Source organism: Mus musculus, chromosome 17, assembly GCF_000001635.26.
Source record: "Mus musculus strain C57BL/6J chromosome 17, GRCm38.p6 C57BL/6J".
NCBI lineage: Eukaryota > Metazoa > Chordata > Mammalia > Rodentia > Muridae > Mus > Mus musculus.
The window spans coordinates 66,487,901-66,559,038 of record NC_000083.6 but is presented as its reverse complement, the minus strand read 5'-3'; the positions used below and the strand labels follow the sequence as shown (position 1 = coordinate 66,559,038).

The window sequence follows — 71,138 nt, the reverse complement described above, 5'->3', positions numbered from 1 at the left end:
CATGGATCTGTAGATTGGTGGGGTGAGGAACCCCGGAGACAGCTGCAAAGATCTCATTTTCAGAAACTGGCTAGGTCTCACCTCACTGGCCTCACCCCTTGATTTATGAAGAACTATTAGATGCTATAGACGTACTCCCCCCAACCCCACCCCCGAGGTGATTTATGCTTTGAGTTACATATCCGCTCCATCCCGTCGGCCATCATTGCATTCTTATCGTCATATATATTTAAACACATTCCTGGTAGACCTAAGACGCTTTAATTTAACTCCCTTAATAAATATCCATACCGTGGTGACAGCCAGGTGGGTTTGTGAGAGGATGAAAAAAGAAGTCTCTCCTTTGAGAAAATTTATTATTGATGTATTTTCTTATGTCATCATAAAAGCTAGTCCCTCACTACCCATTAGTTTTACAGGGTTGTTTATGGTCCACGTGAAAGCCAGACTCTAGCGCACTCTTCCATATTCTCACGGACCCCGTCACTTTATCATCCTTTGCAGAAAATGCCGCATTCTATTAAGCATGAATTTACAGTAGCCTTAAATTTTCACTCACTGGAAGATCCCTTTAAGTAGGCAGTTTCTATAAAAGACTAATTATCTCCATGGACAAGCACGAGGGTTCCTGGTCTCCATTGTTGGTTTTCCAATAGAAACCTTGCTTTGATTTGTTGCACCACAGCTTTATCAGCTATATTTAGAAGGACGGTGACATGTTCCTCAAACCCTCATGCCACACTGTCTCCATAGCGCATGTCTGTTTTTTTATTCTCAATCCTCTCGGTCTTTTGAGTAACGAGACGACAACAGCTGTGTGTATGATAGAAGGAGTTGGTCTAGCATCGAAGCCCCGAGGGGACCAGGGTAAGGAGGGTCACTCACCTGTGTGCAGTTCTGAGGCTGACTGTAGAGGCAGCTCTCTGACCTGATCCTCTGAGATTCAGTCCTCTTCCCAATCTTCTCCTGGTGAGCAGCTTCTCCCCTTGTCTCACTCTGCCTTCTGAGGCTTATAGCATTTGGCGTCTACTGAAATGAGTGAATAGTGCTTATTGCTAAAAATAATGAGGCAAGACTGGGGCTGGGCCTTAGTGGTAGAGCACGTGCTTAGCATTGGGTGAAGCCCTAGGTCTAATCCCTAGCACTGAAAGGGGGCTGAGGGGTTGGAGAGATGACTTCTGTGGGGCCATGCACACATATGACATATATACACATATATGCACACATACACACAAACATGAATAAAAGTAAATAAGTCATTCTAAATCAGTCACAGTGGCTATATTAGAAATCAGCTGAGAAGTTGAAAACACGTTTATTTATACTCACTTTAGAATAGCAATAAATGTATTTCATCTTCAAAACAAATTGGCAGACCAGTAAATTGGCAGTGATTTTAAAATAATAATAAAAAAAAGGACATACATAATTAAACTTTCTGGTCACATTTTAATTTTTAAAGGACACGGGTGGGGGGGGGTGCTGAGAAATGAGAGACAGATGCTTGCTCCTTGGGTCGTGCAAATGTCGGCTCTCTTCATTGCCTGTCCAATGCCACCTTCCATTTGGAATTTCTGAAATTTAAAAGAATACATGGAGATCCCCATAACGCTACCACTTGCTGCTCTCGCTGAGGACCAGGGTTCGTTCCATTCTCAGCACCCACAAGGCGGCGCACAATGGTCGGTAACTCTAGTCCTCTTCTGGTCTCCACACATGGGGCCAACTTATACCTGCAGCCAAAATATTTGTACATCTAAGTAAAAATAAAGTAAATATTTTTTTTTAATTTAAGCAAAAGAAATCTCTGTAAGTTTGTGATCCCAACCCTTGGGAGACTGAGGCAGGAGGATGCTGAGTTCAAGGCCACAGCCACATTTTGATAGGCTTCTACTCATTCGTTTGTAATACAGTCATGCAGAAACATATATGCCTAAACCTTCCTAGATGGCCCCAAGCAAATCGCATCCCCCATCCCTCTCTAGGGACCACTACTTTGTTCCCTCTTCATCCAGTCCCAGAGACTGAGGCTGGCCTGTGAAGATGATATCAACCCACTTTCCTTACTTCACTGAATAGCTAACCAAGAAATGGAAGTTCTAAGAGAATTTAGGAATATGAAGGCAGAAGAGGAATTCCAACCACACGGCTGCCCTCTGCTTCCACCAGGCTGGCCTGGGTTCTGCTGATTGCACAAGGGAGGGTAACTGTTTTCTGGGGCTGTCTCCCATCTTCTGCCCAGAGATTCCTTTTGCATCTTTCACAGCTAATGAGTGCTCCCTGGCTCTGAAGAAGAGTGTAGATTCTTTTGTCAATCCTGTGCTAAATTCTTCTCAAATGTCCTATTCTGGGGGCACTTGATTCTTCCAAGAGCTAGAGCTCCACGTCTTAACCCCAGGCAAAGACATTGAGAGCTTCCCTGGCTGCCTGGGGTGTGGACAGTGGGCGTGGGAGCTACAGCACACTCAGTTGTGTCCATTCTTTCAAGAAGGACCCCTTGTGTCCTCTATAAAGAAAGCAACTTCACTATTCCATTTACAGCCAGGATCAGACACATTGACAGATCACACAGCAATGGAGGCCTTGAGCCATCTTGCCACTGGATTCACCTTAACATCCCATGCAAATCTATCAGGTGACACGTTACAGCCCATAAAAAGAGGATTGTAAAGTGTAGACGCATGAACCACCACATGAAGCTAGCAGCAGCAGTTCCTTCCAGACTCACCACCTTTCTCAAAAGCCTCACGCTGTCTCCCTTTTGACTTTCCCAGGTGAGACCCGGGTTAGCATCCCCTCCGATCTGGATATCAGTGTTACTGAGATTGCCCGCCTCGATCGTAAGCCCAGGACAACGATGAGACAAATATACAGCATGGAAGAAAGCAAGTTCCCAGTGAGAGTTAAAATAATGAATGTGGTCCAGTCGGAGAGCAAGGAGTACCCAAAGCCTCTGAAACGTGGGCAGCTCTTAACCATCCTCAAGACTGAAGAGGTGAAAAAATTCGTTGCCTCTGAGATTTCCCAAGGAAAGAAAGGGAAGTGTTTTCTCGTCCCATACACCTATCAGGGCCTGGTGCTTAGGAGAGGTCGTTATTTTTATGCTGTCTCTGATGTTGCTGCTGCCATGAAGCATGGAGAGCTCTGCTTCCAGGCCTCCCAGGACTACACCTCCTACCTGGGATCGTTTGCATCTTTCAGAGCCAACGAGTGCTTCCTGGCCCTGAAGAAGAGTGTGGTTTCCGCCGAGATTCACGGTGAGCTGCACAGGGTGGAAGTGCTCAAGTGCCTGAACATTGCCACTAAAGCCCACGTCAAACTGCCCTTGTTTGCCGTAGGTAAGTTCCTGGAGCTGTTTGACGGCGCTAGGCCAGGGACCCTGCAGGAGCTATGCCAAGTCACAAGACTGCCGTGCCACGTCAGAGTGACCAGCCCAGATCCCTCCATGACTGTAGACCCTCTATATGGAACTAAGGAACTGAGAATTGAAAATGTCATCATTGAACAATGCCTCATAGCCAAAGATGAACCAACACTGGAGGACATAATCTCCTCAGCAGACATGTACAGGGAGTGGCCAGAAACCACATTTGAAATCCCGATTGAGAAGATAAGCTGTGAGGTGTTAGTGGTAGAAGAGCGTTCGTGGATAGCTGATGTCAGGAAAGAGAGATGCAGGCCTCTCCAGAGCATCCAGGAGGTCACTAAGGAGTCTCTGGCCTTTAGTAATTGCTTGGTTATTCGCCGTCCACCACCACCTGTTCCAAAGCCCAGAAGTTTGTTCTAAAAAAAAAGAAAATATGACTACTATCCCTTGCTTTGTATACAGGATCACTAGCACGCTCAGGAACTGAGTATCTGGAGTTCTCTAGAGCCGAAAAGGAGCCCCCAGAGGTGGGAGCCCAGAGGAAATCGCAGGTGTTGAGACGTGATTTCCATCACCCCTGTATGTTTGCTATACGTTGTGTTATCATTCTGTTACTGTGACATAATGCTTGGATAATCAGCTCATGGGGGTGGGGGAGTGGTGCGGAAGGGAAGGTTCCTTTGGGCTCAGAGTTTCAGAGATTTGAGTTCATGACCACCTGGCCCCACTGCCATCACAGTGGGAACATGCAGTGGATCAAAGCTGCCCACCTCATGATTGGTGGGTGGGAAGCGGAAAGGTTCCCATGTCCCTTTCTATAAGCCCCCAGGAACATAACTCCCTTCATCAAGGCGCCACCTATTTATTAGTGGCTCCCAAAAGCATAGTCTCCATTATCTCCCAAAAGTACTGCATGCTGGAGACCAAGCCTTTAACACACGAGCCTTTGTGGGACTCCTATTAAAAGCATTGCGGCTGGGCTGGAGAGATGGCTGGGATTGCTCTTCCAGAGGTCCTGAGTTCAATTCCCAGCAACAAAATGGTGGCTCACAACCATCTGTAATGGGCTCCGACGCCCTCTTCTTGTGTGTGTGTCTGAATCTACAGTGTACTCATACGCATAAAATAAATAAATAAAGACCATCCCAGCTTTCCTGGGAGACCGACTTTTTTCCTCGCTATGCATGGGAAGTGGGGCTCTGACACCGTGCATGGCCATAGCACTCTTCTTTCAATGAAAGTAAAATTCTATTTATTCAGCAGGGATGTATGTTTATCATCAAACGTGATTGTCCATATGGTCCCAGGTTTGGAACCACCTCCCCCCACTTCCTTTGTAAGAGGGCCTGGCACGTAGTACACACTCAAATAAATCTCTTGGGTGAATAGTAGAGTGCACACTTTGATTTCCAGCACCTACATTAGTACTGTGTCTGCCTCCTTGCCCCTCTATAAAGAAGGTACCATCACCCCTCCCAGTTGCTCAAAGCAGACAGCTGGAAAACTTTTCCTTACCCATCCAATTAATCAATTGGTCACCATGTCTAGCCAATTTCTACAATTCCTATTTTTTTTAAGATTGATTGATTGATTGATTTAATGTATAGGAGAACACTGTAGCTGTCTTCAGACACAGCAGAAGAGGTCATTAGATCCCGTTACAGATGGTTGTGAGCCACCATGTGGTTGTTGGGAATTGAACTCAGGACCTCTGGAAGAGCAGTCACTGCTCTTAACCGATGAGCCTTCTCTCCAACCCCCAACAATTCCTATCAATCTCTCACCTCTCACCTTTGCCCAGCTCCATCTCAGACCCCCTTCTGGACCAAGTTGTTTCTCTTTTCATTGTTAATCTTCCATTGAATCCCACCATTTTCCTGTTGGCTCTCCATCCTAAGCGAAGAGATACCTCAAGATCAACATATAAAGAGATATCTAGGTAAAGAGATACCTAAGCAAAGACCAACGTATGAAGAAAGAAAGCGTTCAGAGCCCAAGTGTCTTGTTGTCTTAGGAAAATGTCCAGTCATCTAGAACAATTTCTAAGGCTGTCCATCCACTGTCCAGTAGCTTCTGACCTCGACCCTAGCTCGTTTCTCTATCACTCGGAGCTCCAGCCAGAACAGGCAAATTCTAGATTTCCCTGGCGTAGCTTTGAACCCATGGTCACACCATAGGTTTACCTTCGAAGGCTTTCTACTTTCTTAAGCATAACTTCTTCCCATTCTCCAACTCTCGCTGTACACTGCATTGTCCCTCCAAGTGACTTCTCTGGGTTTCAAGTCCATCTTAGTCTCTGCTCTGCCTGCTTCAGAATCATAGCCCAATGGATAAGAATGAACAGTGCTGTCAGCTGGAGAGATGGCTCAGCAGCAGTTAAGAGCACTGGCTGTTCTTCCAAAGGACCTGGGTTCAATTCCCTAGCACCCACATGGCAGCTCTCAAACTGTCCGTGATTCCAGTACCGGGGTATCTGACACCCTCACACAGACATCCATGCAGGCAGAACACCAATGTGTGTAAATAAAAATCAATAAGTCATTTAAAAACAAAAGAGTACGCAGCACTGCAGTTAGATAGATGACAATCACACCCTCCACGGCAACAGCGCCTCCCCTGGAGCTTTGTGTCCACCCTGCCAACTGGATAATCCTGACTCCCTTTCACTCATCATTGTAGAACTGAAGGAGACAATCTGTAAGAGCAGAGCACCACGGAGAAGCAGTGGAGACACAGTCACTGAGCACCTGTCTAGTGACTTCCCACATATACTACAGACCTTGTGCTCTGCTCTCACAGACTGTCTCCTTCAGTTCTACAATAATGAGTGATTATCCAGTTGGCAGGGCCAGTTGCTATGTCTAGTGCTATGTGTGATTTCTTTGGCAGAAAGGGAAACAGAAAACCCAGTTTGCCAGTCTGGCAAGTGATCTGAGAACAGCGTAAGAATCTGGAAGGGCTTTGGAGACAAGTGGCTTACTTGGAAGGTGGTCCTGGGATGTAGGTGAGTCCATCAGAGAATGGAGGGAAACAGTACAAGCCATCTCATGGGCAGATCCTGCTGTGGGCTGCAAGGCTCAACTCTAGGAAGCCACTTGGTCTAGGATCAGCAAGCTACAGCAGGTGAGCCAAGACCTGTAGGGTAAGACTGGTCGTTATGATTTTAAATGGTTAGAAGATATTCCAAGGAGACAGCGGGCAGGCAGAGAGCAAAGCTTTCCTCTTGCAGTTCCTTACCTAGCAGCAGTTCTTGCCCTTTCGAAAGGGTCATTTATCAGATACCCTGCATAAGATCCTGGCTCTTCCAGCTTACTGCTTTCAAAGTAGGCTCTAACCCTGGACCTTAGTGTCTCTTGAGCACATGAGCCTTTCACACCTGGGTGACTCTGTATCTGTCAGAACCTCACAGTTCTATAGATCTGACAGGAGATTTGAAAGACATTCTGCTCTTTCCTAGACTCTCCTGGTCTGCTGTGCAGAGAGAATTGTCTCTCATCCCTCTGATTGATAAGAGCCCTGTACACACAACACAGAGGAGTCAAATTCAATTGTGATCTGCAAGACAGTGCCAAGAAGCTATGGGTCCGCTTTATAACGCCCCATTACTTAGACTGGGAAATATGTCTCTGAGTTGTCTAGCATTCCAAAAAACACAGAAATGCTTGCTTTGTTTTAATCAGTACCTTTTTATGTGATAAGAAAGAGTAAAGCACACTAAAAACATCTGCTATTAACAAAACACATCTAAAATAAAATGAAAGCTGCATGTCAAATTTGGGGAAATATTTTTAACAGTTATGACAAACTAATGATAACAGTGAGGATGTTACCCAGAATGCCATCTGGGCAACTAGAGTCATGTAATGGGATAAGTAGAGAGGTTAAACAGAAAACCAGAGGTGCTATAAGAGAAATAGCCACGAAATACATTAAGCAATGCCTAGCTTCAGTATAATGGTGGGAATTAAAGCATTAGAAAATGAATCTTTTCATCCATTGTAATGCAAAAGGTTAGAGTTTTGCCAAAATTTTCTCAGGATGATGCTCTAACTGGTCTGCATCATGTAAGGAAGTAAGATGCCCCTGTTTCCTGGCCTCAGGACAGGGTTTGGGGATCCGGCCATCGGCACTAGGAAGAGCTGTAAGCAGCCCATGCCTTTCATGCCAGCACTTGAGAGAGAAAGGCAAGAGAAGCTCTGTGAGTTAGAAGTCAGCCTGGTCTACATAGTGAGTTCAAGAACAGCCAGGGCTACAGAGACCCTGTCACACGGGAAAACAAACAAACAAACAAACAAACAAACAAAACCCAGAAGAGGAAGGCTGAAAAAGGTCAGTTTTCTCTAAGCAAACATTCTCACAGCTGAAGAGTACTATATGTTTCTTTTAAAATTAAAAAAAAAAAAAAGACATTTTAAATTTTACTGCCCATGCGCAGAGAAAGAGGGACCTTGGAGCAAGCACATGGTCTTAAATGGAAAGTCTTCATCCAGCCCTTCCCCTCATGACTCAGGCATCTCAGCCGGGCGGTGGTGGCGCACACCTTTAATCCCAGCACTTGGGAGGCAGAGGCAGGCTGATTTCTGAGTTTGAGGCCAGCCTGGTCTACAAAGTGAGTTCCAGGACAGCCAGGGCTATACAGAGAAACCCTGTCTCGAAAAACGAAAGAGAGAGAGAGAGAGAGAGAGAGAGAGAGAGAGAAAGAAAGAAAGAAAGAAAGAAAGAATTTATTTGTGGCTATGCCAATCGTGGTGGGAAGCAGGCAGCAGGCAGCTAGGCACAGCACTGGGTCAGTAGCTGGGAGCTCACATCTGATCTGTAAGCATGAGCAGAAGGAATAGTGCAAGTGTTTGGATCCCCTCCCCCGAGGGACACACCTCCTCCAACAAGGCCACACCCCCTAATCCTTTCCAAACACTTCGGTTAGCTGAGACAGAGCACTCAAATGCATGATGAGCCTGCGGGGACTGTTCCCACCCAAAGCACCACAGGGAGGATCTGAGAGGAGTCTAGGGAGGGAAAAACATGATCAAAATATACTGTACCCCATGTGTGTGCAGTTACCCGAAGAGGCCAGAAGAGGGCATCAGATCTCCTGGAGCTAGAGTTCCATCTCACACGGGTGCTGGAAACCAAACTTGGGTCCTCAGAGAGAGCAGCAAATGCTTTGAACTGCCAAACCATCTCTCTAACCCAGCTTCGCATTTCTTAAGTGAAATGATTTGTCAAGTACAGGCTCCCCCACCTTCCCCTTCTATTCCAGGGTTCCTTGGTCATTTATTCCACAAAGCAAAACCTTTCCAGCGGTATACCAAAATAATAATACAAAGAACTCACTCAAAACTCACGGGGCGCCGCAGTCTCCACTACCGTGGCGTACACAGCTGCTTCCTGCCGAACTGTGGGCAGCAGGCAAAGGCAACCAGTCAGATCCTATGTGTTCGTCTTGGCAGAGGATGGAGCTTAGGGTTCACACTTGAGCCTTCTCTCGCTCCCCCTCCCTCCTCTGACACTTCCCATCTCCTCCCTCCACGATTCATGAAGTCACTGAAGAGGTCCTGCAGATCATGCTGCATCCTAAATCTGTCTGACTCTTTCCTTGAGATCAGACTTAGGTCAAACATTTCCAGTCAGAATATCGTTTTGGGGAACTTCTGAACCTCTCTCGCTGCTTCACAGCGTGAACAGGGTGTACTCGGTGTTCTCTCTATCTCTATCTCTCTCTCTCCCTCTCTCTAAATTGGTTATTTTATTTATTTACATTTCAATGTTATCCCCCTTACCAGTTTCCCCTCTGCAAACCCCCATCCCATTCCCCCTCTCCCTCTTCTATGAGGGAGCTCACCTACCCACCCATGCACCACCCACCCACTCCTGCCTCACCGCCCTAGCATTCCCCTACCCTGGGACATCAAGCCTCCACAGGGCCAAGGACCTCTCCTCCCACTGATTCCAGATAAAGTCGGCCTCTGCTACATATGCAGCTGTTGCCATGGGTCCTTCCATGTATACTTTTTGGTTGGTGGTTTAGTCCCTGGGAGCTCTGGTCTGGTTGGTTGATATTGCTCTTCCTCCATTGGAGTCCCCAGGCTCAGTCTGATGATTGGCTGCAACCATCTGCATCTATACTGGTCAGGCTCTGGCAGAGACTATCAAGACACAGCCATACCAGGCTCCCTGTGCCACAGTCCTCTGCACCCCAATCCCATCCAGAGAACACTTGTCCCCCAGGAGTGTTGACACACCCAAGCTCACAGGTAGTCAGTGTTTTAAACGGAGAATCAAACCAAGCAATATAGGGCTTGGCCACAGTTTCCCCATGCTACTTCCTCCACAGTGAAAATCCTGCTTCCCAAAACATAAGTATACAATGGACTTCCTTCCCAGGCATTTTGACTTATAAACAGAAATAAGGAGCCATGGGCTGAGAACAGTGGGGGGATATTACTTATACCCAAACCCAGGTTTCCTATACAACTTAGAGTATGGAACTCAACAAATAGAATTAAATAAAACTATCATCTTGATAATGATTACATGGAATAAAAGAATGATATTTGAAAGTGAAAAATGTTTCATTTCTTCTGTACTATCATTATTCCTTAAGCTGTACGGTATGAAAATTATATGGACTTTATATTACACTTGTGATATAGGTAATCTAGGGGTGATGTGAAAGATGGGAAAACGTATACAGGTTTGTTCAAATGCCACATCATTTTATGTAAGGCACATGAGCATCCAGTGATTTAGGTACATGTGGTGTTCCTAAAACCAATCCCTCATCAAACGTAGAGATGGCTCTCTGTGAAGGTTAAACACCTGGGAAGAGAGAACCTCTTTGGAATTAAGGTATGGACACATCTGTGGGGCATTTCCTTGATTGATGGTTGATGTGGGCGGGCCCAACCCACCCTGGGCAGGTAGTTCTGGGTTGTGTAAGAGAGCTTAGTAAGGCCCGGGGATCGAGGGAGTTGGCAAGCAGCTTCCTCCAGCAGTTCCTGTCTCTGCCTCTGCTGCTCCTGCCCAGACTCCCCTCAGTGATGAACTGTGATTGGCTGGTGTGACCCAAATAAACCCTTTCCTCCCCACACTGTTCTTGGTCACGCTGTTTGACACAGCAATAGGAAGCAAACTAGGATGGTTTGCCACTCACGCACTCAAAACTACAGTTTATGCACATGTTTTAGGCAATATCATTTAAAAAGAACTTAGGTTAAGATTTCTTCAACTTTTTTTTTTTTTTTTTTTTTGGTTTTTTGAGACAGGGTTTCTCTGTGTAGCTCTGGCTGTCCTGGAACTCACTTTGTAGACCAGGCTGGCCTTGAACTCAGAAATCCACCTGCCTCTGCCTCCCAAGTGCTGGGATTAAAGGCGTGCGCCACCACGCCCGGCTCGCAACTTTTTTATTTTGTCCTTAGAACATATTCCACTGGTTATGCCCCATCAAACAGTCTCTAAGGTCTTTGTTGTTGTTGTTGTTGATGATGATGATGATGATGATGATGATGCTACTACTGCTGCTGTTACTCATTTTCTATTGGTCCTGGACACTGGGGATAATGTTAAAGCCCTGTGAATGATTAGTGTAAGCCATTTTGTTAAAGCAAATGTAGAAATGTTAGGTAATCCCATTTCTAGGCAAAAATAAGTAAGACAGGGTGATAAGAAAAAAAATAAGGAAGTGCATAGAACAGAGCCATTTCAGATGGTTCTTGGAAAAGAAGTGGTAATTGTCACAGAGGAGGAAGCCACGACCTGAGGTATGTGTCTGGGAGTCACGCGATAGAAAGAAACCAGCCCCGCTCCTATTCCCAGGACAGACTGAGGTCCTGGGCAACGGGTGCAAAAGAGAACAGGCTGAGACACGAGAGAGTACAGGCTCTGGCTGGATGCAAGTCTCCATATGCACATCTTTCCCTTGTTTTCAGCAGCCCCCAGAGACTCTCCTGGGGACCCTGGACTGTTCCCTAGAGAAAGGCCCTGGTGCAGAATCTACCTCAGATTCCTCCCTACTGTGTTCCACGTTCCAGAAGATAAAGCGCACACTGTGTCCATGGCAGGATCCACTGGGTAAGAGACACACTGCGCTAGATCTAGAAAATTGTTGACATTGTCAGATTTACTGTCCTTTTTCTTCATGCCAGCAATCTCTGCCATGGCTGTCTCCTCTGTGTGGCAATGACTGTCTCCACTATGAGACAACGGTTCCCATAGAGAAGCCCCTCACCCATAGCTGAGAGCTTTTACCAGGGTCCAAGCCTGACAACCTAGGGTCCCATCTGACAGAAGGAGAAAAGAGACTCCAGCAAGCTGTCCTCTGACCTCCATGCTGTCTGAAGCTACTGTCACATACCTACTCAGTGGCACTAAATATAAATGCAAAAAAAATATTTTTAAGGAATCTGGAATGTTTTGAATGGGTTAATTGGATAGGTAAGCTGGAAGCCAAAGTTAATTAAGACAGTCTATTCACACTTAACAGTGAAAAGTGTGTCTCCTGCATAAAGAGATAAAACAGCCAATATTTTATAGCCTTAAATGCAGAATTGCAATACCAAGGGGTGTCGGTCTTTTCTATTATAGACTAATAAAAAGAACAATAAAATCATGATATAAAAGAGGTGAACTGAGATGCCAACCAGGAAAAACGACAAACCAACCACTTCTCAGGATGGACAAGTGGAGTTTCAGGTGACAGGTGTGGAGTGATAGGTAGGGAGTGACAGTGACAGGTGTGGAGTGGCAGGTGACTGGTGTGGAGTGGCAGGTGACAGGTGTGGAGTGGCAGGTGACTGGTGTGGAGTGGCAGGTGACAGGTGTGGAGTGGCAGGTGACTGGTGTGGAGTGGCAGGTGACAGGTGTGGAGTGGCAGGTGACTGGTGTGGAGTGGCAGGTGACTGGTGTGGAGTGGCAGGTGACAGGTGTGGAGTAGCAGGTGACAGGTGTGGAGTGGCAGGTGACTGGTGTGGAGTGGCAGGTGACTGGTGTGGAGTGGCAGGTGACAGGTGTGGAGTGGCAGGTGACAGGTGTGGAGTGGCAGGTGACTGGTGTGGAGTAGCAGGTGACAGATGTGGAGTAGCAGGAGACTGGTGTGGAGTAGCAGGTGACTGGTGTGGAGTAGCAGGTGACAGGTGTGGAGTAGCAGGTGACTGGTGTGGAGTGGCAGGTGACTGGTGTGGAGTGGCAGGTGACAGGTGTGGAGTGGCAGGTGACTGGTGTGGAGTGGCAGGTGACAGATGTGGAGTGGCAGGTGACTGGTGTGGAGTAGCAGGTGACTGGTGTGGAGTGGCAGGTGACTGGTGTGGAGTAGCAGGTGACAGGTGTGGAGTGGCAGGTGACAGGTGTGGAGTGGCAGGTGACAGGTGTGGAGTAGCAGGTGACTGGTGTGGAGTGGCAGGTGACTGGTGTGGAGTAGCAGGTGACAGGTGTGGAGTGGCAGGTGACAGGTGTGGAGTGGCAGGTGACAGGTGTGGAGTGGCAGGTGACTGGTGTGGAGTGGCAGGTGACAGGTGTGGAGTGGCAGGTGACTGGTGTGGAGTGGCAGGTGACTGGTGTGGAGTAGCAGGTAACAGATGTGGAGTAGCAGGTGACTGGTGTGGAGTAGCAGGTGACTGGTGTGGAGTAGCAAGTGACAGGTGTGGAGTAGCAGGTGACAGGTGTGGAGTGGCAGGTGACTGGTGTGGAGTGGCAGGTGACTGGTGTGGAGTGGCAGGTGACAGGTGTGGAGTGGCAGGTGACAGGTGTGGAGTGGCAGGTGACTGGTGTGGAGTGGCAGGTGACTGGTGTGGAGTGGCAGGTGACAGGTGTGGAGTGGCAGGTGACAGGTGTGGAGTGGCAGGTGACAGGTGTGGAGTGGCAGGTGACAGGTGTGGAGTGGCAGGTGACAGGTGTGGAGTGGCAGGTGACAGGTGTGGAGTGGCAGGTGACAGGTGTGGAGTGGCAAGTGACAAGTGTGGAATGAACAGGAAGTAAGCTTTACTCACAGGAAAGAGAGTCTATTGCACAAAGAAAGTCAAAGTTCTCCAGATTAAGAGTAGACATAAGAAGAGTGCCGTGACCTCTTCTTTAATTATGATTTTGTTAATTACATGAACATGCAGTCCACGTGGAAGAGCCCAGCTCTGCCAGACAGAGCCAGGAGGAATGGGAAAAGACAGGCCAGTGGCACCTCGAGAGGTGTGCATTTAGTTCCTGTGACTCCAGAAGTACAGTAAGCCCACAGGAGGCTCAGCTAAACTTGACCCAACCAAGGAACTCAGCCTCTGATTAGAATGTGTTCTGCCCGGGTCACCAAACTCTGTGGCTCTCTCCTTACATGTAGGGACCCCAGTGCAGTGAACTCCCAGTGGTGGAAGTAAATAGTCATTACAGACTGGCCTCAGAGCACTCAGGGAACATTTGTCTCTCAAGCAAAGGGAGAGGAGAAGATTAACCTCTAGGCTTCGGGAGTTCGTTGGTCTGATCTCTGAAGACTCGTGAGCCAACTCAGAGAATCCCATCCACTTCTGTCCCCGGCTCACTAAGATTCAAGTACACTGTGGTGCAACCCAAAAACTGTCCATTATTGCATTTAGCACACGAAATGCTGTCCTGTAAGCCCTTTTTGTCATTTAAATGTTTTATTGGGGGGGGGGGAGATTCTATGCATGCATACTGCTGCATTTACATCAATGCAACCCCCCCAGCCCCTTCCAATTCCTCCTACTCCCCTTCCCTTTCAAATTCATGACTTCTTCTTCTTCTTTTTTTATTCCAGTTATTGTTACATACATTTATGCATGTATACATGTATATGCATGTTACACATATGCATGCATACATGTATGTGTCTATGTTACATGTATGCATGCATACATGTATATGCTATTGTTACATATGTGTGTGCATATGTGTATATGCATATGTTACATATATGCGTGCATACATGTATACAACAGCCTGTTACCGTGTGTCCATCCATATTTTTAGGACTGTCTACTTGGGATTGAGATCTATCAGGACTCTATCCATGGAAAAAACGCATTCTCCCTGTCTTAGCACTGATTGCCTGCAGCTCTCCACCAAGGGGCAGGTCACTGGGGGCTGGCCTCTGAAAGGCGCACTCCCTCATTCCCTGTCTTGCTCCTTGCTCCTGGTCCTTTGTGGTGTGAAGAGCCTCCACAAACACACTCCTGCCACCATGATCTGAGTCATCCCACCATGATAGTTGTCGAATCACGAGTCAAAGGGCATCTTTTCTGCCTTAAAGAGTTTCGTGACAAGTTTTGCCACAGCAATGAAAAACTAACACATTGTGACTTCTGAGTAAGGTAGGAAACTACCTCTTAGTCCCCACCCCACCCCACCCCCACCTCCATAGCACAGGACTGCTGAGGTGACAAACGGACAAGGATGTGCTGCTCGGTGGTAGGAGATGACAGTTCTGTTAGTCTCTAGTCACATCCTTTGCCTGCAGTTGTACACAATGTCTGTTTACAGCTCTACTGTGGTGTCCCAGAAGCCCCCTGGCTCCTGCATCCCATGCCCGAGGTCTTTGCAGGCATCCTGATCATTTTGAGAGGGCTCACTGCTCCTGCTAGCCACTCTCCCTAAAACTGGAAACTGTTTATACTTTATTATGGGGTGGGGAACAAGCTTTCAAAGCAAGGCAATTTTCTACTAATCATCATTTGCCATTTCCTGCGACAATTCTGACACTCAAGGATCACAGTTTAATGCTAAGAAAATTGAAAAGCTCTAGAAAGATGTCTGGGATGTTTGTGTCTTCTGTTCAGGTTTTTACCAACAGCTTCAGGCATGTGCACTTGAATTTGTGTAGCTGATAGGTTCAGAATATACTAATTATCGTCCAGTTTCTCTCTGTCCCAGCCAAAGAACAGGATGCTCTGCACGTTGTATTCGGTATTTGTATTTAACAAAGTCACCCATGTGTAGACTCCTAATAGATAAGGGGAAGGAAATCTTACAAGCAGTTAAAGAGTTATAGTCTAACACACAGACACCAAACACGGGAATAAATTCAACGAAATGTCCAAAGCAGCATAAACGGAAACAGAGAAAAGAATAAAACCACTAAGGCTATTGGCTCATTCTATAATATGCTGTGATCCCTTTGGGAAGCCTAATACAGGAAGCCTGTTGGTTTGTATATGCTCAGCCCAGGGATCGGCACTATTAGAGGGTGTGAACTTATTGGAGTAGGTGTGTCACTGTGGGTATGGGCTTAAGACCCTCCCCCTAGCTGCCTGGAAGTCAGTCTTCCACTAGCAGCCTTCAGATGAAGATGTAGAACTCTCAGCTCTGCCTGCACCATGCCTGCCTAGATGCTGCCATCCTCCCACCTTGATGATAATGGACTGAACCTCTGAACCCGTAAGGCAGCCCCAGATATATGTTGTCCTTTATAAGACTTGCCTTGGTCAGGGTGTCTGTTCACAGCAGTAAAACCCTAACTAAGATACTGAGGAAAAAGCTCAAAATAATGATTTCCAGTTTAAAAAAAAAAAAAAAGTCACAAATAACATTGCTGAAACTTTTACCTTTAAAGTTGTATTCCTCACAGCCAGAGGTGGCCACGGGATGCTTGAGGCGCTTAAGGAAAGTCGAGTTAATGTGAACAGTAAAAACATCTGGAAAATCCCTTCCTCAAAGGGTGCTGCGAAGGATGCAGACTATGAGAGGGAGAGAGGATAGGGCTCATCCTTGTTAGCGTGCCCAACATCTGGATGCATCTGGATCCCTACATCTGGATCATGAGGAGAAAAGAACCAGAGCTTCCAGACCCAGATGTGGACACCTGTACGAAGGAACATTGTCTGGTGGCATCTAAATACATTTCAGGAAGGAAGGAAGGAAGGGAGGGAGGGAGGGAGGGAGGGAGGGAGGGAGGGAGGGAAGAAGATGGAGATGATTCATAAAGAGAGTGAGAATCAAAGGTGATATTCAAGCTCAAAATCTTCACCCCTCAAAAGAACCGACAAAAGCCAGGCATGGCAGCACAGGTATTTAATCCCAACACTCTAGAGGCAGAGGCAGACAGATCTCTGAGTTCAAGGCCAGCCTAGTCTACAGAACAAGTTCCAGGACAGCCAAGCCTACAGAGAAAAACCCATTCTTGGGGAAGAAAAAAAGAAGAAAGAAACAAAGAGACAAAGAAGGAAGGAAACAAAGAAATTGGCAAGAGATCACCCACAGCTGAAGAATAAAAAAATTCTAAATTAAAACTACCTCTCCCTCCCTCTGTGCCTGTCTTTCTCTCTGACCCCTGTCTGTCTCTCCCTCTCTATTCATCTCTCTCTTTTCTTTTTTCTCTCACCCTCTCTTTTTGTATGTTATCTTTTTTAGTATCCATTTCATTAATTGAGTATATAAAAACTATTCTGCACATTTATAATATTATTTATTACAAATAAGGGTATTCATTACAATTCAGGATAAAATATGCATAAGAAACAAAACGAAGAGTGGAAACCATCCGTGTGTAGAGTCTCAACTGCTGATGCAATTCCTGAAGAGCCTGGAGCCTCCACAGAACCCCCACAAAGCCCCAGAGAGCCCACAGAGTCCCACCCCACAGAGCCCCACAGAGCACACAGAACCCCGCAGATCCCCCACAGAGCCACACAGAATCCCGCAGAATGCCGCAGAGACACGCAGAACCACGCAGAAGCCCACCCCCAGAGCCCACCCCCACAGAGCCCCACTGAGGAAAACTTGCATTCTCTTTTTCTTTTTAAAGATTTGTTCTTTTTTTTTTTTTAATTATGTGTATGTGGAGGAGAGGGTATGTGCCCATAAATGCAGGTGCCCACAGAGGTGTCAGATCCCCCTGGAGCTGCGGTTAGGAGCAGTTGTAAGCCACCTGATATGGGTACTGGGACTCGAACTCAGGTCCTCAGGAAGAGCACTGTGTGCTCTTAACCACTGAGCCATTCAGACCTTCCCCTCTCCTTTACAAAGGCTCTGTTGGCTCATTTTTCTACAGATGTGCTAGATGTTGATGTCCCTGGAGAAAGTTCATCCCCTCCCATCTCTCTTATTCTAACATATTTGGTTGGTGTGTGTTCACTGAAGCCCTGCGATGCAGATACAGCTGCAGGAGACCCCTTAGCAGCCGTCTTGGTTGGATTTCCTTTGTCCTTGCTCCTGGGCCAGATACAGGTTCTGTAAGTGGGCTGTACATTGTTGTTTCCTGTGAGGCCTTTTCTTTTTCTTCTCTTTTGCAGTGCTAAGGATGAGACCCGAATCTTCTTGCTTGTGTGAGCTACAGTCCAAGCCCAGACCTTGTGAGGTCTCAATCCAGTTCCCATTCAAATGCCTGGAGAAAGGTGTTCCCATCCAAAGCCTTAGACTGCCTCAAAACCTGGATAGAAAAATCATCGAATGCATCAAACCCATTAAAAATCAGCCAATATGATCTTTCTTTTTCTTTTTTTTAAGATTTATTTATTATTTATTTTATATGTAAGTACACTGTAGCTGTCTTCAGACACACCAGGAGAGGGAGTCAGATGTCATTAAGGATGGTTGTAAGCCACCATGTGGTTGCTGGGATTTGAACTCAGAACCTTTGGAAGAGCAGTCAGTGCTCTTAACCGCTGAGACATCTCTCCAGCCCCCAATATGATCTTTCTTAAAGGCGTAACCAGCATTACTCTTCTACTTGAGAAACTTCATTAGTTTATGAGAGGCTACGCATGTGCGGGTTTTTTTTTTTTTTAATTAAATATACCTCTAGGTCACATTTTCTCAGCCAGTGCGCAAATCTGCCCCAGGGGATGTTGGGAAAGCCGCACCAAGGGAAAGTGGAGGAGGGGCAGTTGGTGCCTTAATTAAGGTTCAGAGGTGTGGCTGCTTGGTAGTCACTGGTTTTCCTTTCCCAGCACATCAGTTGCTGTGGCCTGGATTCTCCTGGGTCCGGAGTCCATTGCCCTCTGCTAAATTAGCTTGGCCTCTGCAAGACCAAACTCCCTGTAAAAGGAGGTAGGATCGGCCGAGGCTGCTCACACCCTGCTATAGTCCTAAGATTCTCTAGACTACATATTGCCACGGAACACTCTGCCCAGGGTGCTAATCACTGAAATGATCGTTGTGTGTGGAGGAGGATTTATTCATAAAGCAAGGCACATGGAAGTGAGGGGACCCAAGCCTCAAAATGTTAAGGATCAAGTTTGAGGATGTCTGTGGGTATGAGACCTTGGGGAAGGGAAGATGGAAGTGACCAGCAGGCAGCCTGTGTCTCTTCTTGGAAAATGGCAGCATTGAGGCTGGAGAGATCGCTCACTGGCTAAGACTCAAAGCTGCTCTTCAAGGGTCTGGATTCAGTTCCCAGCACCTGCCCACACTGGGAAGCTCTCATCTTCCCGCCCTTAACTCCAGCTCTGGATGTTGGGAGGGACTGGACATCTCTGGCCTGTGAAGGCAAGTGCAATCACATACATGCACACAATTCAAAATGAAATAAATATAGTAAGAATGCAGCAGCATTAGCATAGTGTGGGAGCAGGGGGTTGGGCCCCTGACATCAAAAGGTCCATCCATCAGATACCTCCAAGGTTAGAAGAGTCAGTGTCTTCAATAAACACTGGCCTTTAAGTTGAAGAACAGTAATCCAGGTCACAGGACAGGGGACTGTCACATCGTAACCTGTAGAGATGCTATCTGCAGCCGAACTGGTGGGAGACTGACAATAAGTAGTTCAGCCTGTGTGACTTTTAGAAATGGTGACTTTTAAAGGCAACAAAAATGAAGTGAATAAAAGCTGTTGGCGGGAGGGCTAGCCTTGAACTCAGAGATCCACCCGCCTCTGCCTCCCTAGTGCTGGGATTAAAGGCATACAGCACAGAGCCGGCCACAGAGAGGTTTTATGTATAGTTTTGGCTGTCCTGGAACCCATGCCATACAGCAGTCTGATCTAGAAGTCAGAGATCCTTCCGAGAGCTAGAATTGATGGCATGAGCCACCACACCTGGCCAGACAGTCTTGATCTGGGCATATTGTTGGGTTTTGCTCCTCGTGACTAGTGAGGAACCTATTCTGTGGCTGCTGTTGCTTTTTATACATTTTATCATGTTCTCCCCTCCCCCAGCTCCTCCCCACCTTCAGAGGACACACAGGCCCTCAAAGCCAATAGAAAGTCTTTATAGCCAAACATGGCTGCACATAGCCAAACCATGCAGCAGCCCTTAATGTTCTTGGTTTTTTTAAGCCATATCCTGGATTAGCACATTTCTGTTAACAAGACACTTATCAAGAACCAGAACTAGAGCCGGGCAATGGTGGCGCACGCCTTTAATCCCAGCACTTGGGAGGCAGAGGCAGGCAGATTTCTGAGTTCGAGGCCAGCCTGGTCTACAGAGTGAGTTCCAGGACAGTCAAGGCTATACAGAGAAACCCTGTCTCGAAAAACAAACAAACAAAAAAGAAGCAGAACTAGAAAAAAAAATCAAAGTTAGTACATTGAAGGACTTTCCCAGCTGCCTCTTGGGACCACTGGCTCAGCTTTTGTTCCTGTTTTGGCAGGGATTGCTGCCACATGCTGGGTTCTAAGGCCGAATGGGTTTCTATCATGGCATCAGTTGTACTAAGGTCTGGGGCTGTCACACTAACAGGTGGGGAATGTGCCTAGGAAATAGAACAGGCTGCCACAGCAGAGCCACAGATCATTCAAAGGCATCAATACTCCTCATTTTATTTATGCACTTGCAAATTTGTCAGCAAACATTGAAGCAAAACCTCCATGCGATCAAATGTTTTGTTAGCAACCAGAAAGCATGCACTGGCTTTGTGACCAGTAAAATCTGGTGTGTATTAAGAACTTTTTTTTTTCTCTTAAGGCATTCTGTGATTGAATTTCTCTGAGAGAGAGAATATGGGTTCCATGGGAGCTCAATGAACCCATGTGAAAATCTCTGAAAGAGTACAATGGAAGACACATTCCTTTTTTTAAGAAAAGATTTATTTAATTATTTTATGTATATGAATACACTGTAGCTGTACAGATGGTTGTGCTTTGTAGACCAAGCTGGCCTCGAACTCAGAAATCCACCTGCCTCTGCCTCCCAAGCACTGGGATTAAAGGCATGTGCCACCACACCCCACCCGGCATTTGGAATCTTTTTAAAGTAAAATTCGTGTCATCAGAAGAATGTTGCCACAAGAGATGTCTGATTCGCTAATGCCTTTAAAAGCATCATGGAGATTGAGAGGTTGCTTGGAAAATGACGATCTGGTTTTTAATGTGTAATATCCAGGTGAAACACATTGCAGTGTTTCCCTACACTGAAGTAACAAACGGCAGAAAAGAAGAATGCTTGCGTGAGTCTTACAACAGACAACAGAACACTAAGTTTCAAAGCTCACTTACTTTTTTTATAAATATCCCTGAAAGCAAACTTCATGATGTTGACAGAGCCATAGACATTTTGATATTTAGAAGAATCCATAGCTTGGAGAATATTTTAATCAGTAATTTTGGTAACCAATGTAGATCAGCAGTTGAGATTTGCTGATGAGCACAGTGAAACATTTTAAATTCATGGAAGAGGAAGGCAATGAACTAATGAACGAATATATATATATTCAGCCTGGCTGAGGAAGTGCCGTACCTCTGCAACAGCAATTCTTGAGGTTTGAGGTGCAATTAGGAATATCTCCATTGCCTCCAAGGTGTGTTAACTCCTCTAGTTTCCATCCTCTGTGGAGACTACAGCATCTCAAGACTAAGTCCTTTAAAAGTGACTGGAGGTCTACAATGTCCCAGACCACAGAGTCCCAGAACAATGCACTGCACCGAAGACTTTCCATGTCAATGGCTTGTTCCTTCTAAATCGTAGTGATACAAATTTATGAAAATATCCCCTATATCCAAAGAGACCAAAGCTTTCGCTAACCCTGACAGCTGAGTTAATATAGCTTGAGGTCACTTAAGACTTAGCCCGAAATCCTTCTGTGTCCTCAGCCTGTTTGTTTAACCTGCCTTAAAAGAACAAGGTCACAACCAACCATTTGCCTTGGACTTCCCACATACTAAGATTTTACAGCCTCAGCTAATGTATAACTTCAATCTCAAATTATGTGTTCTTCCTTGCCGCTGAGTCAGAGAGTAATGAACGTGTGTGTGTGTGTGTGTGTGTGTGTGTGTGTGTGTGTGTGTGTTACAGTACTCGTTTGCTGAAAACAGTAAGCAACCTGACACAACAAATATCTGCCGTAAATGTTGGAAACAACGTATGGATGTTGCTTGGTAATGGTGTGTTTGTGGTACTGAATACATCAAGGCCACTTGGGGTCAGTTAGTGAGTGTAACTCTCTTTTTTCTTGTAAAAGACTCTTAAAGATTTCTGCACAGTATCCTCATTCCTTCCCCCATGCTGTTCAATAAATACAGAGCAAAGCCCTGTATCAGGAGCAGACACAGGCAGTATGGACAGATCAGACACATAACCAACAGACTACAGACAAGCCAGTAAGCACAGACTATAAACAAACAGAAGACAGGGGGAGAGACGTAAAGAATTCAAACCTGGGTTCATTCGCAGTCCAATGAATCCAAGGGAAAACACTACATTTTCTTTCCTTACTGCACCACCAAAAATCCTGGTGCCACTGAGGCTATCTTTCATGTACTGGATCATCTAATGAATGGCACTGAGTTTGAATTGTATGTTATATTTCTCAATTTTAGCTGCATAACTTTAAAATTTTTACTATTATTAAATATATATATATATAACACACTTGGGATTTTATTTGTTTGACTGGTTATCTATTCATTAGCAGGTGGATTCCAGGTCTTGCCTGTGGAGATCAGTTCTATAACAAGCACAGACATGCCAATGATCAGCCTCAGCTTGGAGACGGGTTCTGAGGAAGGGGTGTTTGGGAGCAGCACAAAGAAGGACTTGAAATCAAATTGTGGGGTACAAGCTGACAGCCTTGTGTTCTACTTGAGACATCTTTCTATGGAGATCTCCAGACAGCTCATCCAGATAGCTCAGATCTTGAAGACCAAAGCCCAGTCTTTTATTTCTCTTATTTACATATCAATTCAGTCATTTACTCCAGGTTCCCTTTTGATTATCCCAGGAATCAGCATTCCATGACCCTGCCCTTGATTCTTAAAGAGACAGCAAGCACTTTTTTTTTAAAACATTGCAAATTAATCCTGAGATCTGCCTGCCGTTGTAAGCACAAACAATAAGCTAGCTTCGTGGGATCCTTCCGGAGATGACCACTCCTACCACACCTGAGCCCAGGGGTGGAATTTAGGAATCTGCCTGCCTTTGTATTTTTCCAGCAAACTGGCTCATAGTGCAGCTGCCTCTGTCTATCTCTGATCCTACTCCTGCCAATATCAGGATGAGATTTCTAGTTTGGACAATGCCTAGACCCTACTCCAACAGGGTCACACCCTCTAATAGTGCCACTCCCTAGGCTGAGCATATACAAACCAGCACACTGTCTCAAAAAGTAAAGAGGAGACCTACTGAGAAAGATACCCAACACGCACTTCTCTATCACTTGTTACAGTTGGGTAACCCACTTGAATCAGCTGCAGACTGTCTGGGCAGTACAAAAGCCCAATGAGAGCTGGGCATGGTGGCGCACGCCTTTGATCCCAGCACTCGGGAGGCAGAGGCAGGCAGATTTCTGAGTTAGAGGCCAGCCTGGTCTACAAAGTGAGTTCCAGGACAGCCAGGGCTACACAGAGAAACCCTGTGTCGAAAAACCAGAAAAAAAAAAAACAAAACAAAAACAAAAAAAAAAACAAAAACAAACAAAAGCCCAATGAGGAATGAATGACTGTGATAGAGCTCACACTTGATCCAGCGTTTGTCTTTGACCGCAGTGCTCATCACTGCCATGTCTCCCTTTATGAGGTTCTGCTTCTGCAATGAAAAGCAGCTGTCAAGATCCACTGCAAAGATTACTACTACAGGGATCATCCAATTCCTACATCTCCAGGTTGTAAGTGCCTGGATACTAATCAGGTGTCCTTGAGGGGCAGGACACAATATCTGAGAAGCCCTGGAGGTGTGTGTGTGTGTGTGTGTGTGTGTGTATATACATGTGTGCATCTGTAACTCTGTGTGTGCATATGTATGTGCCTGGGTCTGTGTGTGTGCATGTGTGTGTGTGCATGTGTGTATGTCTGTGTGTCTTTGTGTGTATATATTTGTACATGTGTCTCTATGTGAATGTGTGCATGTGTGTGTGTATGTCTGTGTGTCTTTGTGTGTATATATTTGTACATGTGTCTCTATGTGAATGTGTGCATGTGTGTGTGTATGTCTGTGTGTCTTTGTGTGTATATATTTGTACATGTGTCTGTATGTGAATGTGTGCATGTGTGTGTACATGTGTGTATGTCTGTGTGTCTTTGTGTGTATATATTTGTACATGTGTCTGTATGTGAATGTGTGCATGTGTGTATGTCTGTGTGTCTTTGTGTGTATATATTTGTACATGTGTCTGTATGTGAATGTGTGCATGTGTGTACTCTTGCATCCCTGCACATGAGGATGGAAGTCTTTCTCTATTGCTCTCCATGTTTGTTTGAGACAGTATCTCTCACTGCTCCTACAATTTGCCACTTTGGCTAACCTGGCTGGCCAGGGAGACCTTTAAATCTGCCTGTTTTTCCCTTCTCCCCACTAAACAACTGGGGTTACAGATGTTTGCTAGCTGGCCTGGCTTTACATGAATGCCAGGGAGCCACAACCCAGAGATTCTTAACCTGAAACTGTTAAGAAGCAAGACCTCACCAGGTTGCCGTCCCCGCGGGTGATAGGAGCTGGAGCTGGAGACCAAGGCTATCTGAAGCTGCTAAGGCACTGCACAATCCAATTTGCTGGACAGAAGCAGAAAGAACAGGTCCTTCCCACTGGATGGTCAGTTCTTTAAAGGCCAAGTCCCTTCATGACCAGCTTGATCACAGAGCACAGAATCATCAGAAATGCTCAGCAAACCTTTGCTGGGAGCACTCACCATGAAAATAAGAATAAGACAGATCGATCCTGTAGTGAGGGACCCAGGTCATGTTCACGGGTGTGGCAGACATGGATTTATCATGCCTAGCAGGACAGTGCCCTGTTAAATTCCACGAGCCATTGAGCCTGGATATGGATTGTTGAGACCAGGGTGGATCAGCCTGATACAGACTTAAGAAGGCTTTATGGCTCTGGAAACAGAGGCATGTATTATTCATTGAGGAATACATTTCATCTCATTAAGCTTCCTAGCTGTAGAAATCGGAGAACTCATGGGAAGATACAGACTAAGGTTTCCACTTCCTCAGAAGGATGAGTGAAGTGACGCCCTATGGGTAGATGTCACCTTGGCTGAGTGTGAGTAGAACTGTGGGATTCAGAACATCACAACCATAGCTAAGAAGGGAAGACTGCCGACAAGATGAAGGACCCTCCTCCATGACCTCTACCCCTTGGTGGGGATAAAAATGGAGGTTCAACCTCCAGACATATAAATGTCAAGATGTCTACCAGGTTACTATAAAGCCAAAGGGGACAGTTTATGTAGAGAATAAAATGGAGAGAGGAAGGAGGTTGTTTTAAAGTGTGGGTCAGAGACAGACAGACAGGCAGACAGACAGAGACAGTGAAACAGACAGAGAAACAGGGACAAGAGACATAAGCACACACAGAGACACAGACAGTGAAACAGACTGAGATTCAGGGACAAGAGACAGAGCGAGACAGAGGCAGAGAGAGACAGAGAAAGACACACAAGAGAGACAGTGAAACACACACAGAGACAGAGAGACAGAGAGAGTAGAAACCACAGTCCCATGGGCAGCAAACACTTTTTTTTCCTCTGAATAAAAGGATGAGTTAGTCACAGTAGGGAGCAGAAACTATATGCTTTGCAGATAAAATTGAAATTAAAGCAAACATGTGTATTGTCTGGGTAATGGAGTCAGGACACAATGCACAAACCACAAACCACGCCTCCCGCAGCCTCACCTGCCTTACAGCCGCCTGTCTGAAAGGCTCTTTGTTACCTGGAGAGCCGCCATTTCAAACCGTTAACACCAGCTAACACGGGCAGTGTTAAAACCCATTACTGTGGGCTTAATCTTCAAGTTTGAACAGCTCGTGCTCCAGAAAGACAAGAAACATTTGAGCTGTTCTCATGCCAGCGTGACCATCCGTGAAGACGTCCAGAAGCATCTGTGGGAAATGGTGACAAGAACACCATCTGCACGGGTGCAAAGCTGCTCTCCACGCCTGAGAGCCGTCCTGTCCATCCACACTTCCCTGGGCACTTGAGGAAGACACCCAGGGCTGCCTCTTCCCATGTCACCAGTATGTCTCCAACACTGCTTCTCTTTGTGCCTGAGCAACTTGAAGTTCTCTCCTTTCTAAACTCCAAAGAGCTGTATAAATGAAAGTTATTGCCACGTGGAGCTCTAACTCCAAAGTGGAGGGGTGACAACTCTCCCGTAGCTAGCTTTTTTGGGTTTTTTTTTGTTTGTTTGTTTGTTTTTGTTGTTGTTGTTGTTTTTTTTCGAGACAGGGTTTCTCTGTGTAGCCCTGGCTGTCCTGGAACTCACTCTGTAGACCAGGCTGGTCTCGAATTCAGAAATCTGCCTGCCTCTGCCTCCCAAGTGTGAGGATTAAAGGCGTGCACAAGCACGCACGCCCGGCTGCAATATTCTTTAAAATGAAGGTGAAGGCAGAAGAGGAGGATAGGATGCTGTGTCTTACCTAAGAGGATTTAAGAGTAGGAAGCTGTCCTCCCCACGCCCCCCCCCCCACACACACACACATATGTAGCAGATGTGCAGCTTGGTCTTCATGTGGGTCCCCTAACAACTGGAGTGGAGACTATTCCTGCCTCTGTTGCCTGCCTGTTGATCCTGTTCCCCAAACTGGGCCACCTTGCCTGGCCTCAGTGGGAGAGGATGTGCCTAGTCCTTCAGTGACTGATGTGCAGTGGGGTGGGGGGATTATACCCAGGGAAAGCTCCCCCTTCTCAGAAAAGAAGGAGAGAGGAATGGGGGTAGGAGCTTTGAGAGGGGGATTCTTGGAGGAGCAGGGCTGATATTGGGATATAAAGTGAATAAATTAATTCACTGAAAACAAAGAAATGGGAAGTTGGGGTTACAGAGACAGCTCTGCCAGTAAACTGTATATCACACAAGCATGAGTCAGATAACCAGTACCCACATAGAGGTCAGGCACTGTAACCCCAACAGTTCAGGATAGGCAAGTGGATGTCTGGAGCGCCCTGGCCAGTCAGCCAGACTCAATCTGTGAGCTCCAAGTCCACTGAGAGATTCTGTCTCAAAAAGCAAATCAGAAGAGGAGAGAGACTTGGGAAGGCATGTGACATCAACTTTGGCCTCCACCCTATCACCCCAGGGAAGAGGGACATGAGTGCTGCCTCAGAGCCAGTGGGGTCATACCTATGAGAATGTCGCTGTGTGTCCATTTAGGTCTTGTCCAAGAGAGCCGTCTGGAGAGACACTGAGCATAGGCAAAGCACAGACAGAGTCAGAAATCACCATTCCTACTTAGGGACCTGCCAGCAAGAGATGGCTGAGGAAGACAGGAGAAAAATGTCCAAGAAAGTCATACAACCCCTCCCCAAAGAAAGGATTAGCTTTGATGATCTTCCAGGGCTGAGGAGAAAGGAGGCAACTCACCTCAGTAGCAGCTGAGCTCTGATCATCTTTCTCTTCTTCCTGTTACCCACTACACCTGCTGGCCCCCTATGGCTGATGAACTGCAGAGGACTAGGAGGCTGTGGGATGGAGAAAGAAAGGGGACCATTTTTCTAGCCTCCTTTCTGCAGCTGCTCCTGCCCTGAATCATGGAGAAATACCCTGTGTAAATTTGCACTTAAAATATTAAAGGGGTCTAGAACGGTCTCTGCACTGAGACCATTTGTATTGAGAAGGAGCTAAAAGTTGTAGAAATGCTTAGGTTCCCTTGGGTGGAGGCATGACCAACAAGCCCCCATGAATGAATTTAAAAGAATATCAAATAGGGGTTTGGAGAGATGACTCAGAAGTTAAAAAACATTTGCTGTTCTGTGAGGAGCCGCCCTCACATTTGCCATTATAAGATGACACTGACAGCTGTGTTCTAAGTGGTAAACATAGTCTGCACACATGCAGGGGCAGTTTTCCCACCATGTGTTCTGCCTTTCCCGTGATGACAACTGGGCCGATGGGCTGCAGCCAATCAGGGAGTAATACATCCTAGGTGGAGGATAATTCTCCTTAAAAAGGGATGGGGTTTCGCCATTTGCTTGCTTGCTTCTTACACTCTGGCTCCTGAAGATGTAAGCAATAAAGCTTTGCCGCAGAAGATTCTGGTTTGTTGCGTCTTTCCTGGCCGGTCGTGAGAACGCGTCTAATAACAATTGGTGCCGAAACCCGGGACGAGAAAAAAACTCGGGACTGGCGCAAGGAAGATCCCTCATTCCAGAACCAGAACTGCGGGTCGCGGTAATAAAGGTTCCCGTAAAGCAGACTGTTAAGAAGGATTCAACTGTATGAATTCAGAACTTTTCAGCTGGGGAACGAGAGTACCAGTGAGTATAGCTTTACGAGGTAAGCCTGGCCTTGAACTTTCTAAGGAAATTCAAGACAGTCTATCAGAAGTAAAGTGGAAAATGGCTTTACAAGTTATGTTTGGCCTTGAATTTTTTCTAATGTTAGAAGCCCTTTTGTTCCTTTTCACATGTTATCAAGTGGTTAAGGCAGGGCGGATTCTGGATGAAATTCAGGGCAATCTATCAGAAGTAAAGCGGGGAGAGAGAGTAGGAGCAAAGAGAAAATATGGTACACAAAATAAGTATACAGGCCTTTCCAAGGGTCTTGAACCCGAGGAAAAGTTTAGGTCAGGTAAAAATACCTGGGGAGAGATTAGAAGGAAGGAAAAGAAAAAAGAAAAGAAAAAAGATCGATTAGCGGAGGTCTCTAGGAGATACTCGTCACTAGATGAGCTCAGGAAGCCAGCTCTTAGTAGCTCTGAAGCAGATGAAGAATTCTCCTCTGAGGAAACAGCCTGGGAGGAAGAAGCAGCTCATTATGAGGGAAAAGGGTACCAGCCAGATAAAATGCGAGCTAATCGGTCAAGGAAAAAGCCAAAAGCGGCTGGCAAAGGCCAGCTTGCTGCTTGGCCTCTTGGCAGTCGGCTTCAAGGTCATAGTGCACCTCCACCCTATGCTGAGCCCCCGCCCTGCGTAGTGCATCAGCCCTGCGCAGAGAGGCAATGGACAGAGAGGCAATGCACAGACTCGTTCATTCCAAAGGAGGAACAAAGGAAAATACAACAGGCATTTCCGGTCTTTGAAGGAGCCGAGGGTGGGCGTGTCCACGCTCCGGTAGCGTATATACAGATTAAAGAGCTTGCCGAGTCGGTCCGTAACTATGGAGTCAGTGCTAATTTCACTATAGCACAAGTGGAAAGGCTTGCGAATCACGCTATGACTCCTGGTGATTGGCAGACGGTAGTAAAAGCTGTAGCCCCCAGTATGGGAATGTATCTTGAGTGGAAAGCCTTGTGGCAGGACTCCTGCCAGACGCAGGCAAGGGCCAATGCCACCATGAAAGGGGATCAGAGAACGTGGACTTTTGAATTACTTACAGGTCAGGGACAACACGCTGCTAACCAGACAAATTATCATTGGGGAGCATATGCTCAGATCTCAGCTGCTGCTGTTAAGGCATGGAAAGCACTACCTAAGAAGGGAGAGGCAAGTGGGCAGTTGACCAAGATTACTCAAGGTGCACAGGAATCCTTCTCAGATTTTGTGGCCAGAATGACAGAGGCAGCAGAGCGTATTTTTGGAGAGTCAGAGCAAGCTGCGCCTCTGATAAAACAGCTAATCTATGAGCAAGCCACAAAGGAGTGCCGAGCGGCCATAGCCCCAAGAAAGAACAAAGGCTTACAAGACTGGCTCAGGGTCTGTCGAGAGCTTGGGGGACCTCTCACCAATGCAGGCTTAGCGGCCGCCATCCTCCAATCTCAGAACCGCTCCATGGGCAGAAATAATCAGAGGACATGTTTTAATTGCGGAAAGCCTGGGCATTTTAAGAAAGATTGCAGAGCTCCAGATAAACAGGGAGGGACTCTCACTCTTTGCTCTAAGTGTGGCAAGGGTTATCATAGAGCTGACCAGTGTCGCTCTGTGAGGGATATAAAGGGCAGAGTCCTTCCCCCACCTGATAGTCAATCAACTGATGTGCCAAAAAACGGGTCATCGGGCCCTCGGTCCCAGGGCCCTCAAAGATATGGGAACCGGTTTGTCAGGACCCAGGAAGCAGTCAGAGAGGCGACCCAGGAAGACCCACAAGGGTGGACCTGCGTGCCGCCTCCGACTTCCTACTAATGCCTCAAATGAGTATTCAGCCGGTGCCAGTGGAGCCTATACCATCCTTGCCCCCGGGAACCATGGGCCTTATTCTCGGCCGGGGTTCACTCACCTTGCAGGGCTTAGTAGTCCACCCTGGAGTTATGGATTGTCAACATTCCCCTGAAATACAGGTCCTGTGCTCAAGCCCTAAAGGCGTTTTTTCTATTAGTAAAGGAGATAGGATAGCTCAGCTGCTGCTCCTCCCTGATAATACCAGGGAAAAATCTGCAGGACCTGAGATAAAGAAAATGGGCTCCTCAGGAAATGATTCTGCCTATTTGGTTGTATCTTTAAATGATAGACCTAAGCTCTGCCTTAAGATTAATGGAAAAGAGTTTGAAGGCATCCTTGATACCGGAGCAGATAAAAGTATAATCTCTACACATTGGTGGCCCAAAGCATGGCCCACCACAGAGTCATTTCATTCATTACAGGGCCTAGGATATCAATCATGTCCCACTATAAGCTCCATTGCCTTGACGTGGGAATCCTCTGAAGGGCAGCAAGGGAAATTCATACCTTATGTGCTCCCACTCCCGGTTAACCTCTGGGGAAGGGATATTATGCAGCATTTGGGCCTTATTTTGTCCAATGAAAACGCCCCATCGGGAGGGTATTCAGCTAAAGCAAAAAATATCATGGCAAAGATGGGTTATAAAGAAGGAAAAGGGTTAGGACATCAAGAACAGGGAAGGATAGAGCCCATCTCACCTAATGGAAACCAAGACAGACAGGGTCTGGGTTTTCCATAGCGGCCATTGGGGCAGCACGACCCATACCATGGAAAACAGGGGACCCAGTGTGGGTTCCTCAATGGCACCTATCCTCTGAAAAACTAGAAGCTGTGATTCAACTGGTAGAGGAACAATTAAAATTAGGCCATATTGAACCCTCTACCTCACCTTGGAATACTCCAATTTTTGTAATTAAGAAAAAGTCAGGAAAGTGGAGACTGCTCCATGACCTCAGAGCCATTAATGAGCAAATGAACTTATTTGGCCCAGTACAGAGAGGTCTCATGCTGGTTAATCAACTCATAGATCTTGTCCAGATACAACTAGATGTATTATGACAAATAACTCAGCAGGGTTGTGAACAAAAGTTTCCGGGATTGTGTGTTATTTCCATTCAGTATGTTAAATTTACTAGGGCAGCTAATTTGTCAAAAAGTCTTTTTCAGTATATGTTACAGAATTGGACGGCTGAATTTGAACAGACCCTTCGGGAATTGAGACTTGCCATCATTCAGGTCAACTCCAAGCGCTTGGACCTGTCCCTGATCAAAGGATTACCTAATTGGATCTCCTCAGCATTTTCCTTCTTTAAAGAATGGATGGGGGTGGGATTATGTGGAGATACACTTTGCTGTGGATTAGTGTTGCTTCTTTGGTTGGTCTGTAAGCTTAAGGCCCAAACTAGGAGAGACAAGGTGGTTATTGCCCAGGCGCTTGCAGGACTAGAACATGGAGCTCCCCCTGATATATGGTTATCTATGCTTAGGCAATAGGTCGCTGGCCACTCAGCTCTTACATCTCACGAGGCTAGACTCATTGCACGGGATAGAGTGAGTGTGCTTCAGCAGCCCGAGAGAGTTGCACGGCTAAGCACTGCAATGGAAAGGCTCTGCGGCACATATGAGCCTATTCTAGGGAGACATGTCATCTTTCAAGAAGGTTGAGTGTTCAAGTGTCCTTCCCCCAGGAAAAACAACACGGGACCAGACCAGGACCCCTCTGGGTGATGAGCCTGGGAGGAGGTTATGTGTACGGCTCCTTTACCTGCACACTGGGGATTTGACCTCTATCTCCACTCTCATTAATATGGGTGGCCTATTGCTCTTATTAAAAGAAAAGGGGGATCTGTGAGGAGCCGCCCTCACATTTGCCATTATAAGATGACACTGACAGCTGTGTTCTAAGTGGTAAACATAGTCTGCACACATGCAGGGGCAGTTTTCCCACCATGTGTTCTGCCTTTCCCGTGATGACAACTGGGCCGATGGGCTGCAGCCAATCAGGGAGTAATACATCCTAGGTGGAGGATAATTCTCCTTAAAAAGGGATGGGGTTTCGCCATTTGCTTGCTTGCTTCTTACACTCTGGCTCCTGAAGATGTAAGCAATAAAGCTTTGCCGCAGAAGATTCTGGTTTGTTGCGTCTTTCCTGGCCGGTCGTGAGAACGCGTCTAATAACACTGTTCTTGCAGGAGGCTCCAGTTCAGTTCCCAGCACCCACATGGCTTATCACAATCACCTGTAACTTTAATTCTTGGTTAACTGATTCTGTCTTCTGGCCTCTGTTGGCATCTGCACACATGTGTTGCATGTACATACACTCAGGTACATACATAGACACATAAATCCATTTTTTAAGGAGCAACATGAAATTAAGTGATTTCATGATGATGGTTCCTGAGCCATGTCTGTTCCCATCACAATTTGTGAGTGTTCAGAAAACTAAAGGAATACTCTGAAAACGTTGATGTCCCCTGGGTCCCCTGGGTCATGTCTGTTATTACTATTAAATCCATTTTCTTCATATTATAAAGCATAGTTATTGTAACACAAGAAACATGCAAAGACAGCAGCAAGAATCACCTTTAAACACCCCCCCCCATAAGTCTGTCACTGCTATTTCTTGAGCTGGGTCTTGACAAGGGTCCTTCTTCCTTGGGAGGAGGGACGCTCAGACACTCCATGCATGATCTTTGATATTGTAATTAGAGTTTCTCACACCTCTCTTTTCCTCTGCAGCAGCTTTCTTTCTTTTTTTTTTTTAATTAGGTATTTTCCTCATTTACATTTCCAATGCTATCCCAAAAGTCCCCCATACCCTCCCCCTAACTCCCCTACCCACCCACTCCCACTTTTTGGCCCTGGCGTTCCCCTGTACTGGGGCATATAAAGTTTGCATGACCAATGGGCCTCTTTTTCCAGTGATGGCCGACTAGGCCATCTTTTGATACATATGCAGCTAGAGACAAGAGCTCCGGGGTACTGGTTAGTTCATATTGTTGTTCCACCTATAGGGTTGCAGTTCCCTTTAGCTCCTTGGGTACTTTCTCTAGCTTCTCCATTGGGGGCCCTGTGATCCATCCAATAGCTGACTGTGAGCATCCACTTCTGTGTTTGCTAGACCCTGGTATACTGCAGCAGCTTTCTGTACCAGGCTCTGTGTTCCCAGATTCAAACAAGACTGAAAGAAAATGTTGAGGGGGAAAAAAGCTTGTGTCTGTGTTGAACAGTTATAGACTTTCTTTGTCTTGGCATTATTCCACAAACAATACAGTATATGTGTTACATTGTATTCAGTAAGTGCACAGGAGCCAAATGTGATGGTCCATTCCTTTAATCTCAGCACTTAGGAGGCAAAGACAGGGGGATCTCTCTATGTTTGGGGTCAACTTGGTCTTCGTAGAAAATTCTAGGATACCTACTGCTACAGAGTGAGATCCTGTCTTAAGAAAGGAAGGAAGAAGCCGGGCATGGTGGCGCACACCTTTAATCCCACCACTCAGGAGGCAGAGGCAGGTAGATTTCTGAGTTTGAGGCCAGCCTGGTCTACAAAGTGAGTTCCAGGACAGCCAGGGCTAAACAGAGAAACCCTGTCTCGGGGAAAAAAAAAAAAAAAAAAAAGAAAGAAAGGAAGGAAGGAAGTAAAGAAGGAAGGAAGGAAGGAAGGAAGGAAGAAGTGTAAAGAGTAAAGGAAGATATGTGGGTTCTTATACAAATACTATGTCACCGGGCAGTAGTGGCACATACCTTTAATCCCAGCACTTGGGAGGTAGAGGCAGGAGGATTGAGGTCAGCCTGGTCTACAGAGTGAGTTCCAGGGCTATACAGAGAAACTTTGTCTTGAAAAACCAAAACAAACAAACAAAAAGAACAAAAATAAAAAACAACAAATGCTATGTTATTTAACATAAGTGATTTCTCATTTTGTGTAACCAGTCTTTAGATTCCTTGCATAAAGGGCATCTGTGTATGGAAGCAGACAGCTTTAACTTCATCTCTCTGCCTTCCCCATCCAACCACTGCTCTCCACTGTTCTACAACCAATTTCCCCCAAGTCTCCTCACCACCACCCAGCCCATCCTCCCCCTCATAACAGAGCTGCCCTGGAAAACGTGAGCGATGAACAGAGGCTTAAGAAAAACCAGTCTGAGCAACACAAAAACCTGAGGTCAATCTGCAGAACTCATGTACACACACATACACACACACAGGCACATAGACACACACATGCACGTATGAATACATGCGTATACATACATGCAGGCACATGCACACACACACACATATACAACTAAACACCACACCCACATCACACATGAACATGTGCACACACACATATACCACACACACATACCACATACACATACCACATACACTACACCACACACATACTACACACACTTCATATACACCCCACACACACCACCACACCTAGTGATACCACATCACACACACACATGTACACATACCATATCACATACAACACACACAACACCACAACACATATGCAATACATCCATGACACCACACTTCACCACACACACACACACACACACCATATATATCATACCACACACACAGACCATACCACACACACATCACACCACATGTAACCACACAAACACACATGCGCACATACACACTATACACACGTGCCATACCACACCAAACACCACACGCATACATACCACACACACCATACCACACACATATATAATAATAAATATGCATATTTATTTATAAATAAAATGTAGCCTTTTATTAAAAAGGAAAAATGTCTATCAGAAAATTTTTTAAGCTCTAAATAATAGGATGGGGCACTGCTAAGCAACAGGAAAGTTATTGTCAGGAAAGTAGTGTGGTGAAAATATACCCTGGAGAGGACACCTGTGCGATGGCTTAATTCGGTGATGTCATAGCCACCCCAACGCTGCATTCTCTTCTCTCTGCCAGCTACGGTGCACTCAAGATCATGTCAGCTTCTTCTCAGTAACCAGTCTGATCATCTGCCTCTTCCTAAACTACTGACTACAGCAAGGAGGTTAGAATCCACATGACTGACCTAGAAAATTAGCCCTCAGCTTCCTGGGCTCGATGTTTGAGCAAGCTGCACCTGAAGAGCATGACTTCACAGAGCAGGGTGGATAACTGAACAAAAGTCAAATTTCTGTTAGATATGAATAGGGTGGGCTCTTGAGAGGAGAAGCATCAGTGGTTATTGTAGCCACTCGCAGGGACTCTGGTGTGCTCTCCTAGGAAACAACAAAGCACTTATGTCATAATAAGAACAATGGAAGTGATGTGTACTACCACGAGTGTCTCGGGCCATGTGATGAGGTGCACTTAAATACAGCTCATCGAGAAAGCAGTGCCTCCTTGCCTATCTGCATCGGGTCTTCACTCTGCATCTATCAGTCAATCCAGGGCTGCCCAGTCCCCACTCTTCTTGTATTTCAGTGCTTTTAATACTCTTTGTATGGCTCTGATATAGAAAATTTCCCATGTCACATTTAGTTAAATAACACGTTATCAAAGGTTCTGATTTCAGAATGGAATACTTACAACATGAGTCATTACAGAAAGATTCAACTCACAGCCAACTTTGTAGTCATCATAGACACAACACATCCGCTGTAACCTGTCACTATTAGTGACTGTCGGGGACACTCCAGGGGAGAGACAGCTGGGTGTCCATTGATATGGGGCTTGGTTGCAAAAGAAGGATGGAGTCTGTACTTGCTCCAAGAGGGTGTGCCTGTTATTCACCCATGTTGTTTACATAATTGAAGCTTTCCTTTCAAGGTTCAGCGAGAGATGGCTTGAGAATCCCCGAAGAAGGGAGGGAAGCTGGAAAGCTGCTCCCACAGTGGATAGAGAGTACTCTGCAATACAGGCTTGCATGGTTTGACTTTCTCACCAGCACCTCAGCAAGGGAGCTCCAGGCCTCTAGTCATCTCGCCTAGATGGGAGATTGGAAGAGAAGGATGTCAATCAATATCAAAAACTGGAGTCAAATTGCCATTTGACCAAAGTGCTTATGTGAAATAAATAACTATCCAACAAAAATACAAGTGCAGCCAAGGAACAAATTCTTGGTTAGTTCTGCATGTGAGATGCCAATCCTCAATGAGTAGAGGTATGGAAGAAACAGCTAGCTGTGTCCAAGGTGGGCCCAACCCTGTTCAGAGACTCCTGGTGTGCTGCCAGAGAATGGCCTTGGTGGCAAGCCTACTTCCTCCGTGAAGAGAGAAAGACAAGACACCTAGATAAAAAGAATAAAGATGACTCATAGGGAATGGTGCCCGCAAAACACTTAGCTACCTCAAAACATAGAAAGCACAAAGCATAAAATGTTGGAAGCTGTCCTGGCTGGTTTTATGTATCAACTTGACACAAGCTGGAGTTATCACAGAGAAAGGAGCCTCCCTTGAGGAAATGCCTCCAGCTGTAAGGCATTTTCTCAATTAGTGATCAAGGGTGGGATGGCCCCTTGTGGGTGGTGCCTTCCCTGGGCTGGGAGTCCTGGGTTCTGTAAGAAAGCAAGCTATGCAAGACATGGGAAGCAAGCCAGTAAGTAACATCCCTCCATGGCTTCTGCATCAGCTCCTGCCTCCAGGATCCTGCCCTGTGTGAGTTCCTGTCCTGACTTGCTTTCCCTATTCCTAAATAGCAATGTGGAACTGTAAGCTGAATAAACCCTTTCCTCTCCAGCTTGCTTCTTGGTCATAATGTTTTGTTCAGGAATAGAAACCCTAAGACAGAAGCTGATCCAACTTAAGAAAAGAATATAACAATTCACCAATCTAAAAAGAAACAAAATAAAAAGAGAACTGCTACTGGTCCAACAAACCCTGTGTAGGTCAGCTTTCTGTTACTATAACAAAATACCTGAGACTATCAACTCACAGGAGGAAAGGCTTGGTTTAGTTCACAGTTTGGGGGCTTTCCTCCCTGACTAATCTGCCTCAAAGTTTTGGGCCTGTAGTGAGGTGCCCGTGATAGAGAAAATGACAAAAGGGGTGTGGATCCCAGCATCCTCGTTTGAAGGCATGCCCTTGACAACCTAACTGCCTTATCCGTTTCTCTTCTTTTCTTTTCTTGAAAGAGGGTATGTATGTAGCACAGGCTAGCCTTGAACTTACAGAGATTTATCAGCCTCTGCCTTCCAAGTGTTGTGATTAAAGATAGGCATCACCATGCCCAGCCAAGCTCTCACCTCTTAAATGTCCTCATCACCTCCCTATTACACCAAGCTAGGGACCAAGCCTTTAATCAACATGGGCCTTTGTGGGACATTTAAATCCTAAATTATAACACCATTTGAATATCAGAGGAAATATCAGAGGAAATGAATTCAACATGTCAAGAGCACATCTGTGCTGCTGTTCAGCCATTAAAATCTGAAATTCTATCCTTGGCATCACTGGGAACTGGGAATCATGTTCAATGAAATAAACCAGATACAGAAAGATAAGCGCCATACAATCTTACTCATACGTGGATTCCAAAATAACCTTCACCTCATAGAAGGGCATAGTATAGAGCTGGGACAGCAGAGCTGGGGGACAACAGAGGTTGATCAATGAGTACAAAGTCATATTAATAGTATGGCCAGAGCTGAAAGTCCCTGACATATCATTGCACAGTACATTGGTTATAGGTGGCAGTATACTATTCATTTCAAAAGCTAAAGTCAAGGACTTTCAGTGTTTTTACCATGAAGATAGAACAAATGTCCCATGATATATGTTTAATTATTTTAATTAGATCTGATTTAAATATTATTTAAATATTAATGGTGTATGCATCAAAATGGTACCGCCATGGTTCTCTGTTAGTATGCATAGCTATATCTGTCTATTAAAATAAATATATTTTAAAAGTATTCACCAAAGTACAAATGGTACAACCAGAGGGTCTTTTGATAATTCCCCACTTTGTGAAATACAAACCCTTGTTTTCCATGGTTGTGCTGTCTCCCGATCTCTCGGACCTCCCTAGAGTTTCTTCTTCAGCTTCTACCTTTTCTACAGGGGAGCCCCTGGGTTCTGTTCTCACTCTTCTGGATCAGGCTTTTTCCATGTGAGCTAAAGTACTATCAACTGGAGGCCCTTTGGCATGATGGGGGAATAATTGTAAGGCAGGATATGAGAGCACCCCTTTTATTACACAGTCTGGGGCTTAAGAACGAGCACAAAGTCAGCCACCTTTCTTTATATAGTTATCTGTGATGACTTTGTTCACATTCATTCATTCATTCGTCCCTGTAATACTGGCTTTCTGGTATGTGCCAAAGTGCTGAAGCATCCTGGAGTAACCTTGATAATTGGCTTAAAGACGCAAACAAGCATGGAACCCGAGTCCTGTGGATTTCTTTCCAAACTCCCCCATTTAAGACATCCACTATTCTGGTACATTATAGACCTGCCTATGGGGGAAGAGATACTATTTTGGATGCCAGGGTCTTTAACCTTACAAGTTATGCAGAGTCACCTGCCTACTAGGAACAGTTGAATACCTTGCATTTATATCATCCTTTGGAGTCTGCAACAGGGTGTATGGCTTATTGTTTTGTTGTTCTTTTGTATTGACGTTTTTGCAACAGTGATAGATGAAAAGAGTCTTTTCATTCATTCCCATGTGAGCCTCTAGGTTCCATCCCCAGTACCGCCAAGAAAAAAAGAACGATAATTTAGAATAGGCTATAACATTTTTAAAAATCCAATTGGGATTACTTTTGCAAAATAATGTGATTTCTTCAACTGTGCATCCATGGCAAAACAAACGCATGCGCTATGTATTAGTAAACTTAGCTCTAAATACGGCTGAAATTTGGTGAGTAATGTGATCATTCTTCGCAAGCATGCCAGCTCCTATCATGTTTAGAACCCTGTGTTCCGAGGTGCTCAAGTTCACGCAAAGGAATTTGCTAAATAAATCCCTGGCAAGCTTCTGTAGCCGTAAATACTTTCAAGTAGAAATGGCAAAATAACACACCCAAGTCAGTACCTAAACCTTCGGAGTTTAGGTCGCTTGTCATCTGAGTTTTTACCTGCTGGCTTCCCCTAAGGTGCATGTCACTCACTGAATTTTACGAACTGTAAGTCTGAGGAAGACTTTTAAGATCCATTTAAGATAGCTGATTCCTCGGGGCCCCACAGGAAAAGTGCACGCAGAGGTGCGGCCCTGCCAGGGTACGTGGGCTTCCTCCAAAGTGGCGTTCACACCCTAACCCCGCGTGGGCCAGACCGAGACCCCCAGCACCCAAACACCCTAAATTCTGGAAGATGATCACAGGCTATATGCACTTTGAGACACGTTTGGGACGGGCTGCTAAAAAGAAGTGTGTGGTTCTTGGGAACGGTGCACGATGAGGATAAACCACGAGTGAAAGTGCGCCGAGTGGGGAGGGCCGAGGGAACAGGGGTGACGGAGAGCGACCCACACATAACATACACCCCACGGAGCGGAGCGCACGGCTCGGTCCTCCGACCGACAGGGGGCGGGCTCCAGTCCCGCGTGGCGCCGCGCCTGCGCTTCCTGCCCCTCCCGGTCCGGGATGCTGCTACCGCTGCTGCGGAGAAGCTGCTTCCCTTCCTCTACTCCCGGCGGCGGCGGCGGCGGCGGTAGCGCGGAGCGGGTGGAGGGTGCGCGGGGGCCCGGGGCGCGCGGACGGCGGCCCGAGCGCGAGCCGTATGCGTGCATGGATCCCAGCGCCGCGCTGCACCGGCGGCCCGCGGGCGGCAGCCTGGGCGCGGTCTCCCCGGCGCTGTCGGGCGGCCAGGCCCGCCGGAGGAAGCAGCCCCCCAGGCCGGCCGACTTCAAGCTGCAGGTCATCATCATCGGCTCCCGCGGCGTGGGCAAGACCAGCCTGATGGAGCGCTTCACCGACGACACGTTCTGCGAGGCCTGCAAGTCCACCGTGGGTACGCCGGGCCTGTGGCGGGTGGGCCTGGGGGAGGTCGGGGCCCGGTCCCTGTCCCCATGGAAGCTCTGACCCTCTCCCAGGGCCTCAACGAATCATCCTACGGATGCCCGGGCATACCCGCCGTGGGCACATCTGGCATCCGAGCCGCGCACAGCCCAGGTCTCCGTGGAAGCCCGACCCTCTCTTGTGGCCAGACCGAGCTTTTCCGTGGCCTTTCCGCGGGTGTCGGACCCCCGAAGCCCAAACATTCCCTCCCGGAGCCTTCACCAGTCATGAGGTCCGGGTGATGCATCCGCGGAAACTCCCGGTCCGTTACTCCTGCTCACCCAGGAAAACGGCTTTGTGAACCGAAAGTAGAGCTGAAGGCCACCCACCAGTGCAGTGCCCCGGGGTTACTCACCATCTTAAATGGGTCCGGACCTCGCAGCTTTGCAGGCTGGAGGGATGGACCAAGGTTTGCTTTCTCATTTTCTGTCTATTTTCGTGGTTTACAGAAAAGAAGTTTGTTGCAGAGACAGTTCGCGCTAAAGCTACACTCGGGTTTCTTTCTTGTTCTGTGCACAAATGTAGGGCAAAGGGATTTCAGCTGTGTTTATCCTTGACCTCAAATAACCGGGTGGATAGGCGGGCAAAGTAAGGGCGATTTCCCGGCACCCACCCGAGGTCGGTGAATTACCGGGAAATCCATAGGTAACGCTCCTGTTACCTTCCTCGGGATCTGGGTTTGAAACTGCAAGGGAATGTTTTTAGTGACACTGGATTGACAGGGCTTGACATAGAGGTTTGTTGGGGTTATGGGAAACAGTTGTGACCATGGAAAAGCTACCTGGAAAACTCTCATTTGGGGTGGCTTATAGAAAAAGGGGGTGAGCAGGAGGGACTGGACAGAGTGACAAAAAATCTAGCGTTCTCCCTGAATCCTAGCCCCAAGGAGAGGAAGGTGGATCTCTGATTTCGAGGCCAGCCTGGTCTGTCTACACAGTGAGTTCCAGGACAGCCAGGGCTATGCAGAGAGACCCTGTCTCAAAACAAACAAAATCTCAGCTTGGAGGTTTGAAAAGCTAAACACTGGTGCACATATTTTCCGTTGTAACCATTGATGGTTCCCGTTTTGAGATGAGAATTCTGTAGAGAATTTCAGGGACTCTCTTTAGGTCGTAATTGGTAAGTTGCCGGGTAACAAAACTACCACGGTTCTAAGTACTTAGACCGGAAAATTAAACCTCCAGTTTTCACACTGACTTAAATTTCCTTTTTGATTATGCCCCTTCATGCCTTTTTTTTTTTTTTTTTAACAGACCATTTTGGAAATATTTATGCTCCTTCTACCCTGTTTGTTTTTTAAATGTTTGTCTTGGGGATGTGTTATTAGAACTCAGTAACGTAATTATACCCACTGCAAATATCCAATCTTGGATCCTAAGAGTATACAGGGAGTTATTAACCAGGAAATGAGGCTTATATTGTTTTGTTTGTTTCTGACATAAGTGCAGTAGGCTTGAATGCAGTTGAGAATTACCAGTCGTTTATGGCCCCACACTTACATATGCAGAAATGAAAGCTAATGGTTATATTTAATATAGAAGGGAAATAGGACTGCAGCACTCGGAAGGCTCGAGGTGACGGACTGGGGTGGGGAGAGCTGGCCTTTATGACAGCACACCCACATTCTAGGAAGTTTTCCTAGGGCTCATAGAAGTGGATCCGTGGAGAGCTGGCCTGTCCTCCTGAGAAAGATGGGCCTACTCAGTAAGCTTTCCCCTTGTTGACAAAATGAAACTAGCTTGAGACATCATGGAATTACATAGACTATCTGGAAATGAGCGGAAACAGGCCTCCTTACATACATAATTATATGTACAAATATACGGGTGTCTCCCCACACTGAGGGTGGTTGAATTTTTCCCTTGGATGTTTTTGTTTACTTCATATCCAGCCTAAAGTAATTAATTTCAGTAAGTGTTTCTTGTGGGAAGTTCGGAAAAAGATGGTAACCATAACTTAAGGAAAGCCTGAAGACACTACATGCTAACAGGTGCCTCTGCCTCTTCAACTCCTGCCTCTGGGTTGAGTTATTTTCTAGCCAGCCTGCGGTTTGTTGAGCACCTGCTGTGTGTTGGGTGTTGTGCCGCCTGTGGGGTAATGTGGAAGCCCAGCGTGGGCTCAGTGTGCAAGTGGTGCCAGCAGGCGCCAGATTACAGTGCTCAAGGGGAGCATGGACAGAGAAGGGTACTTAACACACAAGCCTCCTGGCTGGGGCCAAGGGCTTGTTAGAAGATTCCTTCCCACTGAGCCCTGAGGAGCCAAGTTCATTCCTTAAGTTCCTTTAGAAAATGCTGTTTAAATATGACCCTGGGTGTGGTATAGCCTTGTAGCTACTGCTTGAGCAGAGCTTCTAGGTCTTCCTGTGGCCTGTTTTCTAGTTCCTTCCCAGCCTTATACAAAGAGCCCCACAAAGAAGAGGAGTGTCTTCCCTGATGCTTTTTTTACTGAGTCAAGGCTGCTTCTGGAAGAGACCACAGTCCCCAGCATGAGTCCACCAAGATAGGTCACATGGCACCTGTCATTCAGAGGCTAGAACGGGCAGGGGTGGGAGGGCCTGAAAGACACCTTTGACAAGGAATCAGACACCTGTGGACCTTGTGTAACAGGATCTGTGGAGGTAAATGAATGTAAAGGTTGAATCAGTGAGACATTGATATCTTTATTGTTATGATTAATAATCGGTGCATAGTGGGCATAAAACACCTAGAATTCGCAAGGATGTGAAACGATACAGTGTTTAGATGATTTAATGGAAATTATTGTGATTTTTTTTTCGAATAGATTTGTATTTGCAGAATTGAATTAGTGGAATAATCAGCCAGCGCTGGTTATTAATAATTAATAAAGGGGCAGCTTTATGAAGGTAGAAAGGTAGGAGAAGAAAGCTTGTTTGCTACAGACGTTGGCACCCAGCTGAGCTGTGCCAGATTTTTCTAGTTTCCTCTTTGCCTAGACTGGTAGTTCAACCTCCCTGATGCTGTGACCCTTTAAGACAGTTCCTCATGTTGTGGTGACCCCCAGCCATAAAATTATTTTTGTTGCTACTTCATAACTGTAATTTTACTACTGTTATGAATCAATCATAGTGCAAATATATGAGATGCAGGATCTCTGATATTCAGGATGACCCCTGTGAAAGGGTCGTTTATCCCTCAAGGGTTCTTGACCCACAGGTTGAGAACCTCTGGCCTAGACAATGACTGACATACTGACCCACTTTCCTTCCCTGAATATCTGTGTTATTGTAAACATACTTTACGTGCTGTGACTCCCTAGGTAGGTGAGTTCGCATTGTCACTTTCTGGGTGAAAGATATAGAAGCTGTGCTGAATCCGTCTTCCTTGTACTGTATTCCCTTCATTTAGTATAAATAACTTCTTAAAAAGTGTAGCTCAGGGGGGGCTGGAGAGATGGCTCAACGGTTAAAAGCACTGACTGCTGTTCTAGAGGTCCTGAGTTCAAATCCCAGCAACCACATGATGTCTTACAACCATTTGTAATGGGATCTAATGCCCTCTTCTGGTGTATCTGAAGACAGCTACAGTGTACTTATATATAATAAATAAATAAATCTTTGAAAAAAAGTATAGCTCAGGGCTAGAGACTTGGCTCAGTGATTAAGAGCATTTGTCCTTGCAAAGGACTCGGGTTCGATTTTCGATACCCACACGGACGCGCACCACCTCCTCAGGCACCAGGCATTCATGTGGTGCACAGACGTACATGCAAGCAAAATGCACATTAAAAATAATAAATAAGCAAGAAAGAAATTTTCTGTTTAAATAAAAGTATAGGTTTTAAAAAGCAGTTAAAATGTGATTATTTGGGGGCTGGAGAGATGGTTCCATGGTTAAGAGTATTGCTGCTCTTGTAGAAGACCAGAGGTCATTTCCTGGCACCCACATGAGGCCGTTCAGAACTGCCTGTAATTCCAGCTCTAAGCAATCAGACACTCTCTCCGAAACTCCTGCACTAAACGACCTTCCTGCAATGTTTATAAGGCATGTGAAACATAAGTGTTGTGTTTAGACTTCAGTCCAGTCTCTTATCATCTCATTATGTATATGAAAATATTCTAAAACTTTTGGAACACAAGTAAATTGATGTAAAGTTATGTAAGCCAGAATTCTGTTATGCCTGGACAGTACAGTTTCCCCCTTAAAAATGCTAGAGACTGCCGTGGGATCATCAGCTCTTTTATTTTGCCAAGTAAGTACATTTTAAAATCCCACTATCACCAGCTGAGAGAGAGACTGAGACAGAGACAGGATGATGATGAAGAAGTAGGGACGATCAGATAGCAAATTTAAAGCTCTTTGAATTTCCCTCTGAGGACCTCAGACCTCTGCGGAAATACTTAAAGCTTCCCAGCCGCACCTTTGAAAAGAAAGCGCCTCAGAAGACCTCGTCAGAGAAGCACCTCTGAGCTGAGATCTGAGGCCTGGTCTCAGAATACAGCTAAGTACTTAGAGAAGGGATGCTAACTGGTGGGCCACAGTCCTTGTGTGACCTTCCTGGATGTCCTCTATAGTTCATGCAGGGGGTGGGTGTGCCTCAGCTACTGGGGCTAGGCCACCCCTGCTGGAGTACTTGAACTGACAACTGAATTGAGGGCCCATAAAATAAAACTGGTGAATGACTAAGTCCCTGCAGGCAAACCACCCATGCACTTAAAATTAAATGGAGAGGGAGAACTAGGGGGAAAGTCCCTAATTCCCTTCTTAAACATCGAAGAACAGGCCTCCCGAGTCACCCCATTCCCTGCCAGAGTGATGTGCCCTGACAACTCAGGGAGACTAGAGAGAAAGAGGAACTGAGGTTTGGGTCGCCCGGCACAGGGAGTAGTACATACGCTGTGACTGAGTTTATTTAAGGGGGTTAGTGTAAGCCCACAGGCTTGTACAATGTCCGAGTTGTGACACCTGGTTATCTTTCTATCTACCTGAAAGCTATCTTTCAGAGGAAGGCTGTAGATTTTGGAGTCAGTTGTATAGGGAAAAAAAAAAAAAAAAAAACCCGGTTAGATTTGGCCCCAGAGCTTTCCCTTTATTTCTGCTTCTCACACTGAAGAGGAAAAGTTTTAGTATGACTATTTATTATGGGGTCAGAGTAGAGATGGCCTCTGTTCCAGCCTGTAGAGTCAGCCAGAAGCAGTCTGTTGGAAGCCCTGGAACTGGCTGGAGAAGAGAGAAGAGGCTCCTTTGAGAATAATAGGTGAGAGATGTTTTACTGCCCAGGCATCAAATAAGTTGTTCCCAAAAAAGCATTGGCTTGAACCAGGAAAGAAAACATGGCTTTGTACGGTAGTCACTAAGCAGGAATTTTTGAGGGTTCTATGCATCTGCATCAGACCATTCTGGGAGCCATTTAAATAGGGCACAGAGTTAACACCTGGCTTATCCCTTCAGAGGGGATGTGTGTCACAGAGAAAGTGACAATCCAGTGTAAGAAAGAGGTGAGAGCTGTTGGGTTTCATCAGGGGGAAGAAACTGGTTATATCTACCTGTTTTCTTCCTGTTGTATATAGCTTGGATGTTGGGGGGAAAAAGCACGTGGAAAACAAAACTACATTCAGAAACGCTACCCGAATTGAGTGTGGTTATGTTGTTACTTAGTCCTGGAAAGCCAGGAAGCAACAATACAGACCTAACAGGAGCAGCCTATGTGCGGCTGAAAGGTCTCCCTGTCTATTCTCCTCAGTCTGACTCTGACAGGCTGCTGATTCCAGCCCTTCTGCTGTTTATTAGCAGGAAAACAAGCAACAGCGGACCTCTGGCGGGTGGGCGTGGAGAGTCTTCCTGTTCCTAGCCCTTCTTAGTGGAGAAACCCCCCCGAACTCTGCCGGGAACCCTGTGATATCACCATCCCGGGTCATGCTTTTGTAGAATAAAAAGTTAGTTTTCTCCTGTTGTTAACTAAAATAAAATTGGAAGCCGAAATCTTATTATTTATTTATTTTTTTTTAATTTTGACTCAAAAAGAGACGCTCTTGTCATTCCTGCAGCCGCCACAGCCTTTCCGTGTGCTGGAGAATTCGGGAGGTAGCGAGCTAGTCCTCAGTTCTGGCTCTTCTGTATGTTACCAATGCTTCTTAAAGCAGACCACGCCCCTCGGGTCCCTCATACCTGAAGAGAGGGTTGAGGAGGCCCAGCATGGTGGTGTGCACCTTTAATCCCTCACTCAGGAGGGCGGCAGAGACAGATGGATATCTGTGAGTTAGAAGCCAGCTTGGTCCACAAAGCAAGTACCCTGACAGCCAGAGCTACACAGAGAAACGCTGTCTTGAAAAACAAAACAAAACAAAACAAAACAAAACAAAACAAAACAAAAAGGAAGGATGAAAGGGTGGGTTGGGGGAACCTTCTACCCTCCCTGGCTCACACTGTGGGAATAAGCGTGGTACCATGTCTTAGGTGCCTGGCCCAGAAAGGTAATTCATCATGCTGTTTCCCAGAGAAGTGCTATAAATGCAGAAACCGCCAGGAAATCGTATGCGGTACAGTACGAAATACCAAGTGTCAGGCACAGGCATGGTGAAGTAGAGCCACCTCACAGTGCCTGCACTGGGCAGCAGTAAAGCTGGTTGAGCGCCTGGCTTTCCCCAGCTGTTTCCTACCGTAAACGTTTTTCTTCCTCTCGGGAGTAAGGTGGTCCGTGGCGCAAAAAGTAGCAGACATCCACTGATGTCATGTTTCCTTGACTTGTGCATAATAAAGTTCACTAAAGGGATACATGGCAATGAAATAACACACATTAGCCTCTTAGAGTAGAACCTAGAACACAGCGAACACCAGAACAATTAGTTCTTAGTTGTTTTACTTAAACGAAGGGAGAAGCACCATTTTCTGAGATTCTTCCTGTATACTTTGGTGAAAACAGAGCATGCTCCAGGAGGCGTGGCCACTCAGCAATCCCCTCCCCTGCCCTATGCTGTGTCTCTGGCTATTGGTTCTTGTGGCAGTGTGTTCTCCTTATGTGTGGGACTGGGGGGTGGGGGGAGTCCCAGGGTGGTCTGCATTTGTCAAGGCCAGAATGAAAGGGAAAGCAGAGCTGCAGATGGACCTGTGCTGTCCATAGCCCAGAGAGCGTCTGTGATGAAGCATGGTTCGTTTACAACTCCCCTCCCCCCTTTTTAAAGATTTATGTGTGTGGGTGTTTGCCTGTAAGTATGTCTCTGCAGCACATGTGTGCAATATCCTCAGAGGCCAGAAAAAGCTGACACAGGTCTCCTTGAAGTGAAGTTGCCAATGGTTGCAAATTCCCACGTAGATGCTGGGAACCAAACCTAGATCCTCTTTGAGAGCAGCCTGTGCCCTTAAACCACTGAGCCATCTGTCTAGCCCTCCCTCATCCCCGTTGTGCTCTTTAATGGTGTCTTTCTCAGAAATGATCACAAGATTTCATAATTAGAATATTATTTTTAGTTTTCCTGAATCCTCACAGTAACACAGCGTAGGGAAGAAAAGTCAGCCAAAGCCATGAGACTTCACACAGAAGATAGTTTCTGGGGTTGATACAATGTTAACGTGCAGCTCTGGAGGCAGCTAGCCTCATTGCTCTCCTTCATGGTGAGCAGGCCTAGCTCACCCTTACTCTTCATAGGCCACGCAGCTTGGGCAGGAGACACATTTCCTTCAACAATAGTAGAGCTGTCTGTCACACACTCGGCGCCTCTCACCCAGTCTTGACACATCTCTTACTCTCTCACTGCCAGTGCAGGGATCTAATGTTCAAAGTGGCTGACATCGTTGATATAAGTACTTTGCCGGAGCTATAGTGTCACAGCCATTTTACGTGGAGACCTGTGTCAGAGCCTGGGACTCCATAGCTGTGTTAATGTCGGGTAAAGTCCACTGCGGTCTGGGACAAGCTGAGGTCTTGGGTTGGCAGAGAAGCAAGGTGATCTACTGGAAGGGGAAGCTGGGAGGCTGCTTGTTATCAAAGACTTGCACCCCAGTGTTGTTTCTTCTTCAGGCAGGAAAGGAATGTGAAGAAAGAGGAGTCTGTGTGTTTCTGCTGTTTTCATTTTGTAACTTCTTAGGGCTCAGAAAAAGCAACAGTGTTTTGGAAATGTTTTTCCCTCCTGGCCTTCCTAGGCACCAATTCCTTAGGCTATGAAAGACCATCCAGAAGGAAGCAATTCCAGGTTCAGGTCTCATGACAAGATATGATGATAATGGGCCATTTACAGAACACAACACACACCTTCTCAGCCATCTGATCGCATAACAACCTTGCATTGTGCATACAAGCGCGAACTTGAATCGGGATTCTGCAGTTGTGTAGGCATGTGGTCCGTCAGTTACTCCTCCTGTCTCTGGTCCAGTGTGTCCCCTGCGGGATGACATGACAGTGCCCACCTGACTAGGCTGCCATGAGCTTTGGGGGTGAGGCACTAAATATGACTGTCATTGCTATTAAAACAAATGAAGGTTGAGCCTGAGCCACAGTCCCTCAGAGACCACACACTGGCATTGGTGATGGGGAGCCTTACCCTGTAAGCTGAGTCCTTTCTGGAAACATTGTTAAACTAGTTTCAGAAGATTTCTAAACAACCAGAAGCTTAAATGTGGGTCCCTGTTACCAGAGTAATCTGCTTGGGGGCTGACCACTCCATGCGAAGTGATGGGGTAAGTAATTTGTTACCATAGTGATCACTGGGCTGAGTGTGTGCAGTCTAAGTCGAGCTGCCTGTGCTTTACACAGTTACACAGGAAGTAAAATGTATCTGCTCACACACACACACACACACACACACACACACGAGCACAGGCATTCCTATCTGCTGCTGCCATTTCACATCTGTCTCCTTTGCCTCTTTAAAAACAAACAAACTGGTCAGTCCTGGCTATCGCTCATTTGTCCTGTTAGTCAGCGTTTCTCCTTGAACTCCTTGAATACACCGCATTTAGTGGAGTAGAGAGGCTGACTGTGAGCCTCGGCAGGAAGCCAAGGATGCTGGGTCGCTGGGAAATGCACAGCCTATGGGTGAGGCCAGCAAAGAAAGGCCAGAAGAGTGGCGGGCCAGGAATGGGGTAGGAGCGGGTAGGTGTGGTCAGGGAAACTTCCCTGGGAAATCTAGGATTTAAAAGGTTTCTGGGCAGACAAGAAGGTTCTCTAAGAGTACATGGCAGGGGAAGGCACTTTGTTGCCAAGTGCGTGGTGTGTTAATGTGGGTCAGTGTGACCCAGCTTTGGGGGCAGGGACTGTCCCCATTAACCCAAAGGGTAGTGAGGAATGTTGCTTGCCTGCTAATCAAGACGCCTCTGAGAGGGCTGGAGAGGTGGCTCAGTGGTTAAGAGCACTGACTGCTCTTCCGAAGGTCCCAAGTTCAAATCCCAGCAACCACATGGTGGCTCACAACCATCCATAATGAGATCTGACGCCCTCTTCTGGTGTGTCTGAAGACAGCTACAGTAAACTTACATATAATAAGTAAATCTTTGGGCCGGAGTGAGTGTTGGCCCAAGCGACGACGACGACAACGACGATGATGCTGCCTCTGAGAAACTGTTTTCAACAGGGTGACAGGCTCTTCACCCCTTGAGTATGCAGTTCTCCACTCCTATCTCTGCTGACTGTCCCTAAAGCTCCTGTTGAGACTGTTGATGGCTTGCTATGATTCTTTAAGGACCGTTAGCATTTCTGTGGCTCACAGCTGCTGCAGATGTGCGACATGAAGTCATTTTATACTTGGGAGGTGAGGTTTCTAGACAGGTCCGATGATAGACTTGTATTAATACAAAGATGTGTGTCCGAGCCGTAGGTTGGATTAAGATCATTACAAGCTACTTGGAGCTGTTGTTAGATACAGTGCAGGCTATTTTATTTAAAGGGGACAGGTTTATTTATTTATTTAGGTTCCTCAAGGCAGGATTTCTTTGTGTTTCTTTGGCTATCCTGGAACTCACTCTGTACACCAGGCTGGCCTCAAACTCATAGAGATCTACACATGGGGTAAAGAGGTGCTTCACCCAGCTCTTACATTCATCCATCTACCCATCCATTCACTTATTTATTTATTCATTTTGGAGAGGAATAGTTTTAATGAGCTGTTCCCATTTATAGACTTGGGTTTTTTTTGTTTTGTTTTGTTTTTGTTTTTTTTTTTTTTTTAGATTTACTTATTCTAGGCCATGAGTGGTTTTGCCTGCAGCACATGTGTGCATCATGCACACAGTTTTTGCCGGGATCAGAAGAAGGCATTAGATCTCCTGGAACTGGAGTTACAGGAAGTTGTGAGCTGCCGTGTGTGTGTTGGGAACTGAACCTGGGTCCTCCTCTTTGAGAACAAGAGCCGCCCTTAGCCACATTTCGGCCCTGGTTCATACACTTAGAGATTTAGCCACTTACCTGCACCGGGACTCTTCTGCTGAGGTTACAGTGTGGCTGTGTTGTGATTCCTCTGTGCACACACTCGGTTCTTCTCAGTGGCTGAGCAGATTCCTTGTCCTGTTGGGGTAGCTGATGATACCCAGGCCCATTTCTTCATTCTGAGTACTAATGCCTGATCCTTTTCTTTGTTCATTAAGCTTCGTGGTTAGAGACATGACCCTTGTGGAGGCCTGCTAAAACAGGCAGGTTTTTCAAGCTAGTTGAGAAGGAGTGGAGAGCACATTCAGGCCCAGCATGATATAGCAGAGAAAACTCTGTCCTCCGGACACAGACGGCCCACACTGGCCATGTAAAGGGTTCTGTCAGTCAACTGGAAGCAGAGCTCGGGAGAGATGATGTCACTGGCCCATTCTCTTCAGTAAAAGAACAAATTTACGAATGTTACCTCTCCCTTAACTCAGATTCTGAAAACAAATTCATTTGAAGTTGGGGGTAAAGTGAAGTCAAAGAGGCTGGCAGGGTGACTGTCTAAGGGCCCGCCTTGGAGGCTGATGGCCTGCCTGCCCCCTGGTATCCACGCTGTACAGAACGTGAACTCCTGCAAATGTCCTCTGACCCCCACCCCTTGCCCACTCTCACATGCCACAAATACAATAAATAGTAAGTAATTTTTTTTAAAGATTTATTTACTTATGTACTCTGTCTTCATGGACACCAGCAGAGGGCATCAGGCCCCATTACAGATGGTTGTGAGCCACCAGGTGGTTGCTGGGAATTGAAGTCAGGACCTTTGGAAGAGCAGTCAGTGTTCTTAACCACTGAGCCATCACTCCAGCCCCCAACAAACTGCTGTCCTTACAATAGTAACCTGAAAGTATGTGATGTGAATTACAGATCAAATGCAAGGTGCCATGACTTTTATTTCATTTTTTAAAAATTAAATTACAGGCTGGAGAGATGGCTCAGCGGTTAAGAACACTGCTCTTCCAGAGGTCCTGAGTTCAAATCCCAGCAACCACATGGTGGCTCACAACCATCTGTTATGGGAGATAATGCCCTCTTCTAGATTTGTCTGAAAACGGCTACAGTGTATTCATAGAAAACAAATAAGTAAAGTGGTTTGTCACCAAGATGTGCCTTGGATTAGTCAGAGCAGCAGTGCGGTCATGCCTCCAAAGTGTTGCTCTAAGGAGCTGCCACCTCGAGTGAGTCATTTAGGAGTCTCAAGGCCACGAACTGCTCAGACCTGCTCAGACCTGCTCCTGGGAACCTGTAGACTTTGGGAAGCAGTCAGCTGGAGAATTAAAAGTGAGGTTATGTCAATCAGCCTTGCCAGTCTGGTGTAAAGAATTACTAATTGAAATGTGCCTGGTGTGGAGGTGCACACCTTTTATCCCAGCAGGGAGGGTCTGTAAGTTCAAGGCCAGCCTGGTGTGCAGAGTGAGTTCCAGGGAAGCTGTGCTGTAAAGAGAGGTCCTGATTCAAACAAAACACAAAGAACAAGCATTTAAAAAGAAGAAGAACTGAAATTCAGGAGACCTGTCTCCTTTGTTCTACTGTGATGTTTTATATTATTGGAACTCCTGTGTCATATATCTAAGGACTCTTCCCCAGCTCAGGCTTATAAACATGTCTTGTGTTGCTAATTTTAAAGCCAGTCACATGTCTGTCTGTTCATCTCAGATGTCATCTGACCAATGCTGCCTCAGGTCCAAAATGGATGAGCAGAGAGGACAGGCAGAGCCACTGCTGGCTGCGCCCCACCTGCGCATTCTGCTGCCTGGGATGGTCCGTCTGGGCCCTGGCAGGCAGCTGGGAAGTAGACCCAGAAAGGAAATGTTTACAGTGCTTGTAGTCAGCGAGCATCTCGTCTCTCTACTTATAAATATTATGTTTTTTAAAAAGTATGGCTTCAAATATTTTTTTTCTATAGCTATAAAAGATAATCAGATATTACACAAATGAAAATTTGGATTTTTTTTTTTTGGAATTTATTTGAAGCTTACAGGTCTGTCTTTAAAAGGAAAAATATATATGTGATAGTTTGGTTGCAATATTAAAAATGAATAAAAATTAAAATCGAATATGCTTATCAGATGAGTAGGTTTCTTTTTTGTGCTGAGGTCTTACTTTGTTACCCAGCTTGTCTCAAGTACACCACACCTCAGCCTCCTGAGAGGCTAGGAGTCCAGGCTGCCCACATAACCTGGCTTACTATACACAATTTTATAACAGTTTGTTCCTCTGTGATGTACTGAGTCATCCACATACTTACCATCACCCGTGAGGGCTAACGATGTTAATATTATTAGTAACTTCTAGATCCAAACAAAGGCTGTTGAAAACAGGAGTCATAAATTAGCTATAACAGGCTGCGTGTGGAGCCGAAAAAGCCGTCGAGCAGCAGGCCTCTGCACACTGAGGCCAGGGCACCCTCGACCCTCTCACTTTGGAATTTTGGGGATACCGATTCTTTCCGTTTTCTTAGGGGCACACATAAGGAGGACTCCTTGATACACCGAGTCTCACTGTGTCTCTCTTGGTTTGCTTATATTCATTGGTTTCCTCTACCCCCAAGAAGGGCTCTTTGATACACCGAGTCTCACTGTGTCTCTCTTGGTTTGCTTATATTCATTGGTTTCCTCTACCCCCAAGAAGGGCTCTTTGATACACCGAGTCTCACTGTGTCTCTCTTGGTTTGCTTATATTCATTGGTTTCCTCTACACCCAAGAAGGACTCCTTGATACACCGAGTCTCACTGTGTCTCTCTTGGTTTGCTTATATTCATTGGTTCCCTCTACACCCAAGAAGGGCTCTTTGATACACTGTATCTTTATTGCTTTGCTTCATAGCCATTTGTTTTCTCTGCAGGTGTTGACTTTAAAATCAAGACTGTAGAACTAAGAGGGAAGAAAATTAGATTACAGATCTGGTAAGTAGCAGTGTGTCCCAGTCATGCCCTGTATGTTTAGCAGTCTACACGCTTGGCCACTAAGAGGAACCCTGAGCCCTCTCACCTGCCCACTTCCCTTCACTCCCTTTAAAATCGGAAGAAGAGCACTTCCCAGGAGCCACTCCTCCCTTCACACTTCCTTTGCACCTGGGGTGAGCTGAGGGAGGCTCTCTCCCTGTTTTCCAACCATAAACATGTCTCCAAACTCCATCATTGAACAGGGTGCTTCATCGTTGGCCTCACACTCAGCATGCAGCTCAGTGGTAGACCTCTTTGCTTGGCATGTACAAGGCCCTGGCTTCCACCCCCAGCGCTGCTGCGGGGGAAAGCTTGTCTTTGTGTTTGTAAATTACTGCATGCTCTTCAAAAGATCCCAGTATGTTCGTAACCATATTGTCAGGTGGAGGACACACATCACCTACACAAGCAGCTCGGGGCCCTTATGCTGCTACAGTATGGACAGGGTGTGGCAGGCGTGCCCTTTCTTGCTCACTTGTGGGTGCTATGTAACTGGGGCCTCTTCTGTGTACCAGAGGGGGACCCAGAAACCCCATCCAATGAGAGAAGACTCTCGATTCAGCCTAGGAACAAAAGGCCAGGCCAGCGGTGTTTTAACTGTAGTTGATGCTTAAATCTTTCTCTTCCCTATTAACAACCCACAGTGACAGCTAGAAGTACCCAACCGATGTTCCTGGCCAGCTCTGTGGAAGAAAGGGCAGGGTCTGGCCTGTATGCTTTAGTAGTGGCCCTGCTCAGCTCAGTGGTTTGAAGAATGCTTTGTGGTTCTCAAGACACTGGGCCAGCACACTCAGCTTACTAACTCCTCTTGGCAGGTCGCCCTCAGCTCTGACTGTCTGTCCACCGTCTGTGTGTGTGCTTTCATCTGCGTTAATCGCTGCCACATCTGTGCTATCACCGGTCATCTAACGCTTGAATGTTAGTGGCATGTCTCCATCCTTCATCCATGTCCTTGTCTGGGGCACAGCTGCAGCCAAGCCAGCCTTGCTCCACTGGCGTCCTGAGGTAATCACTTTCATTTGGTCATCTGCAACTGTGTAACCCACGTAAGGGCTTCTCGGGTTTTATGGTTTTGTTTCTAACAGTTTTGCCTAAATACTTAGATAACAAAAAATAAGTATTTGTTACACTAGTCCACAAACAAGGTAACAATCTTTGTATAGTTCGTTGCTGTCTGCCAGATTATCTTCCATGGCCTGAAGAGAGAGAATGCTTAGCAGTTAAGTCCACTGGCTGCTCTTCCAAAGGGTCAGGGTTTGATTCCCAGAGCCCACAGGATAGCTCACAACTATCTGTAACTCCAGTCCCAGGGATCCAACACCCTCTTCTGACCTCCTTGGACCCTAAGCATATACTTACTACACACATATACATGCAGGAAAAACACCCATATACATAAAATTTTAATCTCTGACACAAGTAAGCTCCTTCAAGACAGCTTTTGAAGGGTTCAGGACATGTCCACCTTTGTGACTAGCGTCTGTGGCTGTTGTTCTTTGTCCTGAGAAGGGTAATGGAGCTAATATTAGAATGTGTGGCAGCTGGTTTGAGTGGGTGATGGGCAGACTATGTCCTGGGGCTGGAGAGATGTCTCTACAGTTAAGAGCAGCTATGCACTGTTGAAGGACCTGAGTTTGGGTCCCCACACCTACACTGCAGGGCTCACTCAACACTGCCTGTAGTTCCAGCTCTAGAGCATGCAACACCCTCTGACCTCCGAGGGCACACTCACAGGTATATATAGTTAGAAAAGGGTTGCCTTTTTTTTTTTTTTTTTTTAAAAGCTATATCTGAATGTTCTAGTCCCTTTTGTTGGTTATAGCCTCTCTTACAGTGTCTTTGGGTCTGATCAGTTCCTGGCTTCCCTTATGGAAGCTTGGTCCATGAAGTTGGTTGTGTGTATTCAGCCACGTGGGGTTCTCAGACCACTTTTCTCTTAGATGCGAAAGCAGTCCCCAGAAACTGCCCTCTGCCTGCCTGTAAATGTCTAGGCCATGGACAGGACACTGGTGGCAGTCAATGGGGAAGAGTGGTAGTGTGGTCTGGGTTTGCTGAAAAGCTGATGGCACACTTGGGTTGGATTATCCCAGGGCTGGGTTAGGAAGCTCTTCCTTCCCATCGAAAGTACCTAAGGGGAGCAGTGTACAGACGGCTGCTCTGTCCCGGCTCGTGGTTTAAGGAGGTACAGCCTTCACAGTGGAAAGGACTCAAGGCAGAAGCCAGGGGCTGCCTGCTTCCATCTCAGCAGCCCAGGAACAGAATGGGAATGTTGGCTGGCACTCAGCTCCCGCCTTCTCCTTGCTCCTGGCTTTATTCAGGCAGAGTGCCCAGCCCACCGTCACTTGTTCAGTACCGCGCTTACTGTTAGCTCATCCCCTCTGCAGACCACCCCTTCCAGGAGGCCGTGTAACTCACCAGTGCCCTGGGTGCTGTTCAGCCTGACTGAGCAAGTTAACAGTCCATCGTAACCTCTTTTTCCTGAAGAGATTTCCAGAGTGAATCTTATTTCTATAATAGACCAGCTATCTGATTAATCATGCCATACTCAAACGACTTTCTCCTGAAATGTTTTATTTAAAAGATAAAAGGTGAGCCAGAGGAATAGCCCAGTGATTGAAATCATTTTTTCCCCTCATTTTGCAGAGAGCACAGGTGTCAGGCTCCTCTTTTATTATTTCTTTGATAAAAGTAGAGATCGGATACTCTCATCTGAAATCCTTGAAACCACTAATGTCTGGGATTTGTAAAATATTTGCTTAGGTACAATGAAAATGACTTGGATGTGGGTCCCAAGTCTAAACAGGAAACTTGGAGACAGATAGTCTTACGCACTATCTCTAGTATGCCTACGTCTTTTGAAGTCACGTGTGGAATTTCTCATGTGTGACAGTGCCAAGTTGGCACTCAGAAAGGTCTTAGAACATTTGGACTTTTAGACTGAGGGGACTCAGCATCTGCTGTTTGTAGTGCAGAGTCCAGGGCAGACCCCGGGCTGTTGTTGTGAATCGTTTGTATGTTGTCTTCTCTGCCATTCTGTCACCAGCTGGAGCAGGACAGGGGGTGCATAGGACAGAGCTTTCCCTCCCCGGTTGCCACAGAGGAACTGTAAACAATTAAGATTCTTTTTGGGCTGGTGAGATGGCTCAGTGGGTAAGAGCACCCGACTGCTCTTCCGAAGGTCGGAAGTTCAAATCCCAGCAACCACATGGTGGCTCACAACCACCCGTAATGAGATCCGATGCCCTCTTCTGGTGCGTCTGAAGACAGCTACAGTGTACTTTACATATAATAAATAAATAAATAAATCTTTAAAAAAAAAAAAAAAAAGATTCTTCTTGATAATTCATCCTAATGAAAATACTGAACTGAAGAGTTCTACACGTTTATAATCCCCAAGCTTGAGCTGTCTGTCTCAGTGTAAGATCACACATTGTCTCTGCCACCTTTTTAATTCCTTGATTGTGTTTAAAGCACCATTTTTTTCTCAGTACTTAAGTATTTCTACTCTGTGTGTCACTAAAACAAAATGTGCCCAGGAGTATGTAGTTTCTTGAATTTTGTGCATATATACATATAAAAACATGTATGTATATATGTATGTATATATATGTGTGTGTATATGTATATGTATGTATGTGTGTGTGTGTGTGTGTGTGTGTGTGTGTGTGTGTGTGTGTATATATATGCATGCTTGTGTGGATATGTATACATGAGGGCATATGCCTGTGCAGTTCAGCAGAAGGTGTCTGGTTATAGGCACTTGAGAGCCACCTGATATGAGTATTGGGAACAAACCTGGGCCCTCTGTAAGAACAGTATGCGTCTTCACTGCTGAGCTATCTCTCTCAAGTTACTGTGATGAAATAGACCTGAAGCCTTTGAAATATGTCTCCTGCTTTTGAGACAACATAGGATTGACAGGTTGGTTGGCAGACCGCATCATTTTATCCATTGGCCCAGTCATCACTGGAGGGGAATTTTGTCTCAACTGGCATTAAGGATGCCCTCACGTTTCCCTTAGTCCTCTGCTTGGAAGAGGTGGAAAAATTCATAGTAAAGTTGGTTCCCTGTCCTGCCAATTAGTGCCACTTACGTGACTGTATTAGACAGCAAAAAGAATCTTTGAACCAGGGCTGGAAAGATGGCTCAGAAGTTACACAAGCACACACTGCTCTGTTGTTGTTGTTGTTGTTGTTGTTGTTGTTGTTGTTTTGAGAAAGGATCTCATATGCCCTGGAATTCCCCTGTAGACCAGGCTAGCCTAAAACTGAGAGATTCAGCCTTCCGAGTTCTGGGAGTGAAGGTGTTTGTCACTGTGCCCCGCTGTCACTGCTCTCCCAGAGGACCCACAATCTGGTTCCTTTCTCCAAGGTCGAGGCACACAGACCTGTAACTCTACCCCCATGGGGTCTGAAGCCTCAGGCACCACATTCAGGTTCACAGACAGACATGCACATAATTAGCTATACATTTTTTTAAATATTGTATTACCAAATTGGAAAAATAGAATTTCAGGAATTTTTCACCTTGTACCAGAAGCAAAGACAAAAATGAGAATAAGACCCCATGACAGCAAAACCCAAATTTCTAGCAATGAGCTCTTTATCATTACAATGAAAACTCCTCTTCCCGGAGGCAAAGAGAGACAGAGACAGAGAGAGCAGGAATGGATTTTCTCATGGGTCCTTTGTAGAAGATAGAGAGACAGCTCTGCGGTTAAGATCACTTGTTGCTCTTGCAAAGGAACCAGGTTGGGTTCCCAGAACCCAAATGGTGGTTGTCAACCATCCCTGACTCCAGTTCCAAGGGACCCAATGCCTTCCTTTGACCTCCACAGGTACCAGGCACATACAGGGTCCATATACACACATGCAGCAAAACACTCATACAAATAAAATAAACAAATACTTAACATTTTAAATAAAGTGTCTCTGTACTGATGTACAGTAGGTAGTTAGTTGATAACCCGTTGAATGGAATCAACATTTCTCTTGCCCTGCTGCTCGGTCATGTGTGGTTGACACGGTCTAGTGTATAGTAGCTTTGAGGAGTAGAAAATAACTGAGTATTTGGGAAGTGCAGACTAGTCACTCTAAGGACTGTTTTTCCTGCCCCAGGCATTCAGAGTCAGGCACCAAAAGCAGGTCAGAGGGTAAGCTTCGGTGGGGAGTGGGAACTGAGGGCGTTTGTTAGTGCTGCGTCTCCCCGTTGTTTTAAAGACAGGCACGACCCCAAATTTTGATGTCCTGACATCCCTGTTGTGGCTTTCAGATGGAGCGTGGTAGGCTGGAAAGGTTGTTCATCTCGGTGGGTAATCTGTCTCCGTTTGTGCAATTTAGCTGTTAATCCATACACAGATTCATCGTGTGTCTCCTAATGGTGTAGATCAGCCCGGCCTTCTCCTGGTCCACCTGTAAGGCTCAGAGGAGAATATCCCCCAATCTTGTGCCCCCACCGAGGTGCAGAAGTGCATAAGGGTTTGCACTAGAAGATGGAGTTGGCTACCTGGGTGGTTTGAGAACTGATTTTTACTGCTGTTTCCTAGGGACACAGCAGGGCAGGAGCGATTTAACAGCATTACCTCAGCCTATTACAGAAGTGCCAAGGGGATCATACTCGTATATGACATCACCAAGAAGGAGACGTTCGATGACTTGCCAAAGTGGATGAAGATGATTGACAAGGTAAGCATCGCCTTCCCTGTTGTGGCCTTCAGCCTGTGCGCATCTCACTGTTAAAGGGAATAGAGCACTCAGCATCCATAGTGGACCGAACGCCATCTAAGCCGTACTGTAGCCTCGCTACGGATGGGGCACTGGGGAAATACATTATCCAGCATGCAACGAGAGCAGGCTTTCATTCCGGTCCCAAGGACTGCCTGACTTCAAAACCCATCCTCACTCCTTTTGCTCTGTCTGCCGCTTCCTCAGAGTTACACTAAAACAGGAAAGGTTGCGTGGACACCCGTGGGTGGTCCAGGGTTCTAGTCGTCCTCAGCATGGTGGAACGTCTTTCAGGTCCTCCTTTTGAGCAAGACATTTCCTTCAGCTGAATGTTGAGTTCTTACTCAATTTTGAGTGAAGAAAATCTAGTATCTTCATGGTAATGTGAATTGTGTTTTGCTCTAGGAAATGCGTGCAGCAAATGCACCTTTAGAAGTCAGCAGCTGGAACTGAGATGTGACTCTGTGTATACAGTTGACCACAGTTTCAGAGGTTTTTGTCTCCAATTCCTTTACGTTACAAGCACATAACAAAACAGGGGGTGTAATTGACTTGAGACCTGACTGTGTCTGTATGTCTTATAGCTTCTGGAAAAAGGTTCTCGTCTGGTTTTACAAGTTTTCAGTGTGCGTATGTCTTCACTGTATGTTAGGGTGTGAGAAATAGGAGCGCCAGGCATGGCGGCAAGCGCCTTTAATTTCAGCACTCTGGAAGCAGAGGTGGGCAGATCTCCAAGAATTTGGGACAAGCCTGGTCTACCTGACAAGTTCCAGGCCAGCCAGGGCGACACAGAGAATCTCAGTAACTGAAAACACTGGAGCAGAGACAGGCCTCTCCTTCCACCTGCTCTGCCGGCAGGGTGGGTGTGAACAGGAAGACCTCAGTCCCAGCGCACCTCCCGTGGATAGGTTTAGGGATATTTATGGGATAAAGATGCAGATGGTCGAGGGTGTGGGGAAATGATTGGAGGGACTCAGTGGTCTGCTCTGCGACGCTTCAGCTGCAGTGGCAATGGTTAACTCTTGAGGCACTCATCCGATGGGGACGATGACGTCAAAAGCCCATCCATCAGATTTGTACATAGGCCCAAGTCAAGAGTCAGGGTTTTTAAAAAAGAAGAAAAAAAAACCCTTCACATCTCTGGGAAAAAAAAAAAAAAAAGTGGCCAGGTAACCATCATCCTGGGGCTGGTGAGAGGGCGTGGTTGGTAAAGATGTTTACTGCTAAGCTGCTGGTTGTCCTCTGACCTCCACATCATATATGCCGTACAGCACACATGCACACACAACACAAATGTAACAAAAAGAAAATCCTCCCTGGTTACCCCTCAACTGAGAGTTCTGCCTGCCTCCGCCTCTGCCTCCGCCTCCGCCTCCGCCTCCGCCTCCGCCTCCGCCTCCGCCTCCCCCCCTGCCTCCGCCTCTGCCTCCGCCTCTGCCTCCCCCTCCTAAGTGCTGGGATCAAAGGTGTACACAACCAAGGCCATTAAGACCTATCATTTCTGGACTGTTCGCCCTGGGCCAGGCTGTCCCATCTGCCAGCCAGTCAGGCCGGCGCTCCTGCTCCCTCCCACCCCCTCACCTAGCCTCCAGAGTACTTCGGCTGTGGTCCCTAGATTCCTCCCATGTAGTCACTTCAAATGATGTTTTAGAAGTACACAGAAGGGAATTATTCAAGAGATACTAACATTGTTTAAAGAGAGAAATCTGTTGTACCTACTTTTTTTACGTTCTTGCAGATATCGCTTAATCTTTCTGAGTGTAGCGATTACCCTAACTTCATTATAGCCCGGATACATCACCAGTTTTTCTCCAGGAGGGCCTTCCTGTGTCGCTTGGTGTTCCAGGGCAGAAGGGAGGGGCCTTGCTTGTTTGTATGTGCTGTGCTTCACTCTACCCAATTTTTGATTTTTTGATTTTTTTTTTCAGTTCTTGACATCGTTGTGCCTGTCATTTTTAATCATTTCCTTAACAGTCTTAAGAGTGGCCAACACCAAGGCCATGGTCATTCTTGATGCCCCTCAGAAGGTACTTTCTAAACCACTGTGAGCCCTGTCCACCCCCAGGAGACAGTGGGAGAGAAGGAACAAGAAGTAACGGGTGACAAGCCCTGAGTTTGCGTTTTGTCTGTCAGTGCATAACGTCTTTAAAAACATCCCACAGTATGCTTCAGAAGACGCCGAGCTCCTCCTGGTTGGAAATAAGCTGGACTGTGAGACAGACAGAGAAATCTCAAGGCAGCAAGGAGAAAAGGTGCGTGAGTGGGGGCTCTCCCAAGCAGCACCCGCAATCTGCAGCGTGTCCACTCACTGTCCCTCGCGTGCTGCCAGAGGACCGTGGGTGCCACACAGCAGTGCCCAGTCACACCCTTCCCATTATTCATTCTTTGTGTTCATTTTGAAGCAGAAGGCAAAAGCACATTAATATATATACTGTATCATTATGTAAGTTGGTGTTTTATACGGAACAAGTGTTTGGGGTTGTAAAATTTGCTTTCATGATATTTTTCTCTCCTGCCTTAGCTTTTGCTAAGAATACAATCATGGCGACACATGGTATATTTTAAGTGTCAGATACATTGTACGTTTAGACTCTTACACACATAATGGGATTTAAAGGTCTCAAGAGATCTGTTATATACATTGCTGTTTACTTAAGGAATTTGCTGTCCCTGTGAACGTGATATTTGAGCATAAATGGGGCTTTTCAGATCCTAAGCACCTTCCCCCCACGGGGTCTGTGGTCTTGTCAGAGGTCCAGCCTGACACACCCACACCGGCGTGGGCGGCACCTTACAGTTAAAGCAAGCACATGTCTTCTTAGTTTGCACAGCAGATAACCGGGATGCGCTTCTGCGAAGCCAGTGCCAAGGACAATTTCAATGTGGACGAGATCTTTCTGAAACTTGTTGATGATATTCTGAAAAAGGTAAAAAAGAAAAAAATGGGTGGGTGGGTCGGTGGGTGGGTGGATGGATGGATGGATGGATGCACCTGCTCAGCTAGCTCCGTGCTAGCTGTTGCTAGTACATGGGCTTGTGGAGTCCTCAGGGTTGATAGGCATTCTGTTGGCTTTGCCTTGTGATAGAACGTTCTATGGTGACTTAGACAAGGACTAGTGACTGTAAGAAGATGAGTGTGGCTCAGTGGTAGAGCTTTTGCCTAGCATCCTTGAGGCCCTGGATTCTGGGCAGTACTGTGTACATAGATAGACTGGGGCTGAGAGTGTAGTGCCGTGAAGAGTCACAAGGCCCTGGGTTCCGTCTCCGGCACTAGAGGTGGATAAAGTTCCATGTTTATTCAACACTTCCTTTTCTTTTCTTTGTCTCTTCCTTCCCATAAGAGTTAAGTTTAACATGGAAGCCTAGAACAGCACGCAGCCTTGCTGGCTTAGAGAAAAGCCGCCACCACTTGCTTCCCTCATGCCCTCTCTTCAGAGGATGCTGGGCAGCCTGACTGAACAGCAACCGTCTCTATAGAGACGGTTCCAGCCACTAGTTAATGTTCACCAGAAAGGTGACTCTAGGCACCCTGAAACCGATGGCTTACAGTGTAAAACAGCCACAGTGCACTTAATGACAGCTGTGGATGTTCGTTACAGACAGTTATTTTTTTCCAGGCATTTTTCCTCAGCGTTTCATTAAATCGGGCAGTGTAGAATCTTCAGTACAGAGTGCGGCTAAGCACTAACTGAACATGTCACTAAGGCCCCGGGAGGACCAGCCCATAGAGCCTCACGGGTGTGACGTGATTCAGAAGTTTCTAATGAACCTGGGGGTTTTTTTTTTGTTTTGTTTTTTGATTTTTTGTTTTGTTTTGTTTTTTTTCCGAGATAGGGTTTCTCTGTGTAGCCCTGGCTGCCCTGGAACTCGAACTCACTCTGTAGACCAGGCTGGCCTCGAACTCAGAAATCCGCCTGCCTCTGCCTCCCCAGTGTTGGGATTAAAGGCATGTGCCACCACGCCCGGCCATGAACCTGGTTTTTATGTACCTGGTGGAGGTTGCTTCTTCCTTTAGACAATGGACCAGTTTTCCACTAGTAACATGTTAAATTTTCATTATAGTAGACTCTGTGCAAGAAAATGGTGGTTTTTATCGAATTGCTAGGAACCAAGCCTTGGGGCTTTTCGCACATACTGGGCAAACACTCCTCACCAGGCTGCTTCCCAGCCTCTTCCAAAGAGCCTTATAAACAATACTTCCAAGACTGAAGAGATGGCTCAGTGGTTAATAACACTGGCTGTTCTTCCAGAGGACCCAGGTTCGATTCCCAGCACCCACCCAGCATTTCACAACCGTCTGTAACTTCAGCTCCCAGAGATCCAACACCCTATCCTGGCTTCCTTGGGTAACGGGCCTGTGGCACAAAGGCAACACACCCGTGCACACGGAATGAAAGGTTTACAGTTTAATACAATCCTGCCGTTTGCAGGACTGAAGTGTGTCTGTGCTCTCTTCTTGTCCTCCAGATGCCTCTTGATGTTTTGAGAAACGAGTTATCCAATAGCATCCTTTCTCTACAACCAGAGCCTGAGATCCCACCAGAGCTGCCTCCTCCCAGACCACACGTCCGATGCTGTTGATTTGATACTTTGGAGATGGTGCAAGCGATTCCTAGAAGGGGGAAACGTTCTGTTCTGCACTACAATCACGTGACAATTTCCTTTCGCACTTTGTAACCCAAGTCAGCTATACACTAACTTGTAAATATGCAAATATGCAATCCTGGGTAAGGTCGGGTTATATAAGTTACACACTTCCCTTCAAATTATATTTCCTCATTACCCCAGTGTCTAGTGTACGCACACTGGGAGGCGTAGTACTTCTAATACGAAGACTGGGAGAGAAGAAAGATGTAATATTTCCTGAGTACTATAAATGTCCTTGTTAATTACACTACAAGGCAGACGCTCCGATGAGAAGAGAGGACCTGGTGCTTCGCTTGCTGTTTCAACGAAAATCTACAAAACTGAAGTTTTTTGAAAAGGAAGACATGACAGCCACCTTTTCTTTATTTATGGGCTTTCCCCACACGGCACCTCAAGGTTTGGAGTGTCTCTGCACCAAAGCAGAGCTCCCTCACGGCCACAGTGAGAGCACACATGGGCCATGTAGTGAGAGGGTTCCTGGATAGGGGACTGGACTTAGTCCCGAGGCTGCAGAACCCTGGGTGTTTCCCGTTGGCTGTGACCTGCTTTTAAGAATGAAAAGGTTCAATAGAGAAAGAACGGAAGGGCTGGGATTGCAGCTCAGCATTTGAGCATCTGTCCAGCGTACGTGAGGCTCTGGCTTCAATCCCCGTCATCGCAAGGAAAGAAAGAAAAAGAAGCGTTTTTGAAACTATAGAAAAGATTTTAAAATCACACTGCTGTCCTACACAAATCCTGTTTAAAGGGATTTTAAGAGTTACCTTTTAGTATATCAAAGAATACACATGCATTTGCCTAAACATCCTGTATCTTTGTAATGACAAACTTCTCCCCTTGATGGTGAGGCTTATTCCTATTAAGCCTAGACTGTGTTCTTTAAGTTTTCTTGGTCCCCACCCCCCCTTGAGGGTTTTTTTTTTTCCTGGTCTGATAAGGAATTTGTGAACTCTATCTTTGGTATATCTTTTATTAAGCTGCACTGTTTTGTTTAGTCAAGGTAAATAAGTATGTATTTGAATAACTTGGCGTGTCCTGAGTGTTGTGCTATGAGAAGCATCATGGTCTTTCTACACTAATGAAGTGCAAATAAAATTTTGTATTTATGAATGACAGTTGAATTTGCCGTGTGTTTGTGCAGTTATAGATTACATGTGCCAGTCTTTTTCACGAGCTCCGCATCTTAATCTTTTGAGTGTTTTTTTCGGTAAGAAAAGCATGCTGTGTTCTGTGGGAAACACTCTGGCAGCTTTAGAAGGTTCCGCATGGATCTCTCATACAATCCAGCAACTTGGTTTCTAAGTCTATGTGCACTCAGGAAGCAGATCGGGTACTGGACAAACTCTTCCAGCAGTGCCCACAGCATCAGTTTTCACAGTAGTCAAGAGTTAATAAACCCAGGTGGCATTCAGTGGAACAGTGGGGAAGCACACTGATTCAAAAACAGTGGGTACTGTTCAGGAGGCAGCGGCAGAAAGACCACAAGATCTCAGCCAGCATGGTCTACCTAGCGCATCCCACAGCTAGCGCATCCCACAGCAACCATAGCTGCACAGCAAGACCTTGTCAGTTCGTAACCCCCGAAAATATATTTTCTAAGCCAAAGTCGGTCCACAGTACGCTGTTGTGCAATGGTAGCGTGTAAAAAACCCTAACATCATCGCCCTAAATAAAATGAGCCAATTACAGAATGACTACTGTATAATTCCACTCTGAGGTAGAGTCCTGACATTCATAGACGGGCCCATGATTATTGGCTCTGTGAAGAGGGCGGGGCTAAGAGCCAAGGTGTGATGGGTGAGGAGGATGTTGGGGGAGGGGGAGGGGCTGAGAGCCAGGGTGGAATGGGTGGAATGGAGAAGGTAAAAAGCTGTGGAGATGGATGTTAGGGATCGTGTCATGCAAAGAATGTGCTTTAAGATACTGAGCTCCTGCACCAAATACGGTCTGGACACATTGGCATATAGAGTTCTGAAAGGACTTTTGCAAGCGCACCATAGTCTACAGTTAGTCACCTCCACGCCCACTCTGTTCTTGCATACTGGGTCAGTGATGAAGCCATACTTGCCATCCTCTGCCTCTTCCTGTTGAAACCCGATGAGAAACACAAGGAACTTTAGAACCGGAAGGAAGGGACTTGGTTGCCATGTTGGCTCCGATGGTGGAACCCATCTGTAGGACCCCAGCCTCGGTGTGTGAGCATCTGTGCTCCTTGCTCTCCTCCTGCCAGGCCATCCGACACACAGCAGTCTCTGTACCCGTCTGGCTACCCCGAGCTCCTAAGAGCCCCATCTTGCAGGAATCCTGGGGGCACCCTCCTCCTAGGGCCACCAACCTGTACTGACTACTTGCAGGTGTGCAGTGTTCCCATTCTCAGTGGACACCAGGTGTGGCAGCACACGCACCAGTAGGTAAATCCTACAGTCAGGGAGCAAAGGCGCAGAGGCACATGAGTTATAAGGCCTTATCTTGAAAAAGAAAGCCAACAGTTGGACAAATATCTCTGATTAAGAGTGCTTACTCCTAGCTGGGCGTGGTGGCGCGCGCCTTTAGTCTCAGCACTTGGGAGGCAGAGGCAGGTGGATTTCTGAGTTTGAGAGGCCAGCCTGGTCTACAGAGTGAGTTCCAGGACAGCCAGGGCTACACAGAGAAACCCTGTCTCAGAAAACCAAAAAAGAAGAAGAAGAAGAAGAGGAGGAGGAGGAGGAGGAAGAGGAGGAGGAGGAGGAGGAGGAGGAGGAAGAGGAAGAGGAAGAAGAAGAAGAAGAAGAGGAAGAAGAAGAGGAAGAAGAAGAGGAGGAAGAAGAGGAGGAAGAAGAGGAGGAAGAAGAGGAGGAAGAAGAGGAGGAAGAAGAGGAGGAAGAAGAGGAAGAAGAAGAGGAGGAAGAAGAAGAGGAAGAGGAAGAGGAAGAAGAAGAAGAAGAAGAAGAAGAGGAAGAGGAAGAGGAAGAGGAAGAAGAAGAAGAAGAAGAAGAAGAAGAAGAAGAAGAAGAAGAAGAAGAAGAAGAAGAAGAAGAAGAAGAAGAAGAAGGAGTGCTTACTGCTCTTGCAAAGGACCTGAATTTGGTTCCTGTCACCTCACAGTCCACAGCTGCCTGTAATCCCCAATTCCAGGGTCTCCTAGGTTTTCTGATCTCTGAAGGGATCTCTGTATTGATATGGTTCACACAGGTACATACATATGGTACACATACACAATGGTACACATAATTCACACAGGCAAACACATCAATAAGAACAATCTTTGTTTTGTGTACTTTGCCAGCATGTGTTATCTGCTCTCTGAGGCTTAAAAGATGGGGATCCCATAGACCTGGAGTTACAGACAGTTGTGAGCTGCTGTGGGGGTGCTGGAATTGAACCTATGTCCTCTAGAAAAAAAAAATATCCAGTGCTCTTAACCACTGAGCCATCCCTCTAGCCCTGAGAAATAAAATTTAAAAACAAAACCCAATATTCAGAGAGGTATTTCAGCTGGTAAAAACAAAACAAAACAAAACAGAAACAAAAACAAAAAAATTAACTCAAGAGGGCTGGAGAGATAGCTCAGTGGTTAAGAGCAGTGACTGCTCTTCCAGAGGTCCTGAGTTCAATTCCCAGCAACATGGTGGCTCACAACCCCAAAGCACACACCAAGGTGGGAGAGAGAGAACCCACAGCAGAACGCTGTCCTTCGACCTTCACACGCACCCAGGAGCACAGGTCATACACCTAATAAAAATAATAAAATAATAAAAATAATAAAAACAAAAGTCTCTGTGGGCAAGGCACATTTCCAAAACCTTGCAAGTTTTGTTTCTTTAAACCTTGGTGCAGCAGGTGCTGGTAACACATGCTTTTAACCCCAACATTTGGGAGGCAGAGACAGGTGGATCTCTGAGTTCGAAGTCAACCTGGTCTAGAGTTGAGGCCCAGGACAGCCAGGGCTACACAGAGAAACTCAGTCTTGGGGCGGGGGGGGGGGGGGGGAGAAGAGTTGGTGCAAGCCCAAACACAGTTCAACAACTAAGCATTAAAACGCCTATTTCAGCCAGGCGTGGTGGCGCACGCCTTTAATCCCAGCACTCGGGAGGCAGAGGCAGGCAGATTTCTGAGTTCGAGGCCAGCCTAGTCTACAGAGTGAGTTCCAGGACAGCCAGGGCTACACAGAGAAACCCTGTCTCGAAAAAAAAAATAAAACAAAAACAAAAAATTAACTCAAGAGGGCTGGAGAGATGGCTCAGCGGTTAAGAGCAGTGACTGCTCTTCCAGAGGTCCTGAGTTCAGTTCCCAGCAACCACATGGTGGCTCACAACCATCTGTAATGGGATCTGATGCTTTCTTCTGGTGTGTCTGAGACAGTGACAGTGTACTCACATATATGAAATAAGTAAGTAAATCTTTTTTAAAAAATTAACTCAAGAGAAACTAAACCCAACATAGATTCTAAACCATAAATATGACATCTAAAGCTAAAACTCCTCTCCTGGGGGCTGGGGAGATGGCTCAGTGGTTAAGAGCACTGACTGCTCTTCTGAAGGTCCTGAGTTCAAATCCCAGCAACCACATGGTGACTCACAACCATGCATAATGAGATCTGATGCCCTCTTCTAGGTGTCTGAAGACAGCTACAATGTACTTAGATATAATAATAAATCTTAGAAAAAAATTCCTCCTGGGGTAGATTATAGAATTAAAGGACAATGCATGGTGGCGCACGCCTTTAGTCTCAGCACTTGGGAGGCAGAGGCAGGTGGATTTCTGAGTTTGAGGCCAGCCTGGTCTACAAAGTGAGTTCCAGGAGAGCCAGGGCTATACAGAGAAACCCTGTCTCAAAGAAAAAAAAAAGAAAGAAAGAAAGAAAGAAAGAAAGAAAGAAAGAAAGAAAGAAAGAAAGAAAGAAAGAAGGAAAGAAGTCCCAGTTTGCTTTTGAGTATTGGTCTCCTTGATATCCTTTCCCCTTGCATTAACCTGTTTTACAAAAGCCAATATGAGAACCCTGAATATCAAGACCTGGCGTCATCTCACATTTGATCATCTCCATTGGCTTTAGAATCTTCCAGCAGACATGAGCCCGTCCTACCGTCTGCCTGGTGCCTTTTAAACATACGGATTGTTCTTAATCATCCTCACGGCTTGCCCACACGCCAGGCTGTTGCAGTGTGAGCACAAGCTTCAAATCTGATGTTCAGCTTTATCACAAATCCACACAGTGCAAAACCCTTTCCCGGCTTCATCCCTAGGCAGAGAGCAGCAAAGCCCCTGATCAGGCTCCCTGGCGTTCTTTGCTGTGCTCTGGTGTCCAGCCTTCACCTGACGTGACATAACCAAGCTTTTCTAGAATCTGGTATTACCCAGGACAAGGGGTGGTATCGGATGCACCTTAAGCCTGAATTTGTGTGTGTCTTTTCTGTGCCTCAGGTGAAGGCTTCCTTCATCTCATCCCCTGGACTTGGTTTTGCTGCTGCAGTAATGCAAAGGTACCACTAGGTGGAGGCAGAGCATCAGTGATTGTATCGCAAGCATGGTTCTGTAAACTCATTTCCAAATACAATCTTGACCATGTTACACTGTATGTAAAGTGAATGCATAATTAAAACTTATAGATGGAGTATCACATATGATCGATAAGGGTAACGTGTTTTTGTTAGACTCTAGATCTTTGCAATAGTTTTATCTAATAAATTCCATTTGAACATAGAGACAATTTCCTAAATACAGGACTGAAGATTTTAGACATAAAGACATTCTAAGCCACGCAGTGATGGCGCACGCCTTTAATTCTAGCACTTGGGAGGCAGATGCAGACGTATCTCTGAGTCTGAGGCCAGCCTGGCTCACAGAGTGTGTTCCAGGACAGCCAAGGCTGCACAGAGAAACCCTGTCTCTGGACAAATAAACAAAATATCTAGAAGTATACAGGGTATGGTATGCAGATATACAACGTATGATAACAATCTTAAAGGTAATTCTTTGAGTAAAACAATTTTTTTTTAAGATTTATTTATCTATCTTATGTATGCGGGTACATTGTCACTGTCTTCAGACACACCAGAAGAGGGCATCAGATCCCATTATATATGGTTGTGAATCACCATGTGGTTGCGGGAATTGAACTAGGGACCTCTGGAAGGGCAGTCAGTGCTCTTAACCACTGAGCCATCTCTCCAACCCAAGTAAAATGTTTTTTATTGTTTTGTTTATGTTTTTCCTAAGTACTATTTAAGGAAGACAACTGTTTTTGTTTGGTTTTAGGGTGTGTGTGTTTGTCTGTCTGTCTGTTTTGATGTAGGGTCTAGCTGTATGCAGCTCAGAAGGGCCTCAAACTTACCTCAGCTTGTCCCAGCCTCCCAAGAACAGGAAGCCTGTGTCTGAGTCCCAGGTCAGACTGTTATTACTAAATCAACGTGGCACTTGCTTTTCCTCTCATTCTTTTCCATTTGTGTGTGTGAGAGAGAGAGAGTTATATGTGCATACATGAAGTCATGGGGTGTGCACACGCATGTTCATATGGTCATGGGGGTGTGCACATGCATGTTCATATAGTTATGGGGTATGCACATGCATGTTCATATGGTCATGGGTGTGCACATGCTTGTTCATGTGGTCATGGGGGGTGCATGTGCTTGTTCATGTGGTCATGGGGTGTGTACATGCTTGTTCATGTGGTCATGGGGGGTGCATGTGCTTGTTCATGTGGCCATGGGGGGTGCACATGCTTGTTCATGTGGTCATGAGGTGTGCACATGCTTGTTCATGTGGTCATGGGGGGGGGTGCATGTGCTTGTTCATGTGGTCATGGGGTGTGTACATGCTTGTTCATGTGGTCATGGGGGGTGCACATACTTGTTCATGAGATCATGGGGGTGCACATGCATGTGAATGTATGAATGCTTGCGAAGACGCAGGTTGACATGGGAGACATCCCTAATTTTCTACCTTATTCAATGAGGTTGGGTCTCTTGGTCACACCCAGAGCTCGCCTATAGTGCTAATCTCCCTTAGTGAAGCACCCTGACTCTTCTGTCTGGGCTGGAGTTACAGACCAGCCACCATGCTCCTCAAACATGGGTACTGGGGGGAGGGAGGGCATCTCAATCCCCTTGAATGCATGGCAAGCATTTAACCTCTCTGAGCTATCTCCCAGTCCCACTTTGTAAATGTATAGATCATACTTGGATGTGACTGTGAGCCATAGCAGATAGGTCTCAGGAGCAATGGAGGAGAAGAATGACAGAGACAGGAGTGCTATGGGTAAAAAAAAAAGCTCTGTGAGCCAAACGGGGGCTGGTTCAGAGGCTATTTCTAACAACAGAATGGATTGTATACACGGGAGATATATTATACATACACACACATATGCATTGCATGTACACATACAATGTGTTTCTGAGAGTGGAAAACTCAGAGCCTGGCTGGGGCTCAGGGTAGAGTTAGGGTCCCACTGACCCCAGCTAGCAGCATAGTGTTCTCAGAGAGCAAGGAAGGGAGTCTAAATCTGTCCCAGTTTCTCTTCTGAGGACTTGGAGTTAGGCAGAAAATGTGCTAGGAGAGGCCCCAAGTTGGGGTGAGGAGCGAACAGGAAGCAGGCATAATAAGTGGGTGAGGAGATGTTCCCTTGCTTCAGGCCAGTAGCTGTCACCAGGAGCTCAGGACCAGCCTGCCCTGGAAGTGTCCTGGTATTCTGTTTTGTTTGGATTAATCAATTGCAGAATCAGGCACGTTGGTTGTTGGTTTTTGGTTTTTG

General features: G+C 46.2%; 2 protein-coding genes and 1 long non-coding RNA gene across 5 annotated transcripts in view; 2 read left to right on the top strand and 1 right to left on the bottom strand.

Moving 5' to 3' along the window:
* Themis3 (thymocyte selection associated family member 3) overlaps nt 1-4,515 on the top strand; it is a 40,124-nt gene extending 35,609 nt beyond the window's left edge. Inside the window, exon 4 of the mRNA NM_028998.2 lies at nt 2,775-4,515. Within this exon, the coding sequence (NP_083274.1) occupies nt 2,775-3,787 (1,013 nt within the window). The 3' untranslated portion in view covers nt 3,788-4,515. The remainder of the gene's footprint in view (nt 1-2,774) is intronic.
* Nucleotides 4,516-34,497: 29,982 nt separating this feature from the next.
* On the bottom strand, nt 34,498-52,693 carry Gm41608. Its single transcript, XR_876914.3, has 3 exons — nt 40,094-52,693; nt 35,328-35,724; nt 34,498-35,017 (listed from the first exon to the last, which is right to left on the bottom strand). It is a non-coding gene; the product is annotated as a predicted gene, 41608 (long non-coding RNA).
* Rab12 (RAB12, member RAS oncogene family) lies at nt 39,289-64,527 on the top strand. 3 transcript variants are annotated; one of them, NM_024448.2, is made up of 6 exons: nt 39,369-39,691; nt 52,946-53,006; nt 58,591-58,729; nt 60,931-61,020; nt 61,591-61,695; nt 63,236-64,527. In NM_024448.2, exons 1-6 carry the CDS (start codon nt 39,469-39,471, stop codon nt 63,347-63,349), a joined length of 732 nt encoding a protein of 243 aa, NP_077768.2. In that variant the 5' UTR covers nt 39,369-39,468; the 3' UTR covers nt 63,350-64,527. The 3 variants fall into 3 exon arrangements, 2 of the variants coding, with proteins under 2 accessions (NP_077768.2, XP_006523952.1); XM_006523889.1 differs by lacking the exons at nt 39,369-39,691; nt 52,946-53,006 and adding an exon at nt 53,954-54,050; XR_876464.3 differs by lacking the exons at nt 60,931-61,020; nt 61,591-61,695; nt 63,236-64,527 and adding an exon at nt 53,861-54,050 and having other exon boundaries at nt 39,289-39,691; nt 58,591-58,677.
* Nucleotides 64,528-71,138: the final 6,611 nt, after the last annotated feature.

Coding starts and splice junctions, on each gene's coding strand:
- Rab12 (NM_024448.2), top strand. CDS start 39,469: ATGGATCCCAGCGCCGCGCTGCACCGGCGGCCCGCGGGCGGCAGCCTG. Junction 53,007..58,590: donor AAAATTAGATTACAGATCTG/GTAAGTAGCAGT, acceptor GCTGTTTCCTAG/GGACACAGCAGGGCAGGAGC. Junction 61,696..63,235: donor TTGATGATATTCTGAAAAAG/GTAAAAAAGAAA, acceptor CTTGTCCTCCAG/ATGCCTCTTGATGTTTTGAG.